Below are 72089 nucleotides of genomic sequence, written 5' to 3'. Positions count from 1 at the left end.
AATTTCTTCCCTTTATGCATTAATGCAGTCAAGGGTTTTGCTATTTTGGAGAAATCTTGGATGAATCTTCTGTAGTAACCAGCCAATCCTAAAAATTGACGTATATGCTTCGGAGTTTTTGGGGTTTCCCACTTTTCAACGGTTTTGATCTTTTCTGGGTCCACCTGGATACCTTCTTTGTTCACTATGTGACCGAGGAATTGAACTTCTTCCAACCAAAATGCACACTTTGAAAACTTAGCGTACAGTTTTTCTTTCCTCAATACTTCTAGCACTTTTCTCAAATGTTCTTCGTGCTCTTGATCATTCTGAGTAAATAAGTATGTCATCGATGAAAACAATGACAAACTTGTCAAGATATGGCCCACACACTCGGTTCATAAGGTCCATGAACACAGCTGGTGCGTTAGTCAATCCAAACGGCATAACCATAAACTCGTAATGACCATAACGCGTCCTAAAAGCAGTTTTTGGAATATCATCCTCCTTTACTCACATTTGATGATATCCAGAACGTAAATCGATCTTCGAATAAACCGACGAGCCTTGTAGTTGATCAAATAAGTCGTCAATTATCTGCAGTGGATAACGGTTTTTGATGGTAAGTTTGTTCAACTCTCTGTAGTCAATACACAACCTAAATGTACCATCCTTCTTCTTGACAAACAAAACAGGAGCTCCCCATGGTGATGTGCTTGGTCGAATGAAACCACGTTCTAATTGTTCTTGCAGTTGGCTTTGCAGTTCTTTCATCTCGCTGGGTGCGAATCTATAAGAAGCACGAGCTATTGGTGCAGCTCCTGGTACAAGATCTATTTGAAATTCAACAGATCGATGTGGAGGTAGTCCCGGTAATTCTTTCGAAAATACATCGGGAAATTCTTTTGCGACGGGAACATCATTGATGCTCTTTTCTTCAGTTTGTACTTTATCGACGTGTGCTAGAACAGCATAGAAACCTTTTCTTATTAGTTTTTGTGACTTCAAATTACTAATAAGATGTAGCTTCATGTTGCCCTTTTCTCCGTACACCATTAAGGGTTCTCCTTCTTCTCGTACAATGTGAATTGCATTTTTATAACATACGATCTCTGCTTTCACCTTCTTCAGCCAGTCCATGCCAACTATTACATCAAAACTCCCTAACTCTACTGGTATCAAATCAATCTTAAATATTTCGCTACCCAGTTTAATTTCTCGATTCCGGCATATATTATCTGCTGAAATTAATTTACCATTTGCTAATTCGAGTAAAAATTTACTATCCAACGGCGTCAATGGACAACTTAATTTAGCACAAAAATCTCTACTCATATAGCTTCTATCCGCACCCGAATTAAATAAAACGTAAGCAGATTTATTGTCAATAAGAAAGGTACCCGTAACAAGCTCCGGGTCTTCCTGTGCCTCTGCCGCATTAATATTGAAAACTCTTCCGCGGCCTTGTCCATTCGTGTTCTCCTGGTTCGGGCAATTTCTAATAATGTGGCCCAATTTTCCACATTTATAACAAACTACATTGGCATAACTTGCTCCGATACTACTTGCTCCGCCATTACTCGTTCCGACACCATTTGTTCCTTTCGTTCTGTTAACCCCTGGTCCGTAAACCTCACACTTCGCCACGCTATGACCATTTCTTTTACACTTGTTGCAAAATTTGGTGCAGAACCCCGAGTGATACTTTTCACACCTTTAGTATAGCTGCTTCTGATTGTTGTTGTTGTTGCGGTTGTTATTGTTGTTGGGATGATTGTTGTAGTTTTTGTTGTTGTTGTTGTTGTTGTTGGGCTGTTTGTTGTAGTTGCGATTGATGTTGCGATTGTTGGGATAATTGTTGCGATTATTATTGTAATTGCTGTTGTTGTTGTATTGGTGATTCTTATCACCGTTTTCCTCCCACTTTCTTTTGACTTGCTTCACATTGGACTCTTCAGCCGTCTGTTCTTTAATTCTTTCCTCAATCTGGTTCACTAGTTTGTGAGCCATTCTACATGCCTGTTGTATGGAGGCGGGCTCGTGTGAACTTAGATCTTCTTGGATTCTTTCCGGTAATCCTTTCACAAACGCGTTGATCTTCTCTCCCTCATCTTCGAACGCTCCCGGACACAATAGGCACAATTCTGTGAATCGTCTTTCGTACGTGGTAATATCAAATTATTGGGTTCGTAACCCTCTAAGTTCTGTCTTGAGCTTATTGACCTCGGTTCTGGGACGGTACTTCTCGTTCATCAAGTGCTTGAATGCTGACCACGGTAGTGCGTACGCATCATCTTGTCCCACTTGCTCTAGATAGGTATTCCACCATGTTAACGCAGAACCTGTGAAGGTATGCGTAGCGTACTTCACTTTGTCCTCTTCAGTACACTTACTTATGGCAAACACCGATTCGACCTTCTCGGTCCACCGTTTCAATCCGATCGGTCCTTCGGTTCCATCAAATTCCAAAGGTTTGCAGGCAGTGAATTCTTTGTAGGTGCATCCTACATGATTTCCTGTACTGCTAGATCCAAGGTTATTGTTGGTATGTAGCGCAACCTGTACTGCGGCTATGTTTGAAGCTAGAAAAGTACGGAATTCCTCTTCATTCATATTCACGGTGTGTCGAGTAGTCGGTGCCATTTCCTTCAAAATAGTCAAATGGAACAAGTTAATCATACAGAATATTAAGAGTAGTTAATAGTATTTCATAGCATAATATGAACTCATTTATAAAAGCTTTTTCTTCATATTAGCGTTTTATAAGTTTAAATTCGGGTAGTACCTACCCGTTAAGTTCATACTTAGTAGCTAATATACAATTCAACTACTACAATTCTATATGAAAAACTAATTATAATAATATTTCGCGTTCAAACTTTTATACAATATTTTACAAACTTACAATACCGCTTATTTTACATAAAGCATGAAATATAGCACACAATAACTTTGATACAAGATAGTTGTGAAGATAATTCTAGCTAGTACACAAGTCGTTCAGCAAAGGCAATAAAGACACGTAATTCATACGTCCAGAAACAAGTCATGCATTCTGGTTTTACTAGGACTACTTCCCATCCTTGGTCTTGTGGAACATAACCGTTATGGCCGTTGATAAGACAGCGTGTTGTAACGTCGTCAAAGGGACGAGGGTTACGTAATGTCCAACAGTCCCGTAACAATCTAAAAACCTCATTTCTTACCCCAATTACCGACTCCGTTACTTGTGGGAACGTTTTGTTTAATAGTTGTAGCCCGATGTTCTTGTTCTCACTTTGGTGAGAAGCGAACATTACTAACCCGTAAGCATAGCATGCTTCTTTATGTTGCATGTTAGCCGCTTTTTCTAAATCATGAAGTCCTATATTCGGATACATTGAGTCAAAATAATTTCTTAACCCGTTGCGTAAAATAGCATTTGGGTTCCCCGCAATATATGCGTCAAAGTAAACACATCGTAACTTATGAGTTTCCCAATGTGATATTCCCCATCTTTCAAACGAAAGTCTCTTATAAACCAAGACATTCTTGGAACGTTCTTCGAATGTCTTACAAACTGATTTCGCCTTAAATAGTTGTGCCGAGGAATTCTGACCGACTCTAGACAAGATTTCATCAATCATGTCTCCAGGTAGGTCTCTTAAAATATTGGGTTGTCTATCCATTTTGTATTTTTAAACTGTAAAATAGACAAGAGTTAGATTCATAAAAAAAATTACTTATTAATACAAGCAATTTTTACATATATCATAAAGCATAAGCACACTATATTGCATATATTACACCACACGAATACAACTATCTTATTCCGACTCGCTCGTTTCTTCTTCTTCGGTTTTGGTTCGTTTTGCCAAGTTTCTAGGGATATATGATGTTCCCGTAATACGAGCCGTCGTTTTCCACATTGGTTTAGAAAAACCTGGTGGTTTAGAGGTTCCCGGGTCATTGTTACAACTTAAGGGCTTCGGGGGTTGACGATACATATAAAGTTCATCGGGGTTGGAATTAGATTTCTCTATTTTTATGCCCTTTCCCTTATTATTTTCTTTTGCCTTTTTAAATTCAGTTGGGGTAATTTCTATAACATCATCGAAATTCTCGTCGGAATCCGATTCATCAGAGAATTGGTAATCCTCCCAATATTTTGCTTCCTTGGCGAAAACACCATTGACCATAATTAACCTTGGCTGGTTGGTTGAGGATTTTCTTTTACTTAACCGTTTTATTATTTCCCTCACCGGTTCTATTTCCTCCTCCGGTTCCTCCTCTTCCGGTTCTGATTCTTCTTCCGGTTCCGACACTTCTTTCGGTTCCTCTTTGGGAACTTGTGAATCAGTCCATGAATCATTCCAATTTACATTTGACTCTTCATTATTATTAGGTGAGTCAATGGGACTCTTCATTAATATATCACATAATATTCACATGTAAAAAATATATAGTTTCCAACAAAATTTGTTAAGCAATCATTTTTCAAGTAAACACGGTCGAAGTCCAGACTCACTAATACATCCTAACAAACTCGATAAGACACACTAATGCAAAATTTTGGTTCTCTAAGACCAACGCTCGGATACCAACTGAAATGTCCCGTTCTTATTGATTAAAAACGTTCCATATTAATTGATTTCGTTGCGAGGTTTTGACCTCTATATGAGACGTTTTTCAAAGACTGCATTCATTTTTAAAACAAACCATAACCTTTATTTCATAAATAAAGGTTTAAAAAGCTTTACGTAGATTATCAAATAATGATAATCTAAAATATCCTGTTTACACACGACCATTACATAATGGTTTACAATACAAATATGTTACATCGAAATCAGTTTCTTGAATGCAGTTTTTACACAATATCATACAAACATGGACTCCAAATCTTGTCCTGATTTTAGTATGCAACAGCGGAAGCTCTTAGTATTCACCTGAGAATAAACATGCTTTAAACGTCAACAAAAATGTTGGTGAGTTATAGGTTTAACCTATATATATCAAATCGTAACAATAGACCACAAGATTTCATATTTCAATACACATCCCATACATAGAGATACAAATCATTCATATGGTGAACACCTGGTAACCGACATTAACAAGATGCATATATATAAGAATATCCCCATCATTCCGGGACACCCTTCGGATATGATATAAATTTCGAAGTACTAAAGCATCCGGTACTTTGGATGGGGTTTGTTAGGCCCAATAGATCTATCTTTAGGATTCGCGTCAATTAGGGTGTCTGTTCCCTAATTCTTAGATTACCAGACTTAATAAAAAGGGGCATATTCGATTTCGATAATTCAACCATAGAATGTAGTTTCACGTACTTGTGTCTATTTTGTAAATCATTTATAAAACCTGCATGTATTCTCATCCCAAAAATATTAGATTTTAAAAGTGGGACTATAACTCACTTTCACAGATTTTTACTTCGTCGAGAAGTAAGACTTGGCCACTGGTTGATTCACGAACCTATAACAATATATACATATATATCAAAGTATGTTCAAAATATATTTACAACACTTTTAATATATTTTGATGTTTTAAGTTTATTAAGTCAGCTGTCCTCATTAGTAACCTACAACTAGTTGTCCACAGTTAGATGTACAGAAATAAATCGATAAATATTATCTTGAATCAATCCACGACCCAGTGTATACGTATCTCAGTATTGATTACAACTCAAACTATATATATTTTGGAATCAACCTCAACCCTGTATAGCTAACTCCAACATTCACATATAGAGTGTCTATGGTTGTTCCGAAATATATATAGATGTGTCGAAATGATAGGTCGAAATATTGTATACGTGTCTATGGTATCTCAAGATTACATAATATACAATACAAGTTGATTAAGTTATGGTTGGAATAGATTTGTTACCAATTTTCACGTAGCTAAAATGAGAAAAATTATCCAATCTTGTTTAACCCATAACTTCTTCATTTTAAATCCGTTTTGAGTGAATCAAATTGCTATGGTTTCATATTGAACTCTATTTTATGAATCTAAACAGAAAAACTATAGGTTTATAGTCGGAAAAATAAGTTACAAGTCGTTTTTTTAAAGGTAGTCATTTCAGTCGAAAGAACGACGTCTAGATGACCATTTTAGAAAACATACTTCCACTTTGAGTTTAACCATAATTTTTGGATATAGTTTCATGTTCATAATAAAAATCATTTTACCAGAATAACAACTTTTAAATCAAAGTTTATCATAGTTTTTAATTAACTAACCCAAAACAGCCCGCGGTGTTACTACGACGGCGTAAATCCGGTTTTACGGTGTTTTTCGTGTTTCCAGGTTTTAAATCATTAAGTTAGCATATCATATAGATATAGAACATGTGTTTAGTTAATTTTAAAAGTCAAGTTAGAAGAATTAACTTTTATTTGCGAACAAGTTTAGAATTAACTAAACTATGTTCTAGTGATTACAAGTTTAAACCTTCGAATAAGATAGCTTTATATGTATGAATCGAATGATGTTATGAACATCATTACTACCTAAAGTTCCTTGGATAAACCTACTGGAAATGAGAAAAATAGATCTAGCTTCAAAGGATCCTTGGATGGCTTGAAAGTTCTTGAAGCATAATCATGACACGAAAACAATTTCAAGTAAGATTTCCACTCGAAATAAGATTGTTATAGTTATAGAATTTGAATTAAAGTTTGAATATGATTATTACCTTGTATTAGAAAGATAACCTACTGTAAGTAACAAAGGTTTCTTGATCTTGGATGATTACTTGGAATGGGTTTAGAAAACTTGGAAGTAAACTTGCAATCTTGGAAGTATTCTTGATTTTATGAAACTAGAACTTTTGGAATTTATGAAGAACACTTAGAACTTTTAGAATTTATGAATAACACTTAGAACTTGAAGATAGAACTTGAGAGAGATCAATTAGATGAAAAAAATTGAAGAATGAAAGTGTTTGTGGGTGTTTTTGGTCGTTGGTGTATGGATTAGATATAAAGGATATGTAATTTTGTTTTCATGTAAATAAGTCATGAATGATTACTCATATTTTTGTAATTTTATGAGATATTTCATGCTAGTTGCCAAATGATGGTTCCCACATGTGTTAGGTGACTCACATGGGCTGCTAAGAGCTGATCATTGGAGTGTATATACCAATAGTACATACATCTAAAAGCTGTGTATTGTACGAGTACGAATACGGGTGCATACGAGTAGAATTGTTGATGAAACTGAACGAGGATGTAATTGTAAGCATTTTTGTTAAGTAGAAGTATTTTGATAAGTGTCTTGAAATCTTTCAAAAGTGTATGAATACATATTAAAACACTACATGTATATACATTTTAACTGAGTCGTTAAGTCATCGTTAGTCGTTACATGTAAATGTTGTTTTGAAACCTTTAGGTTAACGATCTTGTTGAATGTTGTTAATCCATTGTTTATTATAAAAAATGAGATGTTAAATTGTTATATTATCATGATATTATGATATATAATATATCTTAGTATGATATATATACAGTTAAATGCCGTTACAACGATAATCGTTACATATATGTCTCGTTTCGAAATCATTAAGTTAGTAATCTTATTTTTACATATGTATTTCATTGTTAATACACTTAATAATATATTTACTTATCATTTAACATAATTAACCAAGTGTATAAATATCTTAATATGATTCATATGTACCTAGTAAGACGTTGTTATAACGATAATCGTTATATATATCGTTTTCAAGTTTCTTAAATTAATAGTCTCATTTTTATGTATATAACTCATTGTTAAAATACCTAATGAGATACATAATTATAATAAAATCATGTTAACTATATATATAACCATATATATGTCATCGTATAGTTTTTACAAGTTTTAACGTTCGTGAATCACCGGTCAACTTGGGTGGTCAATTGTCTATATGAAACCTATTTCAATTAATCAAGTCTTAACAAGTTTGATTGCTTAACATGTTGGAAACACTTAATCATGTAAATAACAATTTCATTTAATATATATATAAACATGGAAAAGTTCGGGTCACTACACAAACCACCACTAATCTTTTAATCACCTACAAAACCCATTATCATCAAACACCCACATGCTAAATTATATTTCTGTTTAAACTACCTTTCTTCTTCAATGAACTAATCACCAACCTAAACATCCTTTATTACTTGCAACTCGTTATCAATTATGTCTATTGATGTTCCATCCTAAAACCACCAAAACAAACCACGGCTTCTTTTTCTTGCTTATACAACCAACGACCACCATCTTCAAGCTTAAATCACCTCCTCCGGCCGTTTCAACATCGATCCACCATCTTGTGTTCTTCTGTGATCAAACACCACCATGATAAACCGCCACTCTCATTATCCAAGAACCCAACACCCGTTTGTAGGTCCTTTATTTCCTCCAAAATTGCTCGACGGTTTCCTATCTTTCTAACACATATAACCACCACCATCGGTTTATCTCCATCACAGCCAACATCACCTTTTTATCTTCAAACACCAACAACTCTTGTACGTGTTCCTTACTTCCTGTTGTCGTGAGCAGCTACAACAAAACACCACAACCACCACCACTGTAAACAAACGTCCATCGTGACACATATTCATCGAGTATTTCTGTTCTTTCTATTCGATTCGTTTCTATCGAACATGCTGAACAAACACAGCCAGCGCTGCAGCCTTCTACTGCTACATCAGACTTCTATCTTTCTGTTTTGGTTCAGGCCACTGACCGCCACCATCATCATATATAATACCTCTTCGTTTTTGGGTACGTACTGAAAAACAAAAAGGTTAGAATATGTTAATGTTTTGACAACATAGATACAATATATTAATAAGAGCTTTATGAAACTAACTAGTGGGAATAATTTATGGCCGACATATTTACCTACTTCCAACTGGTTATGTTACGATACAAACAATAACAAATATTATATAAATCAAAGTTTGGACGTGAATTTAGTTGGGCCGGGATATAAATGAATTTATGAAGTTCTTGTTTGGGCCGAGATGTTTAATCTTGAGAATAAAGAATAGGATGTTAACGGTTGATGATAAATGATTATGATAATGGTATGATGATGTTAATGACGTATGATAATAGTTTAAGACGATAAGACGATGATATTAAAATAATGAAATGCGATGATGATTTGGTTTATGAAGAAGATAAATGGAACAGGCACGAATTATATTGAGTTAGTTAGATACGATAACAGAAAAACATAATAGCTTGAATGGTTAGGGGTGTTTGTGATTATCTAGAGGTCCTGAGTTCGAAACCAGAAGGGTGTAAATATATAGATATTTTTTTTAATAAAAGCTGTCCCAAGAGTTTGGGCCTGTCGGGCCGTGTCCTGTAGTGTATTGGGCTGAGAGGAATTAAATTCCTGTTGGGCCGTGGGGTTAAAGTTGATTGGGCCATGTTTGTTGATTGAACTGAAAATGTTGATGCGGATACATAATATACGAATATTGGTTAAAAAAAATTAAGGTGTGAATTAATACAAAAATCTCAAAGCAGTGTAATGGTTGAGGGTGTTTGTGGGGTGTTACTAGTTAAGTGAGAGGTCGTGGGTTCGAGCCTGGGCATGGACATTATTCTTTTAAAAAAAAAGCCTATTTTATGAGGTTCGTGAATCCGAGATCAACCCTACACATGTTAAATGACGTCATATGTATTTTTACTACAAAATACAGTATGGTGAGTTTCATTTGATTCCCTTTTACTCTTTACGTTTTTGGGACTGAGAATACATGCGCTGTTTTTACAACTGCTTTATTAAATGCCTTTGAAATATATTTTGAACTGCGAATACATGAAATGCTTTTATAAATGTTTGACGAGATAGACACAAGCAAAACATTCCTCGAATGAATTATTATGCAGACAGAAGTTCTGCAGATTATTGTTGAAATATGTGGACATGATAATTGCCACCGTTGAATTATGTGGATATGATAATTGCCACCATTGAATTACGTGGACATGATAATTGCCACCATTGAATTATGTAGATATGATAATTGCCACCAATTGATATGAATGTTATGTATCGAGAGAATGATTTTATACACAGGTTATGTGTATATTATTTTTGTGCACGAGGTATGTGTACGGTTACTATGATTTATGAAAAATGTATTTCGTACACGAGAAATATGTACTGTATTTAAAAGATATCACATGTACATTACAGGTGGGTATATGATTCGGGCCCATTTGTACCATGCAGCATTTAAATCTTGTGGTCTATCAAAATGATGAATTTTATTGTTTATGATAAACTTATGAACTTACCAACCTTTTGGTTGACATTTTTAAGCATGTTTATTCTCAGGTATGAAAGAAACCTTCCGCTGTGCATTTGCTCATTTATATGGAGTTGTTTATGGCATATAGAAGTCAGTTCATCGCGATGGTACCAGATGTTATTGTATTCGTTCAGGAGAATTTGGACGGGGTATGACAATTGACTCCAAATGGGTATACACGATCAAATACTAGCCTAATGGAGACATTGAGAGATATAAAGCGCATCTCGTTGCAAGAGGATTCACTCAAATGGAAGGTGTTGATTACCATGATACTTTTGCCCCGATTGCAAAGTTAGTCATAGTGCGAGTGTTATTGACCATTGCAGTAAAAAACAATTGGTGCATTCACCAATTAGACGTGAATAATGCCTTTTTGCAGGGTGACCTAGATGAAGAAATATACATGAAAATTCCTCAAGGTTTTGTCAAGGATGGAGACACGCGAGTATGTCGCTTAAAGAAATCCATCTATTATTTAAAACAAGCATCACGAAATTGGTATCACAAGTTCACTCATGCACTCGTTAATCTCGGATTCTGTCAATCTAAAGCTGACCATTCATTGTTCACATATAAAGATCGAGACATATTTGTAGCTGCTCTCATCTATGTTGATGATGTGATTCTTGTTGGTAATGACGTTCACAATATCAAACAAACTAAGGTAGACTTAGATACAAAATTTAGTATCAAAGACCTTGGAAATCTAAAGTACTTTTTTGGCATTGAAGTTGCTAGAACAGCAGAAGGTTTGGTTTTAATCCAAAGAAAATATAACTTAGACATTCTTGTTGATTGAAAGTTTAATAAGTGTCGACCTAGTGCATTCCCAATTGAACAGAATCATAAACTTGACAAATGCGAAGATGCCCCAAAAGTTGATGCTACATGCTATTGTCATTTGGTTAGACGCTTACTCTATTTACAAGCCACACGACCTGATATTACATACTCAGTCAACATTCTGTCACAATTTGTGGCTGATCCTAGGCAACCTCATATGGATGCTCTAAATCGGGTTCTTCGTTATTTGAAAACAACTGTAGGGCAAGGAGTTTTATTGCCACGTGATGGTGGTTTTGACCTCTCAGCTTATTGTGATTCTGATTGGCTTGGTTGCCCATACACCCTTAAATCTCGAACCGGGTATATACTTCTCTTAGGTGGAGCTTCGATCTCTTGGAAAACCAAGAAACAGTCTGTTGTATCACGCTTTTTTGTAGAAACAGAATATCGTTCAATGGCTTCCACAGTTAGTGAAGTTTTGTGGGTTCGATGGCTTTTAAATGACTTCAACATTCATATCATTAAACCAACTTCTCTTTTTGTGATAATCAAGCTGCACGACATATCGCAAATAATCCAGTTTTTCATGAGCGTATGAAGCACGTTGATATGGATTGCTAGTTCGTACGAGAACGAGTGATTCTAAAGAAATTCAACCTTTCCCTATCGACACGCGTATGCAAATTGCTGATCTTCTTACGAAACGATTAGGGACTAAACAGTTGAGGTTCTTGCTTAACAAGCTAGGTACTCGAAACCTTTATACTCCATCTTGAGGGGGAGTATTAGAGTTTGAATATAACTCGTTTACTTACTCTCTAAGATCAGGATGTTACTTATTCCTCAAGAATAGGAATATGACTAAATTTATTTTTTATTCCATTTCCTTATGTTACTGATTTCTATCTGTATAAATAGTCGATAGGGTTTATTAATAAAAGTATCGATTCAATTAAAATTCTATACATATATAGAAAAAAATTTCCAACAAAACTGATGACTTAGATATATAACTAGTGAAATGACACATGAAATCACGGGTTTGTTTAAACGAAATAATTTAATGACTTGTTTTAGGTATTAAGTGAATGTAAATGCTAAAGTCATTTATTTTAATGGCACGCTTGACTAAGAAACTTGTCGTTATTTTTACAAATATATAGAGACATGTATTTTCGCATACATATGTAACGTAATTAATTTCGTAAAAAGAATCCATATTTAAATATTAACAATATAATAATTATAATTATTATATTACAAGTAAATAATAATAATAAAGTTCGCTCAAAGTTGAGTATTTATATCTTTAATAATAATAATAATAATAATTATTAGTAATAATAAATGCCTTTTAATTTTTAAAAAAAATTAAAATACAATTATTATATAAAAGTTGTACAATATACTTTAAAATTTGGGTGTTCTGTAGAAGATTTTACAATTTAGGAGAAATTTGTATTTACTTTTATAAAAGATTTCGTATTATTTTTTAATCAAATTAATATAAAATTATGATATCATTATTATGAAAATTAAAGAATAATTAACTTAATGATGACCTTCAACATTTTAGAACTTTATATGAGTATATGGATTACTTTAATGGAGAAATTAAAAGAGGCTAAGACAAAGCATCGCAATCATTGCAAGTTAAGACGTACAATATTCTACTGCCATAAAAGCTTGATGCAGGCAGGCAAGCCATCAAAGAATACTTTCCAAATTTCATCGAGTTCAAATTCAAATATGAGTTCTCTTTACGAGATTAATTACGTTATATATATGCGAAATACACGTTTCAATAAAAGGTTCTATGCAGGCTTTTATGACAACAAAAATAGTAATTGTGATGAAAATTGAAAGAAGATGGTGAGAGAATATTTGTAGTTCATTTATTCCGACTAAGTTAGGTACATCAATGTGTCTGTAAAAACAACGAGAAGTTTGTTAGTCGGAATCTGTCGGGTCATTAAACTAAATGACTTTAGCGTTTAAATTCACTTAATACTTAAAATGTATCATTAAATTGTTCCGTTTAAACAAATCCGTGATTTCACAGGTCATTTCACTAGTATGTGTGTGTATATATATATATATATATATATATATATATATATAGGGAGAAGATCTAGTGAGAACTCCATTATTGTGAGAACCCTGAGAACTCCAAAATACATTGAAATTCGATCAAAAAAAGGAAATTCGAAAAAAAAAGGCGGGCGAACAAAAAAATTTTGTTCGACTCTACATTTTTTGTTCGAATTACAAAAATGTAGAACACAAAATTGTTCGAATTTCATTTTTTTTTTGTTCGAATTTCACTTATTCTACAATTTTTTGTTCGAATCTACATTTTTTTGTTCGAATTTCAAAAATGTAGAACATAAAATTGTTCGAATTTCACATTTTTGTTCTTCCGCCTTTTTTTTGTTCGAATTTCACCATTTTTGTTCGAATTTCACCATTTTTGTTCGTCCGCTTTTTTTGTTCGAATTTCAGTGTATTTTGGTGTATTTTGGAGTTCTCAGGGTCAAAAAATTCTCATTTGATCCCTTTACTCTCTCTCTCTCTATATATATATATATATATATATATATATATATATATATATATATATATATATATATATATATATATATATATATATATAAAGCTAAACCTTACTTTGATCCATGACATTGTTAAATCTTAAATGTATTATTTATGTTTGTGTTCAAAGTAACAAATGATATAAGTATTGAGAACTAGACTTCTCTTTTAACATGTGAATGAAATCCAAATCAAGAACAAAAGAACCTAACTTCGACAAAGCTAATTGTAACAACCCGACTTCATAAAATCAAAACGCGTACAAAAAAAAAAAATTCTGGGACTGACCATCTGGACGGCGTCTAGATTTTGGGACGGCGTCCAGCCCTTAAGAATGGGACGGCGTCCAAGCAATTGGGATGGCGTCCCAATGAACTGCCAGGGACTGATCACGGGTCCAACTCACGTGAGCGGAAAACCCGCTTCCCGACACTTTTACACGAAAACCTTTTCACAACATAACACAATATGATAAACTAAGAGGCTTTCATCATCAAATCAAGTTTTACAACATCGGGCCCACATCGCCCATTTTACGAGTTTCGTTCCAAAAATAAAAGTTTCGACCAAATACAAGTTTAATTCCCAAACGACCCTAGAGCATGGTGTTTGGGGTTAAACTACCCAAAGCTTGACCGAACTTCCAAAAGCTAACCCAAAAGCATCCCCTATCAAATCAAGCGGGAGAACTAATCCAACCGAATACCTTTTCCTTTGTCCGCACCCGAGCCTAAAAAGGTAGACAACGAGAGGGTAAGCTAACGCTTAGTGAATGCAATAATTATACATACATATATATAACCCATCTATTTGCAATCACAATTTCCGAATACCTCGTACGAACTTGAAACTCAAAATAGCATAACATCATACCCGAAATACTTAACAAGTCGCACATTATCACAAAACCGCATTAGCATATACTCAACACAATATATTTAAACAATATGCTAAACAATCAACAATCTCAATATGGTTAACCATAACTCTATGGTGCTACCGGCTCGTGGTTCACACCATACTCAATTGAGTCATACTCTTTTATAGTGCTACCGGCTCGTGGTTCACACTTTGTTTTATAGTGCTACCAGCTCGTGGTTCACACTCGATGCTACCGGCTCGTGGTTCACATCTTAGTTTATAGTGCTACCGGCTCATGGTTCACACTTGATCACACACATGTTATGGCACTACCGGCTCGATGGTTCATACCATAACACCTATAAATAAATACGTCATATACACATACGTATAATTACTCCACTCACCTTAATGTCTTCGTGAAAGTTAACCGAACTTGTAAACCTTCAAAGTAACGTACCTATTACATTAGGCACATAATCAATCACACAATCGAATTTGTCAACTAACTCACTCAACATACTAGAGTCGTTTGACTCAAAGTGCAATTCCAACCCAATTGCACCCTTAACCCTAATAATGGGTCAACTTTACCAAAAACCCTAACTCTAGCCATTTATGGTCTTAATATGCATTTAATCACCCAGTTATCACATTTTCCTACTAACAAGTCAAACTTAGGTCATCAAAGACCCGTTTTACCCATTCGAGGTTTCCATACCCATTCGGGTCACCTCATACCCAAATAACACCCATTTACATATCATTAAAGTGTGCTAGTAGTTAATTAACTAAATTAAGACCCAAGAGCTCAATTATCACATTCAAACCCTAGGTTAGTCATCTATGAGCCTTCATGACCCATACTCACCCAAAAACCCCAAAACACTCACAAATGGGTTTTAAAGTTCATCACTTACACAAACCCTGACTCTTAAATAATTAAAACAAGGAAATTAGATTTAGGGCTTACCACAACTATCAAAACGTAGCTAGTGAGGAGATAAACAACTTTAATACCCGAGCTCTAACCCGAAAAGAGCTTCTTCTTCCTTAAATGGAGCTTTCTCACTCTTGAAACACTCTCTCTCTCTCTCTCTAGAATTGAATGGAGGAGGTTTGGTGGTTGAAAGATGGAGTAAATGATACTCCTAAAACTGATCTTGAGCCTTTAAGTCGTCCATAAAGTGAAATTACAAAATTGCCCAACTAAATATCTAAAAAAAATGAAGTTGAGTCTGCCAGCTATTCTGGACGGCATCCAGGAAGTTGGACGGCGTCCAGTCCATTGATCTGGGACGGCGTCCCGCCCTTTGGACGGCGTCCCACCTGTCTGAGAAAACCGGATCTTACAACTCTCCCCCACTTGAACTGGATTGCGACCTCGCAATCCACGCCGCATGACAAGCAGGAAGATACACCAAAACAAACTCTTCGGGCTCCCAAGTAAACTCGGAACCTATACTTCGACGCCATTGGACTTTAAAAGTCCTCACCTCCTTATTTCTCAATTTCTTAACCTTTTCATCAAGTATAGCAACCGGCTCCTCAACATACTCCAATTTGTTATTTAGCTCAATCTCGTCTAACGACACCCACGAAGAATCATTCGCAAGACACTTACGGAGATGAGAAACATGAAATGTATTATGGATCCCCACAAGTTCTTCGGGTAATTCCAAATGATATGCAACTTTGCCAACACGAGCTAAAACTTTAAATGGCCCAATAAACCGAGGAGCTAACTTTCCCCGTTTTCGAAACCGAATAATATCCTTCCATGGCAAAACCTTAAGCATCACCATATCGCCTTCTTGAAACTCGATCGTTCATCTACGTTTATCTGCATACGACTTTTGTCTATCTTGCGCCTTTTTCAAATGTTCCCGAATCATATCAATCTTGTTATTCATCTCCAAAACCAAATCGGTACTCCCGATTTCCCTTTGACCCACTTCTCCCCAACAAATGGGAGTTCGACACCTTCGCCCATATAGAATCTCATAAGGTGGCATCCCGATACTAGTGTGGTAACTATTATTGTACGAGAATTCCACCAAAGGCAAATGCTCATCTCAACTACCACCGAAATCAATAATGCACGCCCGTAACATACCTTCCAAAGTTTGATTTGTACGTTCGGTTTGGCCGTCCGTTTGAAGATGATACGCCGTGCTCAACTTTAATTGCGTACCCATATCTTCATGAAACTTTTTCCAAAACCGAGACGTAAAACGGGTATCTCGATCCGAAATAATAGATATAGGAAACCCATGTCGCGAGACCACTTCCTTGATAAATAACTTAGCCAAGGCCTCCGACGATATTGCTTCTTTAATGGGAATAAACAAGGCACTTTTTGTCAACCTATCAACTATTACCCAAATCGAGTCAAATTGGGTTCTCGCCGTCTTAGGTAACTTTGTAATGAAATCCATGGTAATGTGCTCCCATTTCCATTTCGGAATTTCTAACGGTTGCAACTTACCATACGGCTTTTGGTGCTCAGCCTTTACTTGCAAACAAGTAACACATTGTTCAACATGTTTTACAACATCACGCTTCATGCCCGGCCACCAATAATCTTTCTTCAAGTCAAGATACATTTTCGTCGCGCCCGGGTGAATGGAATATTTTGACTTATGTGCTTCATCAAGTAGCACCCGTCGGTAATCACTCATCTTAGGCACCCACACCCTTCCTTGAAAATACAACAACCCACGCGAACCCATAGTAATAAACTCCGATTGGCCCACGATTCACTCCGTATGCTTGTTGTGAACGTACGCCTCTATTTGAATCTCACCAAGCTTCTCGAGAAAATCGTTGGTAATAATCAAACGTAACGATCCTACCTTTATCGCCGGATGTTGACTCTTTCGACTCAACGCATCCGCGACAACGTTCGCCTTACCCGGATGATAAAGTATCTCACAATCATAGTCTTTCACCACATCCATCCATCTACATTGACGATAATTCAAATCTCGTTGAGTGAAAAGATGTTTCAAGTTCTTCTGATCCGAATAAATCGTACACTTGACACCATACAAGTAATGGCGCCAAATTTTCAGCGCCTGCACAACCGCCGCCAACTCAAGATCATGAGTCGGATATCTCGTCTCGTGTTCCTTTAATTGTCGAGAGGCATAAGCGATGACTTTACCTCTTTGCATTAGAACACACCCGAGTAGATTTAACGAAGCATCACAATAAACCGTCATGTCTTCCACTCCTTCCTGTAACACTAACACCGGAGCTTGACACAACTTCTCTTTTAGCAATTGAAAGGCAATTTCTTGCTCGTCCTCCCAATTAAATCTCACGTTCTTCCTCGTCAACTTTGTCAATGAAGAAGGCATCTTAGAAAAGTCTTGGATAAACCGACGATAATAACCGGCCAATCCGAGAAAACTTCGGACCTCCGTAGGCGTAGTCGGTTGTCTCCAACTCTTCACCGTCTCTATCTTCCCCAGATCCACTTGAATACCCTCCTTGTTCACAATATGACCAAGGAATTGAACTTTCCTTAGCCAAAATTCACATTTGGAGAACTTAGCATACAATTTCTCCTTTCGTATCGTCTTCAATACTTCACGCAAATGACGTTCATGTTCGTTCATACTCTTTGAATAAACAAGTATGTCGTCAATGAACACAATTACCGACTTATCCAACATAGGTTGGCACACTCGGTTCATAAGATCCATGAATGCCGCCGGTGCATTCGTAAGACCAAAATGCATAACTACGAACTCAAAATGCCCATAACGTGTTCGAAAAGCCGTTTTCTCAATATCTTCCTCACGGACCCGCATTTGGTGATAGCCGGACCGTAGGTCGATCTTAGAGAAATACGTCGCACCTTGGAGTTGGTCAAACAAATCATCAATCCGAGACAATGGATAACGATTCTTACTCGTCACCTTATTCAACTCCCGGTAATCGATGCACATTCGCATGCTACCATCCTTCTTCTTCACAAATAAAACCGGAGCGCCCCATGGCGAAGCACTCGGTCGAATAAAACCTTTCTCGAGCAACTCTTGGGTTTGATTTAACAACTCTTGCATTTCCGTCAGTGCTAAACGATAAGGAGTTTTAGCAATGGGAGTAGCTCCCGGAACCAACTCAATGCGAAATTCAACTTGTCTTTCCACCGGAACACCCGGTAACTCATCCGGAAAAACGTCTTCAAATTCATTAACCACCAGAATTTCACGAATGGGTGGTGGCTCATTACGAGTATCAACAACATGAACAAGGAAAGCCATGCCACCACTAACAAGAAAACGACGTGCCCGTGCAAAAGAACATGTCGGCACAAGTCTTCTTCGTCTATCGCCATGAATAATCAACTCTCCCCCACTTGGGGTCTTCACACGTATAAACTTTTCATGGCATGCAATATCGGCTCTATTTCGATCGATCCAATCCATACCAACAACGATATCAAAATCGCCCAAAGTCATAGGGATGAGATCAATTTTAAAGTTTTCGGCACCAAAAACGACATCACAATTCTTACACACATCAACCACTAGCATCGTCTTGTCGTCCGCTATTTCGACTTCTACCGGACGACTTAACTTAGCTAACGATCTATCAAGTTTAGGCACAAATTTTGGAGACACAAACGACAAATTTGCACCGCTATCAAATAAAATCCTTGCCGGATTAGAGTTAACCATAAAAGTACCTGAGACAACTTCGTTGGATTGCTTAGCTTCATCATTCGTCATCAAATAGTTGCGACCCCTTGCTGTACCCGCCGCTTTCTCTATCCGCTTAACGTTATCATTATTCAAATCGGGACATTCCGGCCTCTTGTGCCCCTATTTACCACAATTAAAGCAAGTGACTTTGGTCGACGCCTTGGTGCAATCACGGGCCATGTGTCCTCTTTGATTCCAATTATAACACGTGGGCCCGAAACCCCCGAAAGCACCCTTCTTCACACTATTAACGCTTTCGGAGCCTTTCTTGTTCTTTTTATTGGAAAAGTTCGAATGACTCGAACCTTCAAACTTTCTTTTAGAAAAAGTGAAATCGCTTTTCCTTGGAACCTCCGGCTCAAAACCCCGAGCCAACTCGAATAGCTCTTCAAAGTCTTAGCCATTCCCCGACTAATCTTACCCTTGAACTCGTCGTTCAAGGTACGGTAGAAATCTTTCATTAGCTTGTGATCGTCACCAACATATTCTGGGCAAAAGCGAGTCTTTGCCAAAAAGGTAGACTTGAGAGTAACCAAGTCCATTGAACCTTGTTGCAAATGATGCAACTCGTCCCGGATTCTATCAAGGTCAGAAGAAGTTCGGTATTCTTGGAAAAATTCCTTCTTAAACTCCTCCCACGTCAAGCCCATACATTGTTCCTCACCATACAAGTTGATTTTATCATCCCACCATAACTTAGCCTCTTCTCGTAGCATGCTAGAACCATACCTCGCCTTCTTCTCGGGAGGACATTCCGAGGTACGGAAAGCTCCCTCGATATTGGAGATCCAACATGTACTTTTTAAAGGATCTCGTACCCCATTAAACATCGGGGGTTGAGCGTCCTTGAAATTCTTGTAGTGGAAGTCCCGCCTTCCATCACCTCCTTCACCACGAGGATAAATGTTTCTAGCGTCAAGTGCTTCTTCGATAGTGGCCTTCATTCGTTCATTAATTAGATGGGTTATTTGCTGATCAACCGAATCTTGGAAGACCTTTCGAACGTCCGCAAGAAAATCCGCTTTTAACTTTTTAAAGACGGCCTCAACCTTGGCCGAAAACTCGGCGTCCTCGCTCGTACTTCCTTTATCATTATCGGAACCGTTTCTCGTCTTCATTCTATAAAATGAAATAGGTTAAACCATAAAACGAAAGGACAAATTACATATGTATATACATATATGCCACACTACTCCATCTCGCTCAACAATCGTCGTACATCGCTTGTTTAACACGACTTGCGCCCGTAATAATGGTAGCTAGTCATTACTACGCGAGCACGTCGCATTAACTTGCTAGTACAACGTCTATCTCGCTTGATGCTTGCTAAACACAACACAAACAAATAGCGCATGATTAGTTCACATAATCCTATGCACCAACCAATCCCGACCCGACCCAAAGTCCTTCAAGTCCCGCATAACGCGCACACAAAAGTCTAAGTCTAGGCACCTATCTCAAGTCACCTAAATCCCTTAGACCATGCTCTGATACCACTTGTAACAACCCGACTTCATAAACTCAAAACACGTACAAAAAAAAAATCTGGGACTGACCATCTGGACGGCGTCCAGATTTTGGGACGGCGTCCAGCCCTTAAGAATGGGACGGCGTCCAAGCAATTGGGACGGCGTCCCAATGAACTGCCAGGGACTGATCACGGGTCCAACTCACGTGAGCGGAAAACCCGCTTCCCGACACTTTTACACGAAAACCTTTTCACAACATAACACAATATGATAAACTAAGAGGCTTTCATCATCAAATCAAGTTTTACAACATCGGGCCCACATCGCCCATTTTACGAGTTTCGTTCCAAAAATAAAAGTTTCGACCAAATACAAGTTTAATTCCCAAACGACCCTAGAGCATGGTGTTTGGGGTTAAACTACCCAAAGCTTGACCGAATTTCCAAAAGCTAACCCAAAAGCATCCCCTATCAAATCAAGCGGGAGAACTAATCCAACCGAATACCTTTTCCTTTGTCCGCACCAGAGCCTAAAAAGGTAGACAACGAGAGGGTAAGCTAACGCTTAGTGAATGCAATAATTATACATACATATATATAACCCATCTATTTGAAATCACAATTTCTGAATACCTCGTACGAACTTGAAACTCAAAATAGCATAACATCATACCCGAAATACTTAACAAGTCGCACATTATCACAAAACCGCATTAGCATATACTCAACACAATATATTTAAACAATATGCTAAACAATCAACAATCTCAATATGGTTAACCATAACGCTATGGTGCTACCGGCTCGTGGTTCACACCATACTCAATTGAGTCATACTCTTTTATAGTGCTACCGGCTCGTGGTTCACACTTTGTTTTATAGTGCTACCGGCTCGTGGTTCACACTCGATGTTACCGGCTCGTGGTTCACATCTTAGTTTATAGTGCTACCGGCTCATGGTTCACACTTGATCACACACATGTTATGGCACTACCGGCTCGATGGTTCATACCATAACACCCACAAATAAATACGTCATATACACATACGTATAATTACTCCACTCACCTTAATGTCTTCGTGAAAGTTAACAGAACTTGCAAACCTTCAAAGTAATGTACCTATTACATTCGGCACATAATCAATCACACAATCGAATTTGTCAACTAACTCACTCAACATACTACAGTCGTTTGACTCAAAGTGCAATTCTAACCCAATTGCACCCTTAACCCTAATAATGGGTCAACTTTACCAAAAACCCTAACTCTAGCCATTTATAGTCTTAATATGCATTTAATCACCCGGTTATCACATTTCCCTACTAACAAGTCAAACTTAGGTCATCAAAGACCCGTTTTACCCATTCGAGGTTTCCATACCCATTCGGGTCACCTCATACCCAAATAACACCCATTTACATATCATTAAAGTGTGCTAGTAGTTAATTAACTAAATTAAGACCCAAGAGCTCAATTATCACATTCAAACCCTAGGTTAGTCATCTATGAGCCTTCATGACCCATACTCACCCAAAACCCCCAAAACACTCACAAATGGGTTTTAAAGTTCATCACTTACACAAACCCTAACTCTTAAACAATTAAAACAAGGAAATTAGATTTAGGGCTTACCACAACTATCAAAACGTAGCTATTGAGGAGATGAACAACTTTAATACCCGAGCTCTAACCCGAAAAGAGCTTCTTCTTCCTTAAATGGAGCTTTCTCACTCTTGAAACACTCTCTCTCTCTAGAATTGAATGGAGGAGGTTTGGTGGTTGAAAGATGGAGTAAATGATACTCCTAAAACTGATCTTGAGCCTTTAAGTCGTCCACAAAGTGAAATTACAAAATTGCCCAACTAAATATCTAAAAAAAAATGAAGTTGAGTCTGCCAGCTATTCTGGACGGCGTCCAGAAAGTTGGACGGCGTCCAGTCCATTGATCTGGGACGGCGTCCCGCCCTTTGGATGGCGTCCCACCTGTCTGAGAAAACCGGATCTTACACTAATCAACCGAGCATCATACCTCACGCTAACAATCAACTAGATAACCTCAACAAAACAAACTACCCACCAAACAATGACACACCTAACCAGAAGAAAAACCAAAAAAATGAACTTAACCGAATTCTAACCCAAGAGAATCCTTTCCATGGAAACTAGGCACTAACTTCAAGGAAAATATTTTGCAGCAAATAAGAGGTCGAACCCCTAACTTCTCTTATGGAAAGTCAAGTTACCACCAATATACTAACATCTTGACGCCATATATATATATATATATATATATATATATATATATATATATATATATATATATATATATATATATATATATATATATATATATATATATATATATAGGGGCAGGATCAATGGGGAAGTAACCAATCGGTGGGAAGCGGGGGGAAGCAATTTTTTTTTCTTCGTTTTTTTTGAAATTTTTTTTTTCCGGAATCAAGATCACACGAAAATATGAACATTTAGAAGAGACACTTCGTGATGAATGTTATTATTTAGGCGGAAAAACGATCGACAAAAATAACATTCAAGATAATATTGTTCGTGAAGAATATGAACGTTTTTTTTTTTCATGTTTTGTGAAGTAAAATTTAGCCTGATTTAGAATAAACCCAAAACACCAAACTCTAAACCCTAAACCCTAAACCTTAAACCGTTCGTGTTAAAAACTCAATCTAAATCCTAAATCTAAACCCTAAATCTAAACTCTAAACCCTAAATTTCTAAACCCTAATATCTAAACCCTATAAACCCTAATATCTAAACCCTAATATCTAAACCCCAATAGCTAAAACCTCAAAATACGCTCGAAAAACACGATAATTGTTATATATTACTTCTTCGAGCGTTTTCCCGCCAAAATAAATACATTTATCACAAAGTGTCTCTACTAAATGTTCATATTTTCATCTCATCTATAATGTTCGTGAACAAAGTTTTTTCAAAAAACGAAAAAAAAAAGTTTTTTCTTCCCCCCGCTTCCCCCCGATTAGTTACTTCCCTCTTGATCTTACCCATATATATATATATATATATATATATATATATATATATATATATATATATATAATTAAGAGATAAACACTTTTTTGGGAAAAAAATGGGGGGAAGTAAATTTTTTTTTTTTTCAAAAAAAAAAAATTAGGCATTAAGATCACATGAAAATATAAACATTTAAAAATGACACTTTGTGATGAATGTTATTATTTTGGCGGAAAAACGCTCAAAGAAAAAAATGAAAACATGCATCATGAGTAATATTATGCTTCTGAGTTTTTTTTTAGGGTTTAAAAATTAAGGTTTAATAATTAGGGTTTAGATATTATGGTTCAAAAATTAGGGTTTGGAAATTAGGGTTTAGATTGAATTTTTAACACGAACAGTTTAGAGTTTAGGGTTTTGGGTTTTGGGTTTAGGGACTAAACCCAAAACACTAAACCCCAAACCCAAAACCTTAAACTCTAAATCGTGCTAAATTTTGGAAAAAAACTTCATATAGCGTTCCAAAAAAATTATTAGGTCTAACATTACTCATGATGAATGTTATCAATTGTTTTTTCGATCGTTTTCCCGTCTAAATAATAACTTTCATCACAAAGTGTTTTTTTTAAATGTTCATATTTTCACATAAACTTGATGTCCGATTTTTTTTTCGAAAAAACGAAACAAATTTACTCCCCTCACAAAAAAGTGCTCCCTCTTGATTATGACTACACACACACACACACACACACACACACATATATATATATATATATATATATATATATATATATATATATATATATATATATATAGTAGAGGGATCAAATGAGAACATTTTAAGAATGAGAACCGTGAGAACTAGGTATTCGAGCAAAAAAAATTACGCGGCCGAACAAAAAATTGCCATAGTCGAGCAATTTTTATTTTTAGGGTTTAGATGCATTGTTTGCTTTTATGTAGAACATGATGTAGAACAACATGTAGAACATGCTGTTCTACACTTGTTCTACATCAATTTTCATCAAATTAAGTTAGGGTTTAGATTTAGGGTTTAGATTTTAGGGTTTAGGGTTTAGATTTTAGGGTTTAGGGTTTAGATTTAGGGTTTAGAATGAGTTTTTTACACGAACGGTTTAGAGTTTAGGGTTTAGGGTTTAGGGTTTAGGGTTGAGGGTTTACAGAGTAAACTCGAAAACACCGGTTCTTTGCTACTACTTGCAATCATCAATCGTTAACGTCGCCGGTCTGACCACTTGAAGTAATTAATCAAACTCAATCACTTACATACAGAATTAAGATCTCAACAGCTTCTTTTAACCATTAAACACTTCGTACGTATATACACGAGTTTAAAAGTTAATATTATATACGATATGTCATATATGATTGAGTGTTGACAATTTGATTTGAATTGGAAGAATTTAGTATAATAATCGTAGTTTTTGCTTAAAAAGTTCAATAATGAAATCTTTTTGCTGTCCAAAAAAAATCAATAACGAAAAAAGTTTAAACTCAAACAATCAATTTAGCCCAACTAATTCCTTTCCCCTTCTTTTCCTTAGCCTAATAAACCAATAAGGCCCAACTAATTTCTTTCGCTTCTTTTCCTTAGCCCAATAGCCGATTACCTCACAAGCCATCAGTTTATAAGACCACACATTTAGAAACCGTAGTTCAGACAACGATTCCAGCCACAATCTTACACTACTATCCTCAACCTTCACTTCACCAACCCTAAATCGTTCGTTCCAGACACTTCACATATGATATTCGAGACAAGTCACAGGTATGTTCCTTCAATTCAATTCGTTCTAAACATCAAATCGATTCCACAAAGCATAAAGTTTTCTGTTTCTAAAGGAAAAGAGTTTCAGGTTCAATCTTTTCGGTCCTTGATGTACCAGAAAGATTTCTGGTTTTTTGAGTCAATTAAAATCCTCGTTAGTTTAATTTATTAACTTTGTATGAACAAATTGATTGTATCAGAAAAGAAGGAATTTGGGATGGATCAAGAATAGCAGCTATTAGGGGTGTTCATCGGTTCAGTTTTCGGTTTGTTCGGTTTATTCGGTTCGGTGTATTCGGTTTTGAATTTTTTTTGGGCAAAACCGAAAACCGAACCGAAAACCGAATTCAAAGTTAAAACCGAACCGAACCGAAAACCGAATTCAAATTCGGATTCGGTTCGGTTTTCGGTTAAAACCGAATACAATGAAAAAACTGAGAACGATGGTAGTTTAATTGTGGCGTTACTGATGTCTTAGTTATTTATATCCTAAAACAATGACGTACTATTAAATTATCAAGAATTCAATGATTTATTAATATTTACAGCTTAATTATGACGTGTATCGCTTCTGTTATTAAGAACAAGAATATAATAATTTGAGTAACATAATTATAATGTGAGTTACCAAATCGTCATATGGGTGAGAACATATTTTATTGATTGGATCCTAAATTATAATGACATTAAAACATAAATATACAAATTGAATATATAAAAATTTGGAATTCGGTTTTGAATTCGGTTTTGGGTTAAACCGAATTCAGAATTTCCAAAACCAAAAACCGAATTCAAATTCGGTTTCGGTTTGACTCGATCCGAAAACCGTTTTTAAAATTCGGTTTGATTTTTTTCCGGTTTGGTTTCGGTTTAGTTTTCGGGTTCCACGGTTTCAAACCAAATACTAACCACCCCTAGCAGCTATTGATGATCTTAGAAAAGGTTCGATGTCGTTATTATTATAATTATCATGTTGTTATCATTAAATTATTAATTAATTATTTATATAATTGTTAATTAATATATTATTATTATTATTATTATTATTATTATAATAATTATTATATATTATATTATATATTATATATTATATGTTATCATTATTTAAATTAATTTATTATTGAGTGTTGACAATTTGATTTAAATCGAAAGAAGTTAGTTTAATAAACAAAGTTTATGATTAAAAAATTAATAAAGAAAAAAGTCTAAACCCAATCAACCAATTTAACCCAACTACTTCCTTTCTTTGGCCCAATACTACAAGCCATCAATTTAAGATTACGCAACCAACGATTCCAGCCACAATTTAAGATTACCATCTTCAACCTTCACTAACCCTAAATTGTTCTTTCCAGAATTTTCGCAGATGGAATGCGAGACAACTAGACAAGTAACAGTAAAGCAAGCAAAAGTTGTTCTAAGACCAAATAGGTAATTAGGATGCTCTCGTTATGATTTCGTACATGTCACTTTGTTTTATTTTCTCATAATAATAAGTCATGAATATGATCTCAGGGTAGATATGATAGTTCTAAAGAACAAGATGTGATTAGAGATCGAGTATACTTGTAATTACCGAGCTCTTTATGAAAGACAAGCCTATCGTTTTCAAGTTTGAACATATCTAGAAATTGATTCTGGTAAAGACATTTGTGCTTTATTATTAGATAACCATGCACTTCGTTGGCTTCAATTTTTGATATTGTTGCGTTATTTACGTGTGAGGTTTTAAAAACCATCGATTCTATTTGCACTATTCACTGATTCAGGTATAAAATGATAGAACATTCATTTCTCATACATTCAAAGCCCTGCTACATGAGTCTTAAAGATTGAGGCTATTCATAAAATTTATTTAATAAGATACAAGAAAAATACGGATATTTTAGTGCTACATGCGAATCTGTCCACTCTTGAACATGATCTAATTGGAGTGAATAGGATGTCCAAGTGTGTCAATACATGTGTGAAATTTTTTTGTGTGCGCTGCGGTAGCTTGACATGGCCAGCTGAAAACAAGCTAAGCTATGTCTTGATAAATTAGCTGAACACAACATATGTTATAGTGTGGTTGAGTGATTCGAAAAGAATTGTCCTACCCTTGATGATTTAAAACACTATGTTAAGTCGTTTAATACAACCGGATTAAACTACGATAAAACGTTGTATATTGTTTATTACGTATCTATAGATGTGACGAAGATTTTTTCATGGGGAAAGAACAATATCTTACCTGTCATTCGAAAACACAAAATTAGGTGAAAAGGAACTTATGGAAAAGGTACATAAAATTACAGTTTTTGAAAACTATGTATTGATCCAATTTTTGAAAGCAAAATTACATAATTTGAAAAGCAACAAGGATGATGAATCATCAGCTCTTCCCGAGAAATTGTCACATTTTTTTCATTCGATTTTTTGACCTCAAAGATTATACTTATGACCAACTACAAGACTGACTACGATAGAAAATCGAAAAGGTTCTGAAAGACCCTATTTTATTGAGAAAGACCTTAAGTTTCCTAAGGTAGATTCAAAGTTTTTCTGGGATTTAGATGACTTTGTAAAGATATGCAACTCAAATATGTAAGTCACCTCGTCAAAGTTCATCTTAATTCAGAAAAAGTTTGAATCTTCCTTGACAAATTTAAGGCTTTCTCAGAAAAATTAGGGTCTTTCAGATCCTTTTTGACTTTCTTTCGTAGTTGGTCTCGTAGTTGATCAAAAATATGGTATTTAACGTCAAATATCGAATGGAAAATAATGGGACATTTCTTGGGGAGAGTTGCTGAATCATCAGTCTTGTTAGTTTTCAAATTCTGTTATATCTGCCTTCACAAACTGCATTAATACAAACGCGCTTTTTCCACAAGTTCCCTTTTAATCTGATTCTGTTTTTTCGAGTGACATGTAAGATATTGTTGCTTCTCATGAAGTAATTTTTGTCACATTTACGGATAAGTCATAAATTATATGCAATGCTTTATTGTAGTTTGATCTGGCTGTACTAAACGACCTAATATAGTTTTTTAAATCATCAACCAGTAGGGTAATTAATTTCTTTCAACTAAACTACAACATATGTTGTCTTTAACAAATTTATCGAGACATAACTTAGTTCGTTTCCCGCTGGTCTTTCCTAGCCACCATCGCGCACACAGAGAATTTTCACACATGTATTGACAAACTCGGACATTTGATTCATTTCAATTAGATCATGTTCAAGAGTGGACAGATTCGCATGTGACCCTAAAATATCTGTGTTTTTCTTGTATTATATTAAATAAATTTTGTGGATGATCCCAATCATTTGAGACTCGTGTAGCAGGATTTTGATTGTATAAGAATGAATGCTCTATCATATCCAAAATCCGTGAATAGTCCTAATATAATGTCGGTGGCTTTTGAAGCCTCGCACGTAAACATTGCAACAATGTCGGAAATTGAAGCCAACAAAGTGACAAGAGTCATCTAATAATAAGGCACAAATGTCTTTTTCAGGATGACTTACAAGTCCCATTTGCTGAACATGTTGGTATGAATGGTTTAGAGCATTCCAAATGGGAACAGAACCTCAGAACAACTGTAAATTCTTTCAATGTGAGTTTGACATTGCCAGTGATGAAACAATAGAAACAGACTTCGAGGTATTTGTTATTTTAACTCAAGGTGCTGAAGAAGTTCGATATTGTCGATTATGTGGTAAATTAGTTCCCCTAAGATTCTTGTAAAACAATAACATTCACAATTGTCTATCCTTAATATATTCAAAAAAATTATTAACTTTGACTAACTAGTACGCCTGCTTTCTTTTTGCAGATAAAGCTGCATTACAGAAAATTGTTGGTAGGAATTTTGGATATATGTGTTGTGCTGTCTAACAAGTTTGTTCTTGCGTGGGAAAATTAAAAGATGAGCTGCTGTTTGAGGAGATTAAAGAGGAACTGGTAAGTAAATGTATGTAGGTTGTGATCAATCATCATTTCATGAGAATTTTTTACTTGTCCTCTGGGTTGGGTTCACATACAGTCCTGGTTGGGTTCACATACAGTTGGGGGGACAGTTAATTACATTATGTAATAGTTATTATTATTATGACATTCTGTATGCTTTTTAATCATTTGGTTTCCTTTTATTTAATGAATAATGACAATATTATGTTATTTTAGATCAATGTGAAGAGCTTAGATGTTGAGACGGTGAAGAAAATTAGTTCGTTTGTGACGCTAAGAGGCCACCCTTGCGATTTACTATCAATATTGAAAAAGAAAGATAGTGATAGGCAATTATTAGCAATCGAATCCTTAAAATAGGCATTGAACAATTTGGAGAAGTTATTCCATTTGATAGACATAGTGGGATGCGACGTTAAAGTGGTTCTTGTTTTGAGTTTGGCAAGAGGCGACTATTACACCGGTGTCGATTATGAAGTTGTTTTAACTTGGGGGACCACACGGGTTGTTTTTCCAACTCTTATTAATCTTTGTCGATCTCCCATTAACTTTTGTCCATCTCATTGTAGTCTTCCTAGTTATGAATGAATTAAGTGTATAACCTTGTCACATGCAGATGCGGTGGTCGAAGGTTGATTCGATTGTTGTTGGAGAATGTTACGATAACCTTATGGCATGTTTGGTTCAGAACCTGTTGCTGCAGTTTGTATCACTTTGGAAATAGACTATCTAGTCATAATCATTGAAAAAATATTCGACAATTGGTGCAAATAAGAATCAATTGTCAAATGCTACGACTGAGAAGCAGGTTCGTGAAATGAAAGTGTTAGTGTGCATGAGAGTGAATTATGATATTATTAAAGAAAAACTGACGTCAGTGCGAATCTCAACACGCAGTACTCCTTGGTTCATGCATAAATCGATTATATGATGGTTTTCGGTTATGCTGAATATGCAAGTGATACCGTTAGATATAAAATAGAAATGAATCTGAGGTGGTTCGTTTAGACGAGTTTATTGATAAGTTCCTCAAGTTTTTTTCATATGATTTTCATGCTCATATCTTCATTGAGTTCGTTAATAGATAAAAATAGTTTATGTTAACTGCTTATCAAGTTAGTGTACTACTGTACTTCCTGCATGTATTTCTATTCATCACTATAATGTCTAATCGTATTGGCTAACTTCATTGAATTCTTCCGTACTTAACGCTTGAACTTGTTGATCTTAACTACATGTTACAATAGGTTGCAACTGATTTGAGCTGAAACTGATGTTTTGACATACGGAAACCTAGCACAATAAGTTTATTTTGAGCAGATACGGATGTTTTTACAAGACTAATTATTGAACCAGTACCCTTTTGCCATTTTAAACAATGGATTTTTGTTACTCAAGTTGCACCAATTAGACAATCAGACTATAATATGGTGTAATGGTAATTGGTAAATTTGCAACTTTACAAACACAATTCATTAGTGAAACACTCAAATTCAAGACAATGGTAAAACATTCATCTTCTTGGTAAGCTGAATGGTCTTTAACATTGCGTGTTTTGAGTCTGCATTCACAACCGTTGGATCTAGCACATCGATAATCTGACATTTCTTGATCTTTTGAAACTCCCACCCAAGCAAATTTCCACCTTCAATGTCTTTAAACTCTTGACCCGTGGGTTCTTTTCCAGTCAACAACTCAAGAAGAATCACACTAACTGACCAAAGCTATAAACATTACCCCAAGTTGTTGACCACCAGCTTTGACCATACTCAGGTGGAATGTAACCAAATGACCCAGCTAAATCTGTGCTCACGTGGGTCTCACATGCACTTATTAGCCGGGCCAACCTAAAGTCAGCAACTTTTGGTTCGAAATCTTCGTTAAGTAAGATGTTACTCGTTTTAATATCCCTATGAATAATGTGAGGAATGAACCCATGGTGAAGAAAGGTTAACTCATGGGCTGCACCCAGTGCAATTTTGACCCGTTTGGTCCAACTCAAGATTCACAACCCTGTGGGCCCAGTTTGGTTTCGTAACCAAAGATGCAAACTTTCCGTTAACCATGTACTCGTAAACGAGCAGTTTGTCATCACCAAACGAGCAGTACCCGAGTAACGAAACTAGATTCCGATGTTTGACTTTTCCAAGTGTTTCCTTTTCCACCAAAAATTATCATTGACCTTGCGTTTTTGACTTGTTCAGTTTCTTGACTGCTACGATTTTCCCATCAGGCAATCGGGCTTTATAAACAGTCCCAAATCCACCGTCACTAATGATGTTCGATTTACAAAAGTTATTGGTAGCTCCTAAAATTTCAACTAAAGTCAACTTGATCAAGTGAATTGTTCTTCAACTTGATATCATCAATTTTTTTTCAATATCCTTCATATTCTTGATCCTTTTATTCCATATTTTTGCAAATAAAAACAGCATGATGACTAATACTCCGATCAGGATAGAAATCAAAGCCCAAATCTTCAACTTTTTTCAAATCGATGAACTGGGCATTGCATACCAAGAACCCCGCGACACGAATCTTTATTCCCGGCTACCAATAGTTTCGACATGTTGCTACAAATCCCACTTCTAGGAACAGGGCCCACTAATTCATTTCCCTCCAAATTCACAAAATTTAAACTCGAAATGCTACATAACTTTTCAGGTATTCGACCCGCGAGCTTATTGTTTGAAAAATCCAAATACTCGAGCGCCGTTAAATGCCTGAGTTCTGACGGAACCTCCCCATTAAATAAATTGCCATGAATATCGAATAAAGTTGGATACTACATGTTGCCTAACCATCGAGGCAATTGACCCGAAATCTTGTTTTCATGTACGAAAAGCCCAAGTAGAATCATCATTTTCTTGAAGGTAGAAGGAAGTTCTCCATTAAGCCGATTTTTGCTTAAATTCAAATGGGTCAACCTGTTTAAGTCTCCAGATGTGGCCGGTATTAAGCCCGAAAGCTTATTCCTAGTCAAATTTAGCTCGACTTAACCGTTTAGTTGACTTAATTTGTCAGGTATGGACCCAGTTAGATTGTTATTCGCTAAATAGAGCCCTTGAAGCTTCAAGAACCACTTAATTCCACTGGGATTGTACCTGATAACCGATTCTGAGATAAATTTAACGTCGTTAAGTTCGTTAAATTAACCAAAGATTTTGGGTTTCACCATTAAGCATGTTTCCATTTAGTAAAAGTTCAACAATAACTGAACATCTAACAAGATATGTACGTTTATGGTTAATCTGGGGATGGAGAAACAAATTAATCAATGGGGCCATGGAACAAAGGAGATCAATCCTTAACGAACATATATTCATATCCTTAAGGATCCTTTCTTACCATTGGCTTTCAAAAAGAGGTTCAAAGATTTCGATGGGGATGGATGAATGGAAGCAGAATCCAGAAAATATTGGTCATAAGCTTGGTTTCAAGAAGTTTGGATTCTAGGTTGTTATGTAACATGGAGTGTGTAATCCTTTTTGGTCCTGTTTTTTCATATTTGTAAACCTCTCATTCCTTGCGTGGTTTTGGTTGTAACATCTTTAGCAAATAATTACGACTTGTCAAAAATAATGTCAAATGACAGCTAAATAAATATAAACCGAGTCCACAAATTCATAAAAAGAAGTTTTGGTGCTTGGTTTGGTTTGTTTGTTTGGTGATATTCATTTGGTGCCTTCGAGTTTAGGTTGGAGTTGTTTAGTTTGATCGGTTTTGGTTATAGTGGAGACTCGACGATAGATAGTTTTCGTTAATTTGTAGTTTTCTAGGTATGAGCCTCCAAGAGCCGTTGTTTGTATTCTTTGTTGAAGTTGTTTTCTTTTGTTTCTATATGAGGTTTTTTTTTTTTTTTTTTTTTTTTTTTTGTTTTTTTTTTTAAGTTTGGGGGTCTTATTTATGTGAATGTAACATAAGATTATATTATATGAAGGTGCTTGTCTAAACTAACAAGAAAAAGTTATCAATTCGAGTTGAATAGTTATCCGAAACCAAAACGTTTGTTATGATATACGTGCCTTATAGGCATGTTTGGTTCAAAATCTGTTGGAGGAAGTTACGATAACCTTATAGGCATGTTTGGTTCAAAATCTGTTGCTGCAATTGGTGTCTCTTCGGAATTAGGGCGTGTATTCACAATCATGGAACAAAACCAAAAAATGAGAAGCGGGTAAAATGAAAAAGACAGTCAATTGTCAATCTGCTCTTTTGTTCAAGGTTTTCATAAAACACTTGCTAAGCACTTTGACCATAGTTGATACATGTTTTGACATATGTAAGTATGTAACAAAGTAACAATGCGTCACAAACTGAAATCAGTTGATACATGTTTTGACATATGGAAACCTAGCACAAGTAGTTTATTTTGAGCGGATACTAGTTTTGTTGCCGGCTTTTACGAGACTAATTATTGAACCAGTATCCTTTTGCCACTTTAAACAATGCATTATTGTAACCTAAATTACACCAATTAAGCAATAAGTTACTCAGAGTTGACAAAACTATAATATGGTGTACTGGTTAATTCGTAAATATGCAACTTTCCAAATACAATCCATTAGTGAAACATAAGTAGTAACGAAAATCTGTTAGTGTTGGTTGAAACAATACGATAATCTGTTAGTGTTGGTTGAAAAAGATGCTGATTTAGATATGTTGAACAAAATTCATTCAACAAACATGGAATGAAAGTGAAGGTCCATTTATCTAATTGAATTTATACTCAAGTTTTCATATTGAACGTATATGGCTACTAATTTAGAGTCCCTCTATTAAAACAGAATGATTCATTCACTACTGGACGATTCAGATTCTAAATGATTTAAATGTTATGATTGTACATGCTTCTGATTACAATGGAGTACTTGTTTGATTATTCTACTAAATGACTTTATGAATGATGTAAAATTAATTATCATCAATTATTAACGTTATAAATGAATAAATAAAAGAATTTAACTATTTGATAAGTGTTATGGATATAATTTAAGGAGGATATTACATGAAATAAAGGTGCTTAATGGTTAAAGCTGTTAAGGTTGTGTTTGTTTTCTTCTAAATTGAATTGTTCAGCATTGAATACTGAATTGTTCAACATTCACTGAATTTGTTTTTTACATATGAATGTCAAAGGATGAAGAACCATTCATCAGTATGTGTTCAACCATTCAGAGTTGAATGAGAGTTAATAGGTCGTAACTGATTCAAGTCAAAACTTCACAAAAACGTGTAGACCAACGGGGAACACACTAACCCACCAATTCACCCTCGAAGGGCTGATGTCAGGCAATTACCTCAACCGATAACCCAACCATATGACAGGCTCAGGATTCGAACATGCGACCATCTTCACAAAACCTTCCACATGGCGGACCTAAAGTATTAAAGTCAAGGGTACCTAGCACTAGTTTATTTTGATGAGATACTAGTTTTGTTGCAGGCTTTTACAAAACTAATTATCGAACCAGTATCCTTTAGCCACTTTCAACAATGGATTACTGCAGCTTAATTTACACTAATTAGACAATAAGTTACTTAGAGTTGACAAAACTATAGTAATTGGTAAATAGGCAACTTTCCAAACACAATTCATTAGTGAAACATTCAAATAGTAAAACATTCATCTTCTTGGTAAGCTTTTTTAAGAAGCATACAACTTACATGCAACTATACCATCTTTATACATACTTATAAATACAAAACACATCACAAGAGATGATTTTTTAGATTTTTCAAGAACTTGAGCACATGAAGCATAGTAGGACGACTCGCTGGATTTTCTGATAGACAAATAGCAGCAATCTGAATGATCTTCAACATCGCATGTTTTGAATCTGCATTCACAACCGTTGGATCAAGCACATCAACAATATGACCTTTCTTGATCTTTTGAAACACCCACCCGACCAAATTCCCACCTTCAATGTCTTTAAACTCTTGCCCTGTCGGTTCTTTACCAGTCACTAACTCGAGAAGGATCACACCAAAGCTATAAACATCACCCCGGGTTGTTGACCGCCAGCTTTGACCATACTCAGGTGGAATGTAACCAAATGTCCCTGCTAAATCTGTGCTCACGTGGGTCTCACATGCACTTATTAACCGGGCCAGCCCAAAGTCAGCAACTTTAGGTTCAAAATCTTCGTTAAGTAAGATGTTACTCGCCTTAATATCTCTATGAATAATGTGAGGAATGAACCCATGGTGAAGAAACGCTAACCCACGGGCTGCACCCAGTGCAATTTTGACCCGTTTGGTCCAACTCAAGATTCCCAACCCTGTGGGCCCAGTTTGGTTTCTTAACCAAAGATCCAAACTTCCATTAACCATGTACTCGTAAACAAGCAGTTTGTCATCACCAAACGAACAGTACCCAAGTAACGAAACTAGATTCTGATGTTTGACTTTTCCAAGTGTTTCCATTTCCGCCAAGAACTCCCGTTGACCCTGCATTTTTGACTTGTTCAGTTTCTTGACTGCTACAATTTTCCCATCCGGTAATCGAGCTTTATATACTGTCCCGAATCCACCGTCACCAATAATGTTCGATTTACAAAAGTTGTTGGTAGCTTCTAGAATGTCAACTAAAGTCAACTTGAACAGGGGTGGTTCAAACATGGCTAAATTGATACTTAAAGGCTCTTTTGACCTGCTACTGCTACTCAATAGATGCAGATTATGATCAAGTGAATTGTCCTTTAACTTTATATCATCGTTTTCTTCAATATCTTTCATATTCGTGATCCTGTTCTTCCAAATTTTCACAACTACAAACATCATGATTACTGATACTCCGATCACCATAAAAATCAAAACCCAAATCTTCAAAAGTTTTGATCTTTTTTCAAATCGGTGAACCGGGCATTGCATACCAAGAATCCCGCCACACAAATCTTTATTCCCGGCTACTAATAATCTTGAAATGTTGCTACAAATCCCACTTTTAGGAACCGGACCTTCTAGTTCATTTCCCTCCAAATTCACAAAATTTAAACCCGAAATGCTGCATAACTTTTCGGGTATTCGACCCGAGAGCTTATTATTTGAAAAATCCAAGTACTCGAGTTCGATTAGATCCCCAAGTTCCAATGGAATCTCACCAGTAAATCGATTCCCGTGTATATCGAATACAGTCAAATAAGACATGTTGCCTAACCATCGAGGCAATTGACCCGAAATCTTGTTTTCCTGCACGAAAAGCCCGACTAGATTCACCATTTTCTTGAAGGTGGAGGGAAGTTCTCCATTAAGCTGATTATTGCTTAAATCCAAGTGGGTCAACCCGTTTAAGTCTCCAAATGTGGCGGGTATTACGCCCGAGAGCTTATTCCCAGTCAAATTTAGCTTGACTAAACCGTTTAGTTGACTTAGTTGGTCCGGTATGGACCCAGTTAAGTCGTTATACGCTAAATACAACCCTTGCAGCTTCAAAGAACCACTTAATTCAACTGGTATGTTACCTGATAACCGATTCTGAGAAAAATCTAACGTCGTTAGGTTCGTTAAATTAGCCAAAGATTTTGGGATTTCACCCGTAAACATGTTTCCATTCAGTAAAAGTTCAACTATAACCGTACAGTTACCAAGATCGTTAGGAATCGAGCCCGTTAACCGATTATTTGAAAGATCATACAGCCCATGGTGCTGAACATAACTCGAATCCGGAATGCTGACTTGACTAAAATACTTTGACTTTTTTGAAAATGGAATTGACCCTGATAGATCATTATTTGAAAGAACCAAACATTGCAACTCGGGCAAACTAGAAATTTCGTCTGGAATTGACCCGTTTAATCTGTTAAACCCAAGATCTAATGTAGTTATAGATATGCAGTTCCCAAGTTCAACAGGAATTGAACCATTAAACTGATTTGAATTCAAGTTAAGAACAGAAAGTGACATCAGCTTTCCAATCTCTTTCGGTATTGACCCGGTCAACCGATTGTTATTAAGAATTAACCTTTCTAACATAACAGAATTCCCAATTTCTGGGATTAATTCACCCTCCAACACATTATTTGCAGCAGAAAATTCCAACAGATTAACTGAATTCCATAAACTAACTGGTATTGAACCAGTTAAGTTATTGGAATCAAGATCAAGAACCATCAAAGGAAGATTTGAAATGTAACTGGGTATGGACCCGGTTATCAGGTTATCCGAAATTATCAACTGAGATAAATTACCACAGCCCGTAAAAGTATCTTGAATCGAGCACGAAAGCATGTTACTTTCAAGGTCAATCTCGGTCAACGAAACTGCATTGCATATTTCCTTAGGAATAGGACCAGTTAACAAGTTGTTACTTAAACCAACAAGAGTAAGCAATGAACAGTTACCAATCTCGGGTGGTATTCGACCCGTGAACTGATTACCAGATAGCAAAACCGAATTAACCTGATCCCATTTCCCGAACCATGATGGTAACGGGCCCGAAAGACGGTTGTTTTCAGCTGAAAACGACATCATTGGAAGGTTCGAAAGCTCTTCTGGTAATGACCCGGATAATGAATTGAATGAAAGAACCAATGTTTTAAGATTAAAACAATTTCCAATTTCACTAGGGATTGAACCATTAAGTTCAGAGTAAACAAGGTTCATAATTGTTAAATTTTGTAGCTTTCCAATAAACTTAGGGATGGAACACTTTAATGGGTTATAGGAAAGATCAAGTTTTGATAAAGCTTGAAGCTTTGACATTGTTTCTGGTAATGGGCCATTAATCAAAGAAGAAGGGGAATAGAAATTCTGTAATCTTGAAAGATTCCCAATTTCCGGTGGAAGTTCACCGGAGAAATGGTTGATTCCGATGAAAAGATCAGTAAGGTTTTCAAGATTACCAATTTCCGGTGGGATTTCACCAGACAGTGAATTATTAGCTACATCCAAAAAATTTAAACTTTTAAGATTTAGAAACAAATCCCCAGAAAGATTACCGGTAAGAAAATTATTACCAAGCCCAAGTGACCGGAGCATTACAAGATTCCCAATTTCCGGCGGAATTTTTCCGGTGAGTGAGTTTGAAGATAAATCAAGTGACTCAAGATATAACAAATTCCCAATATTTTTTGGAATTTCACCGTACAAATAATTAGGTCCCAGCTCAAGTGTCCGGAGCTCCGGTAAGTCACCTATTTCCTGAGGTATCTCACCGGAAAATTGGTTTTGTCCTAAACTGAGCAGACGTAGTCGCCGGAGATGGGAAATTTTGGGTGAAAGGTTGCCGGAAAAGTGATTAGAAGAAAGATCAAGAACAATGAGATTGGAAAGTGAGAATATTGATTCATGAAGTGTACCGGTTAGTGAGTATTGTGAGAGAATAAGTTTAAAGATTTGATTTTTATGACAAAAAACACCTTCCCATTCACAATGTGAAGTGTTGGAATTAGGGTTCCATGTGTGTAAACTGTGTGTGTTTGAGAGTGAGTTTTTGAAAGAAAGCAGGGTTTTTTCATCTGGGCTTTGTTCAAAAATTGTGGAATCAACAACAACATTGTTGTTGAAGAATAGGCTTGTTGTGAAGATTAAGATTGTGAGAAACAAGATGTTGATCACCATTTTCTTGTTTTTGTGTGAGTTTGAAGTTTGAACAAAAATTATTTTAAGGCATTCTTTTATGAATAGGTTTTGGGAACATGAAAGAGTTAAGGGAAGTACATACAGAAACAGAGATTCGAAAAGGCTTTTGGGAGTATACATATAATGTTTGTTTTATGCATTATGTTTTTGTTTGATGTATGAAGAAACGGTGTCGTTTGCTGAAGACAAGGGCCCCTACTTTTTTTCCTTCTTTTTTCTTGGTACAATTTATTCCTAAAGTTCCAAATAGTTATCTAATCTATAACCATGTCACATCTGTCAATATTATGTGATACTCGTTTCTGTATAAAATATACTCATACATTAATATTACACACAATTACACGTTTTATACTCCGTAGGTGAATGCATCATTATTAGGCCACTCCATATCGTAACTAAACTATTCATCCTTTTAACCTTCCACATCAGCGCTACATCAACACAAATATCCTATAACTAACTCATAACTAAACACTCCATATCATGGCTAAAACAATACTCCTCTTAATATACAACGTACAAGCAATAAAGCATCAAGTCCAACAATAAAAAGCACTGAGACCCGCAATTCCTATAACTCTTCCGTTAAATCTATGGTGAAAGCGGGTAACTAACGCGGGTAACTAAGTGGTGCCTATGGTTAGTTACGGGTAATGAGCGGGTAATGGGCGGGTAACTAACCATAGGGGGTGGTCTTAGTATTATATTTATACTTCATCCATCATAATTATGAAATAAGTGATTGTACTATATTGATAAATAATTGTACCATCATGGTTTATATATCAAACATTGTAGCGGATATATCATTGACGTTTATGTTAAATACGATATACGTGAACTTTTGTGAAATAACCTTTTGTTAAAAGCATTTTGTCGTGCATTCGAGTAGTAGTAAATAAAAGGATAAAACATTCTAGCGGTATTTTAAGAGTCATTCAAATAAAACGACGTGAGTTCAAGACTCGTGAGAGACATTTAATTTATATGCTACATACATATATAATTGAAAAAAGATAAAATATAGTGATAACCGATGTTTTGAGTGTTTATTTTAGTGTTCTTGAGGAACACTAAAACTAAAAATGTGAATAAATAGGATTAATGTTTCTCTCATTACCCCTGAAAAAGTCTTGTGGTCACATACATCGCACTCACCATATGCTAGGGTTCCAATAACGTCATCATGTCCTCACCTCGCCCTCAAAAACCCGCCTTCATTCTCGTGCTTTTTATGCATATCTTAGAACGAGTATGCTAGAAATTTGTCTTGTACCTTTGGTTTCCCAACATATACTTTGGTATAAGTAATTACTATAATGGGTCTGAATTCTTTGTAGAATGGATGGACAGTTTTTACGTAATCGGTCTGTTATGAGAAAAAGTGTGTGATGGAAGGTGCAGTCAAAACGTACACATACTAATTGTATTTAATGAATCACCAACTTCATCCTTAAAGTCCTCTTGATCAATCTATATTAGACAAGGTGTTACATTGATATGACGTGGAGGCAATTTGAGGGTTTTTCGAGTCGGATGATTTGTGATGTGGCAATGTCATTTTTTGAGGGGCGTCGTGGGTAATTGTTAAAAAGGATTAATCTAATTGTTGTGTAATATTTGTATTTTCATTAAGTTGGTTGATCTTTTAGGCTAGTTGACCTAGTGTGAGTTTGGAGGATATTTGCAGTAAAGCTATAAGGATTGGATTCTAGATGTTGCTGGTGAACATTGAAGGGTTAAACACAATGTGAATCGAGTGTTGGTTAACACAAATAACATACCTGGTATGGGGTTTGGTTAACCAACACAATGACGGGACACAGTTGTGATCTAATTAATATTTCAGGGTCCAAAAAAAATATTCCAGGGTCCAAATTTGAGCTTTTATTTATTTGAGGGGTCTTTATGTAAATATGTGATTAGCCGTCATATAGCATAGATAGAAATAGGGCTCGATGTTTCAGTTTTTCATTTATTCATTCAATAGTTTGTTGGTGTAATCATTCTCTCTCAATTTAATCCTCACAAAGTAGAGGAGTTTGTGATTTGTGGTAATCTTCTGGTGATTAGTTCCAATCTTGTGTTGTTTGTGTAATTTCTTCATGGTATCAGAGCGGCTCGCTCGATATTGATTCGGTTTGGTGTTAATCTGAAAAATCAAATTAGGGTTTTCAGATTACGAAGGTGTTTTGTGAAATTAAGATTTGTTTTCATCATATTTCCTCCAAAGTGAAACGATCTTGTTTCACTCATTTGATCGGGCTAGATCTGGGATTGCAATTGTGGATTTAGGGCATATTCTTGTTGAACCCTAATTTCACATTGTTCTTGGTTGGTGTTGATTTTTGGTTGTCTTCCGCTGCTATTAAAGGATTGTGGAGTACTCTGTAAGGCAATTCTTCCTACTTGTGTTGGTAGCAAGTCAATGCTCGTGGGAGTTTCTGTGCTTACATGAATCAACTGCCCCCATTTGAGTACACTTGGTCTATAGCCAAGATCTCTTCATTATTAATCTGTTTGTGTGAAATTTGTTGATATAATTGTTGTTTATTGTTTGTTTACTTGATTTAAGAACACTGCACCCAACTCTTGACCTTGATCTATAAAGATCTAAGGAAACATGATCAAGTGCAGTAAGTTCTTTAGGTTTTGTGTGGTTTGCTATCTGATTTTGTGTGTTTATCTGTTTTTTGCTTTTTGTTGTGAAAATGTCTGATGTAGAAGATGAAGTCACCATGATAAGTAAATTGGACTTTGGTGATCCACTTTACTTACATGCAAGTGATATTAGCAGTACACCTCTCATTAATTTCAAATTAAAAGGAACAGAAAACTATAAGTCTTGGTCTTGTGCAATGGAACTAGCATTGCAAACAAAAAATAAAACTGGTTTTATAAATGGGTCTTTAGAAAAATCTACAACAGATGGTGTTCTGGAAAATCAATGGGAGAGGTGTAATGCTGTGGTTCTTTCTTGGATTTTAGGTGCTATGAGTGGGGAGTTGTATTTTGGTCAAGTATATTCTAAGGTTGCTTCTATTGTTTGGAATGAACTAAAAGAGACTTATGACAAAGTAGATGGCTCATTTATGTTCAACTTATATCAGAGAATAAATTCATTAACACAAAATGGCACATCTGTCTCAGGCTATTATTGAAATGTCCCGTTCTTATTGATTAAAACGTTCCATATTAATTGATTTCGTTGCGAGGTTTTGACCTCTATATGAGACGATTTTCAAAGACTGCATTCATTTTAAAACAAACCATAACCTTTATTTCATCAATAAAGGTTTAAAAAGCTTTACGTAGATTATCAAATAATGATAATCTAAAATATCCTGTTTATACACGACCATTACATAATGGTTTACAATACAAATATGTTACAACAAAATAAGTTTCTTGAATGCAGTTTTTACACAATATCATACAAGCATGGACTCCAAATCTCGTCCTTATTTAAGTATGCGACAGCGGAAGCTCTTAATAATCACCTGAGAATAAACATGCTTAAAACGTCAACAAAAATGTTGGTGAGTTATAGGTTTAACCTATATATATCAAATCATAATAATAGACCACAAGATTTCATATTTCAATACACATCCCATACATAGAGATAAAAATCATTCATATGGTGAACACCTGGTAACCGACATTAACAAGATGCATATATAAGAATATCCCCATCATTCCGGGACACCCTTCGGATATGATATAAATTTCGAAGTACTAAAGCATCCGGTACTTTGGATGGGGTTTGTTAGGCCCAATAGATCTATCTTTAGGATTCGCGTCAATTAGGTTGTCTGTTCCCTAATTCTTAGATTACCAGACTTGATAAAAAGGGCCATATTCGATTTCGATAATTCAACATAGAATGTAGTTTCACGTACTTGTGTCTATTTTGTAAATCATTTATAAAACCTGCATGTATTCTCATCCCAAAAATATTAGATTTTAAAAGTGGGACTATAATTCACTTTCACAGATTTTTACTTCGTCGGGAAGTAAGACTTGGCCACTGGTTGATTCACGAACCTATAACAATATATACATATATATCAAAATATGTTCAAAATATATTTACAACACTTTTAATATATTTTGATGTTTTAAGTTTATTAAGTCAGCTGTCCTCGTTAGTAACCTACAACTAGTTGTCCACAGTTAGATGTACAGAAATAAATCGATAAATATTATCTTGAATCAATCCACGACCCAGTGTATACGTATCTCAGTATTGATCACAACTCAAACTATATATATTTTGGAATCAACCTCAACCCTGTATAGCTAACTCCAACATTCACATATAGAGTGTCTATGGTTGTTCCAAAATATATATAGATGTGTCGACATGATAGGTCGAAACATTGTATACGTGTCTATGGTATCTCAAGATTACATAATATACAATACAAGTTGATTAAGTTATGGTTGGAATAGATTTGTTACCAATTTTCACGTAGCTAAAATGAGAAAAATTATCCAATCTTGTTTTACCCATAACTTCTTCATTTTAAATCCGTTTTGAGTGAATCAAATTGCTATGGTTTCATATTGAAATCTATTTTATGAATCTAAACAGAAAAAGTATAGGTTTATAGTCGGAAAAATAAGTTACAAGTCGTTTTTGTAAAGGTAGTCATTTCAGTCGAAAGAACGACGTCTAGATGACCATTTTAGAAAACATACTTCCACTTTGAGTTTAACCATAATTTTTGGATATAGTTTCATGTTCATAATAAAAATAATTTTCTCAGAATAACAACTTTTAAATCAAAGTTTATCATAGTTTTTAATTAACTAACCCAAAACAGCCCGCGGTGTTACTACGACGGCGTAAATCCGGTTTTACGGTGTTTTTCGTGTTTCCAGGTTTTATATCATTAAGTTAGCATATCATATAGATAGAGAACATGTGTTTAGTTGATTTTACAAGTCAAGTTAGAAGGATTAACTTTTGTTTGCGAACAAGTTTAGAATTAACTAAACTATGTTATAGTGATTACAAGTTTAAACCTTCGAATAAGATAGCTTTATATGTATGAATCGAATGATGTTATGAACATCATTACTACCTTAAGTTCCTTGGATAAACCTACTGGAAAAGAGAAAAATGGATCTAGCTTCAACGGATCCTTGGATGGCTCGAAGTTCTTGAAGCAGAATCATGACACGAAAACAAGTTCAAGTAAGATCATCACTTGAAATAAGATTGTTATAGTTATAGAAATTGAACCAAAGTTTGAATATGATTATTACCTTGTATTAGAATGATAACCTACTGTAAGAAACAAAGATTTCTTGAGGTTGGATGATCACCTTACAAGATTGGAAGTGAGCTAGCAAACTTGAAAGTATTCTTGATTTTATGTAACTAGAACTTGTAGAATATATGAAGAACACTTAGAACTTGAAGATAGAACTTGAGAGAGATCAATTAGATGAAGAAAATTGAAGAATGAAAGTGTTTTTAGGTGTTTTTGGTCGTTGGTGTATGGATTAGATATAAAGGATATGTAATTTTGTTTTCATGTAAATAAGTCATGAATGATTACTCATATTTTTGTAATTTTATGAGATATTTCATGCTAGTTGCCAAATGATGGTTCCCACATGTGTTAGGTGACTCACATGGGCTTCTAAGAGCTGATCATTGGAGTGTATATACCAATATTACATACATCTAAAAGCTGTGTATTGTACGAGTACGAATACGGGTGCATACGAGTAGAATTGTTGATGAAACTGAAATAGGATGTAATTGTAAGCATTTTTGTTAAGTAGAAGTATTTTGATAAGTGTATTGAAGTCTTTCAAAAGTGTATAAATACATATTAAAACACTACATGTATATACATTTTAACTGAGTCGTTAAGTCATCGTTAGTCGTTACATGTAAGTGTTGTTTTGAAACCTTTAGGTTAACGATCTTGTTAAATGTTGTTAACCCAATGTTTATAATATCAAATGAGATTTTAAATTATTATATTATCATGATATTATCATGTATGAATATCTCTTAATATGATATATATACATTAAATGTCTTTACAACGATAATCGTTACATATATGTCTCGTTTAAAAATCATTAAGTTAGTAGTCTTGTTTTTACATACGTAGTTCATTGTTAATATACTTAATGATATGTTTACTTATCATAGTATCATGTTAACTATATATATATCCATATATATATGTCATCATATAGTTTTTACAAGTTTTAACGTTCGTGAATCACCGGTCAACTTGGGTGGTCAATTGTCTATATGAAACATATTTCAATTAATCAAGTCTTAACAAGTTTGATTGCTTAACATGTTGGAAACATTTAATCATGTAAATATCAATCTCAATTAATATATATAAACATGGAAAAGTTCGGGTCACTACAGTACCTACCCGTTAAATAAATTTCGTCCCGAAATTTTAAGCTGTTGAAGGTGTTGACGAATCTTCTGGAAATAGATGCGGGTATTTCTTCTTTATCTAATCTTCACGCTCCCAGGTGAACTCGGGTCCTCTACGAGCATTCCATCGAACCTTAACAATTGGTATCTTGTTTTGCTTAAGTCTTTTAACCTCACGATCCATTATTATGACGGGTTCTTCGATGAATTGAAGTTTTTCGTTGATTTGGATTTCATCTAATGGAATAGTGAGATCTTCTTTAGCAAAACATTTCTTCAAATTCGAGACGTGGAAAGTGTTATGTACAGCCGCGAGTTGTTGAGGTAACTCAAGTCGGTAAGCTACTGGTCTGACACGATCAATAATCTTGAATGGTCCAATATACCTTGGATTTAATTTCCCTCGTTTACCAAATCGAACAACGTCTTTCCAAGGTGCAACTTTAAGCATGACCATCTCTCCAATTTCAAATTCTATATCTTTTCTTTTAATGTCAGCATAGCTCTTTTGTCGACTTTGGGCGGTTTTCAACCGTTGTTGAATTTGGATGATCTTCTCGGTAGTTTCTTGTATAATCTCCGGACCCGTAATCTGTCTATCCCCCACTTCACTCCAACAAATCGGAGACCTGCACTTTCTACCATAAAGTGCTTCAAAGGACGCCATCTCAATGCTTGAATGGTAGCTGTTGTTGTAGGAAAATTCTGCTAACGGTAGATGTCGATCCCAACTGTTTCCGAAATCAATAACACATGCTCGTAGCATGTCTTCAAGCGTTTGTATCATCCTTTCGCTCTGCCCATCAGTTTGTGGATGATAGGCAGTACTCATGTCTAGACGAGTTCCTAATGCTTGCTGTAATGTCTGCCAGAATCTTGAAATAAATCTGCCATCCCTATCAGAGATAATAGAGATTGGTATTCCATGTCTGGAGACGACTTCCTTCAAATACAGTCGTGCTAACTTCTCCATCTTATCATCTTCTCTTATTGGCAGGAAGTGTGCTGATTTGGTGAGACGATAAACTATTACCCAAATAGTATCAAAACCACTTGCAGTCCTTGGCAATTTAGTGATGAAATCCATGGTAATGTTTTCCCATTTCCATTCCGGGATTTCGGGTTGTTGAAGTAGACCTGATGGTTTCTGATACTCAGCTTTGACCTTAGAACACGTCAAACATTCTCCTACGTATTTAGCAACATCGGCTTTCATACCCGGCCACCAAAAATGTTTCTTGAGATCCTTGTACATCTTCCCCGTTCCAGGATGTATTGAGTATCTGGTTTTATGAGCTTCTCTAAGTACCATTTCTCTCATATCTCCAAATTTTGGTACCCAAATCCTTTCAGCCCTATACCGGGTTCCGTCTTCCCGAATATTAAGATGCTTCTCCGATCCTTTGAGTATTTCATCCTTTAAATTTCTCTCTTTTAAAACTCCTTGTTGCGCCTCCTTTATTTGAGTAGTAAGGTTAATATGAATCATTATATTCATAGATTTTATCGAATGAGTTCTCTGTCCTTCCTGCTCAAGGCATCGGCTACCACATTTGCCTTCCCCGGGTGGTAACGAATCTCAAAGTCGTAATCATTCAATAATTCAATCCACCTACGCTGCCTCATATTCAGTTGTTTCTGATTAAATATGTGTTGAAGACTTTTGTGGTCGGTATATATAATACTTTTAACCCCATATAAGTAGTGCCTCCAAGTATTTAATGCAAAAACAACCGCGCCTAATTCCAAATCATGCGTCGTATAATTTTGTTCGTGAATCTTCAATTGTCTAGACGTATAAGCAATCACCTTCATTCGTTGCATTAATACACAACCAAGACCTTGCTTTGATGCGTCACAATAAATCACAAAATCATCATTCCCTTCAGGCAATGACAATATAGGTGCCGTAGTTAGCTTTTTCTTCAATAACTGAAACGCTTTCTCTTGTTCATCATTCCATTCAAATTTCTTCCCTTTATACGTTAATGCAGTCAAGGGTTTTGCTATTCTGGAAAAGTATTGGATGAACCTTCTGTAGTAACCAGCTAGTCCTAAAAACTGGCGTATGTGTTTTGGAGTTTTCGGGGTTTCCCACTTTTCAACAGTTTCTATCTTTGCCGGATCCACCTTAATACCTTCTTTGTTCACTATGTGACCGAGGAATTGAACTTCTTCCAACCAAAATGCACACTTTGAAAACTTAGGTTACAATTCTTCCTTCCTCAATACTTCTAACACCTTTCTCAAATGTTCACAGTGTTCTTGGTCATTCTTTGAGTAAATAAGTATGTCATCAATGAAAACAATGACAAACTTGTCAAGGTATGGTCCACACATTCGGTTCATAAGGTCCATGAACACAGCTGGTGCATTAGTTAAACCAAACGGCATGACCATAAACTCGTAATGACCGTAACGTGTTCTGAAAGCAGTCTTTGGAATATCATCTTCTTTCACCCGCATTTGATGATACCCGGAACGTAAGTCAATCTTTGAATAAACAGACGAGCCTTGTAGTTGATCAAATAAGTCGTCGATTCTCAGTAGTGGGTAGCGGTTCTTGATGGTAAGTTTGTTCAACTCTCGGTAGTCGATACACAACCTGAATGTACCATCTTTCTTCTTGACAAACAAAACAGGAGATCCCCACGGTGATGTGCTTGGTCGAATGAAACCACGCTCTAAAAGTTCTTGTAATTGGCTTTGCAGTTCTTTCATCTCGTCGGGTGCGAGTCTGTAAGGAGTACGAGCTATTGGTGCAGCTCCTGGTACAAGATCTATTTGAAATTCAACGGATCGATGTGGGGGTAATCCCGGTAATTCTTTCGGAAATACATCGAGAAATTGTTTTGCAATGGGAACATCATTGATGCTCTTTTCTTCAGTTTGTACTTTCTCGACGTGTGCTAGAACAGCATAGCAACCTTTTCTTATTAGTTTTTGTGCCTTCAAATTACTAATAAGATGTAGCTTCGTGTTGCCCTTTTCTCCGTACACCATTAAGGGTTTTCCTTTTTCTCGTATAATGCGAATTGCATTTTTGTAACAAACGATCTCTGCTTTCACTTCTTTCAACCAGTCCATGCCGATTATCACATCAAAACTCCCTAACTCTACTGGTATCAAATCAATCTTAAATGTTTCGCTAACTGATGTGTTGCGAGGTGTATACGAAATAGTTTATATTTTACTAGGAAAAACTATTAAATACGATACAATTTTACACAAGATATTTATTTATTTATAGAATGGATATACTTAAACCTTGCTACAACACTTATAGGCAGTGTACCTAATCGTACAGTAGTGTAGTTTTTAGTAAGTCCGGTTCGTTCCACAGGGAAATCTTTAAACAAAGCTTAACGCTATATTAGTTTACTTTTTATAAAAATACAAATATATATATAAGTAATATTATTATTATAAAGGGGAGTTTTTACCGTTTAATGACCGGTTTGTCGATTTTAAAACTTTAGTCGCAGTTAAAACCTAATGTAAAATATTAAATAAATAAAAGACTTAATTTAAAGCGTAAAGTAAATAACGATAATGAAATTGCGAATAATAAAAGTGCGATTAAATAAACTTGCGATAATTAAAGAGTACGATAATTAAAAGTGCGATAAAATAAAATAACAATAAAAATGCGATAATTAGAAGTGCAATTAAATATAAAATAAAAGAAATTAAATATGAAATAAAAGAATTATGCTTATTTAAACTTCCGTAATCATGATGTTTGACGTGTTGATTTTAGTTTTACGCCCATGGGTTAATTGTCCTTTGTCCTGGATTATTTAATATGTCCGTCTGGTTTTTGTCCATAACAGTCCATCAGTCATAAATATAAAGTGCGAGTGTCCTCGTCAAATTATCCTTATACCCGAAGTTAAATATTCCAACTAATTGGGGATTCGAATTGTAACAAGGTTTTAATACTTTGTTTAATGAATACACCAGGTTATCAACTGCGTGTAAACCAAGGTTTTACTACTTTGTTAGCAATTACACCAATTACCCTTGAATGTAATTTCACCCCTGTTTTAATTATTCTAGTGGCTATTAATCCATTCCCGTGTTCGGTTAAATGAACGATTATTCGTACATATAAATACCCCGCCCATCGTGTCCGATCGAGTGTATATGGTAATTTATAGGGACGCCCAATTGTAAATCTTTATATTAACATTAACAAACTATCATTTAGTTAAACAAATATAAAGCCCATTAATAGCCCATAGTCTAATTTCCACAAGTGTCGTTCTTTTGTCCAAACCCCAATTATGGTACAAAGCCCAATTACCCAATTTTAGTAATTAGCCCAACATCATGATTACTTTGTTTTAAATAAGCATAATAATAACTTAGCTACGAGACATTAATATAAAAAGGTTGAACATAACTTACAATGATTAAAAATAGCGTAGCGTTACACGGACAGAATTTCGACTTACACCCTTACAACATTCGCTAACATACCCTTATTATTAGAATTATAATTAAAATTAAAATTAAAATATAAATTATATATATATATTTTACGTATATATGAGAGAAGAGAGAAAGATGGATATGTTTTTGGTTCACCAAAGCTCGATTTTTATAGGAGGTGTGGCCTGACTTTTCATGCCATGCGATCGCATGGACTTCCTTCTTCCTGGCCATGCGATCGCATGGCCAGCTGGGAGAGCTCACATGTTGCTTGTTTCCTTGTGCCGACGTTTTATAAATAATATAATATATTAAATAATTATAAGAATTATTTAAATATTATATTATATTTATGTGCATAGTTGACTTGTAATTTTTAGTCCATTTCGTCGAGCGTTGAGAGTTGACTCCGGTCCCGGTTCCGGATTTTCGAACGTCCTTGCGTACAATTTTATATTTTGTACTTTGCGTTTTGAATCTTGTACTCTTGTAATTTCGAGACGTTTCTTATCAATAATTGGAACCTCTTTGATTGTCTTTTGTACTTTTGAGCTTTTTGGTCGTTTGCGTCTTCAATTCGTCGAATCTGTCTTTTGTCTTCACCTTTTATTATTTAAACGAATATCACTTGTAAATAGAATAATTGCAACTAAAAGCTTGTCTTTCTTAAGGAATAATGCTATGAAATATATGTTCGTTTTTAGCATTATCAAATATTCCCACACTTGAGCGTTGCTTGTCCTCAAGCAATATCGTCTTGAAATACTAGAATCACTTCTTTATTCTTCACACTTTGTACATCAGTGATTTTTATACGACGGTATAAACAATGGTAGTAACGATATGGTTAAAGGTGGGTGTGTCTTTTATAGTTGCCTCGGGTTTAGGTCAACGACACTTTCAATCAAATAGCCGATTTACTTTCGGTTTCCAAAGCAAAGTGCACATTTGAAAGGCGGTTTACAGTCCCACATGACTATAAAAATTTAGATCCTTTAGGAAATTGGATCTTTATGAAAACATTTGATCTTTTGAAAATTCAAGCTAGATTTTACCCTAGACAAGTTTTCTGATTTGATCCATCATCGGTGTTGCAAAATATATTTGTGGATCATTATTTTGGCTAAAAATTTTAGGCTCGTGTAATCCACTGCTATCCCGGTATCGGAAAGCACACATCCAGTTTACTTGTTCCGTATATTACCTTTCGGTAAACTACCGTCCGGTTGTAAAGGAAAGCGATGAACAAGAAACTGTTAAGGCAATGTCCCGTGACATGCAGATGATTATGGTCTTTTAACGTGTCGGATGCTAGAACTATCCTTGGTAGGAGCAATAGTAAAGATCATCCTATGATTTTTCGGTCTGGCACAAGGTCCTGTCTCCGACCATGCTATGCAACCACTGTTCTTACGGTTGACACCCGATTTGGTTCAGGTGACCTAATGAATTCCAGGTGAATTCCTAGGATTTTACGTTCAATGGTAATGAACGCATTGAAAATGGGTTTTCAGAAAACAAATCGGTTTATAATTTTGATCAAAATATTTTCTCGTTCAAGCTCGAGTTTAGATATCATCGAATTCCATGAGTTTAAATTCTCAATCTTTAAGGTCAATCTCAAGGATTGAGTAATATCAGGCTTAAAAGCTGATTTTTAATCTTTAAGGAGATTATCCTTTCTGGGGATCTGATTCATTAGTCTTATCCAGCTAATTTGCATGGTGCCTCCCCATTGTACGAGATAAATCCTTCTCATGGTTAGGATAAATCTGACCACTTGGCGACCCTGTTTGATGCTGAGGTCCGTGGATTTCCAGCCGATTTTAGTGATGACTTTTCTAGATTTTTCGTCAACCTACAGCTGGTCTGGACGACAACTTCATGACCTAAATCAAGAAGCGCGTTTCTTTTTCGGAAGACTTTACTTCCTTTTAATGATGGAATTGATTCATCGCGTAGATCCATCTCTTCTTTTCTTTCATTGGGTAAAACAGTTTAGTTTAGTTCAAAGCAAAAGTATTTTCAGTTATTTGTTACAGATATATGTGACATATGTTTAAAATAACTTGGTAAATTTTCCCACACTTGGCTTTTATTTTCCTTTTTATCGTCCTCTATTCCATTTTAAATGAATTTTAACATTTTAATTTGTTTCTCAATTTATGTCCTTTCCGAGGTAACAATAATTTCGGTGTTAAAACCTAGTTTTATCGTTCATAAATATGTATAAACATGATTTGAATTCATTTAATTGAAAATTTTGAAAAATTTTACTAGAATTGGGTAGTCAGTATATAAGACTAGGGCTGTTCTTTTTTATCAGAGAGCACTAGATTCTAATACAACTACTGCTTTACTAGTATTTTTAATGGTAACCAAGTGTTTAAGATAAAAATTTTAAAATCCGAAAGAATTTAACCCCTTCCCACACTTAAGATCTTGCAATGCCCTCATTTGCAAGAAATCAGTAACAATTTAAATTATTGAGGGTGATTTTTGTGAAAATGATTAAATTTTACCAAAGTTTCCAAATATATTGGCGTTTGTTTGCTGAATGATAAATGGTGCACATCATTTGTTCATTCCGTCTGTTGTGACATCACATTTATTTGTTATCTTGTCGTCAAAATTAGTAGCTTTTGCTGAACTTAATGCCAGTCTTTGAAAATGCGCTGTTTTACCCTGTTTTGAACAATCGACAATATACATACATACAAGTATAATCATGCATGGCAATTTGAAATGGGACTTAATATCCCACTTTCAAATTCTAAATATGAAATATTAGTACACAATAATAATAAAATAATAAAAATTACACAAATTTATCCAATAACATAAGTTTAAACATGAAAAAGTCAAAAGATAAAAACATAAAAATCATAAAAATAACCAATTGGAACTAAATCAGTCTGGATAGGGGTTCCAGTTCATCTCATCGGGTGGGTTCCATTGTTGGTTATAGGTGTTCTGATAGGCTTGGTTATAGTCATACCGGTTAAAGGGTGGTCGGATATCGGGGCTATGTGGCGGAAAATGAGCAGGTCGAGTAGGTACATAGTTATTTGGTACCTGATATGATAGCTGGCTCATGATTTGGTGCTGATGAACTAACCAGCTATCGTGTTGGCGTCGCCTATAATCCTCGTATACTCGCTCGGAGTTCCACTGCTCATACATACTATGTCTTGCCGCGTTCGTCATTGCTTCCTCATCTATACGAACGTGGACGTCAAGAATAGCATCTCGAAAGACATCCCTAATGTCTTCCGCCTCCTCCATTTCCTCGTCTGAGCGTCTCTCTACCTGAGGATGAGATCCCTCATAGGGTACTGCCTGGTTACGTCTACTTTTCAATACCTTAGCACCCACATAAACTTTCAATCCTAAGGGCTCAACCTGTTCTCTACAAATCTGTAATGGACCCCCTTGGTTCCTATCAACACCTAAATACTCTCCAATGAGAGTAACAAAAATACCTCCTCCTATTATACTCCCGTCCTGCATTCCCTCTACCATTTTAGATAAATAAAAAGCAACACAGTAAGGGATATTGACAAATATTTAAATAAATATTTAAATAAATATTTTTAAAATTGTAAATATTATTTTAAAAATATGGTAAAAATAAAATTAAAAATCTTTTTGTCTTTTTATCCCACTTTAATCAATCAAATATTATCAAAAATATGCGCCCCTCTTTTCGGTAAAGTAATTTCAGTTCCAAGACCTAATTTAACTCATGACGAATTTTTGAAATATTTTGGGTTGATTGATTAAAGATATTTATACCTTAAGAATAAACGTTAAATTTCGCAGTGATGTAATAAATTTTTGAATGATATCAATAATTTCGGTCGCCAAACCTAATTTTATTCAATACCAATTTAATACTTTTTAGCGAACAAATTAGCGTTTATTATCAAAAGGTTAAAAATAAAAAAAAAATAAAAATAAAAACTGTACAGACATACCTGTGAGATAGTATTCTTAGTTATATGATCTATCTCATTCATAAGATAGTCGGTTTAATTGGTTTTCCATAGCTACATAGGCGTAACCTCGAGCATTCAGTGTCTTTTCTTCTAAACATATGAACGGTCCGTCTCTACATAAAGTAACAAATTCGGTATTTGAATAGGTTTGATTATTTGAACATTTACCTCCATGTGACCATTTTCCGCATTTGTGACATCTTTCTAGGTGTCGTGCTCTTCTTTTCGCTGCGGATTTTGATTTTCCTTTACCAAATTGTAACTTATTATCTTCGCATCTGGATTCTTTTCTAACTCCGTCCATTCTTTCTCTGATTACTGATACTATTTCACTTGGTAGTATGTCATTATTTCTTTTAGTGATCAAAGCGTGTAGCATTAGACCATGGTTTAGTTCACAGGCAGTCTTCATTTTGTAAAAACCTAAAAAAAATAAAAATTCAGAATGGAGGGAGAAGACTAGTTCTTTAGGGTCTGCTAGGGAAAGACCATTCGGGTTCCATTTTCGAGAACTATATGAAAACAGACAATCTAACTCTAACAGAAATACATATTATCCTTTAAAGACTTGATTCTCCCCACACTTAGTTAGCTGTGGTGTCGAAATTGTGATTAACTTCGTTGTCGACTTCCATCGGACCATGTATGTAATGTTTAATTCTGTGACCATTAACTTTAAATTCAATCCCATTTGAATTTATCAATTCTATCGTTCCGTATGGGAAAACTCTTTTTACTATGAATGGTCCAGACCATCTTGATTTCAATTTTCCAGGAAATAGCTTGAATCGTGAATTGAAAAGAAGAACTCTGTCTCCTTCCTTAAATTCTTTTGAACTTCTGATTCTTTTATCATGCCATTTCTTCGTTCTTTCTTTATAGATTAACGAATTTTCGTATGCTTCATGTCTTAATTCTTCTAATTCGTTTAGTTGACTTAATCGTAGACGTCCAGCTTCATGTAAATCAAGATTACATGTCTTCAAAGCCCAAAATGCTTTGTGTTCAATTTCTACTGGAAGATGACATGCTTTTCCATAAACAAGTCTAAAAGGTGTGGTTCCAATTGGAGTTTTGTAGGCTGTTCTAAAAGCCCAGAGTGCATCCTCCAATTTAATGGACCATTCCTTCGGATTTGATCCTACGGTTTTCTCTAGAATACGTTTTAAAGCTCGGTTGGTATTTTCAACTTGTCCACTTGTTTGTGGAAGATATGCGGTGGAGATTTTATGAGTTACTCCATATCTTTTAAGAACTTTCTCAAGTTGATTATTACAGAAATGAGTACCCCGATCACTTATTAAAGCTTTCGGTGTTCCAAACCTTACAAAAAGACGTTTTAAAAAGTTGACTACAACTCATGCATCATTAGTTGGGAGAGCTTGTGCTTCCGCCCATTTAGATACATAATCAATGGCTACGAGTATATATAGATTATTATGAGATTTTGGAAATGGACCTATAAAGTCAATACCCCAAATGTCAAATACTTCACATACTTGGATGACATTTTATGGCATTTTATCACGTTGACTTATTTTTCCGGCCCTTTGACATGCATCACAGGATTTGCAAAGAAGGTGTGCATCTTTGAAAATTGTAGGCCAATAGAATCCAGCATCGTAGACTTTTCTTGCTGTGAGTTGAGGCCCATAATGCCCTCCTGTTGGTCCTGTGTGACAATGGTTTAAGATTTGATTGGCTTCTTCTCCGAATACGCATCGGCGTATTATTCCATCGGGACATCTTTTGAACAAATGTGGATCTTCCCAGAAATAGTGTTTTATATCACTAAAGAATTTCTTTCGTTTTTGGTACGACAACCCTTTTTCAAGGAATCCACATACTAGGTAGTTTGCAAAGTCAGCAAACCATGGAATTTCACTATAATCTATCTTCAAAAGATATTCATCGGGAAAGTTATCTTGAATAGCCGATTCATTTAGAACTTCTAAATCGGGATTTTCAAGACGAGAAAGATGATCGGCTGCGAGATTTTCTGCTCCCTTCTTGTCTCGGATTTCAATATCGAATTCTTGTAAAAGTAAGATCCAACGAATTAATCTCGGTTTGGCATCTTGTTTCGAAAATAGGTATCTAAGAGCAGAATGATCGGTATAGACTATTGTTTTAGATAGAACGAGATATGAACGAAATTTGTCGAAAGCGAAGACAATAGCAAGGAGTTCTTTTTCAGTAGTTGTGTAATTCGTTTGTGCTCCTTGTAACGTCTTATTAGCGTAATAAATAGGTTGAAATCGTTTTTCAATCCTTTGTCCTAAAACAGCTCCCATTGCAAAATCACTTGCATCGCACATGAGTTCAAATGGTAGATTCCAATTTGGCGTTATCATGATCGGTGCATTAGTGAGTTTCTCTTTAAGAATATTAAAAGATTTGATGCATTCATCCGAAAAGATGAATGGTGCATCCTTCTCTAGGAGTTTATTCAAAGGAGTGGCAATTTTAGAAAAATCTTTTATGAAACGTCGGTAAAAACCGGCATGCCCTAGAAAACTCCTAACTCCTCTAACATTGGTGGGATGTGGAAGTTTAGCAATTACATCTACTTTAGCTCTATCCACTTCAATTCCTTCTTTTGAAATTTTATGTCCAAGAACGATGCCTTCTTTAACCATGAAATGGCATTTCTCCCAATTAAGTACTAGATTTGATTGTTCGCATCTAATTAGCATTCGTTCCAGATTAACTAGACATGATTTAAATGTATCACCGAAGACTGAAAAGTCATCCATGAAAACTTCCATGCATTCTTCTATCATGTCGTGAAAAATCGCCATCATACACCTTTTAAAGGTTGCAGGGGCGTTACAAAGTCCAAATGGCATGCGTTTGTAAGCAAAAGTACCATAAGGGCACGTGAATGTGGTTTTCTCTTGGTCCTCGGGTGCTATTGGAATTTGAAAATATCCGGAAAATCCATCTAGAAAACAATAGTAACTATTTCCGGCTAATCTTTCCAACATTTGATCTATGAAAGGTAAGGGAAAGTGATCTTTTCTGGTGGCGTCATTTAATTTTCTATAATCAATACATACACGCCATCCTGTTACAGTCCTAGTAGGAATAAGCTCATTTTTCTCATTTGTAATGACAGTCATGCCACCCTTCTTAGGTACGCATTGAACTGGGCTTACCCATGGACTATCAGAGATTGGATAAATTAAACCTGCATCTAGCAGTTTAATAATCTCTTTCTTAACTACATCTTGCATATTAGGATTTAGTCTTCGTTGGCGTTGCACATACGTTTTATGACCTTCTTCCATAAGGATTTTATGTGTGCAATACGAAGGACTTATTCCTTTAATATCATGAATCTTCCATGCAATGGCTGGTTTATGAGCTTTTAACACAGAAATGAGTTGTGATTTTTCATTTTCAGTAAGAGAAGACGATATTATTACAGGTAATTCAGATTCACCATGTAAATAAGCGTATTCCAAATGGTTTGGAAGTGGCTTTAACTCTAATTTCGGAGGTTCTTCTATCGATGATTTATATCGATATCTGTCTTCTTCTTTTAGCATTTGAATTTCTTCTGTTGTTGGTTCATATCCATTAGCTATAAGTGTAGCTAACATTTCAGCTTCATCAATTGGTTCATTACCTTCTCCTAAAGAACATTCTCCTGTTCCTTGTAATTCTGGAAATTCTTCTAATAATTCTGCATGTGCATCTATAGTTTGAATATAATAACATGTATCATCTGCAGATTGTGGTTGTTGCATTGCTCTATCAACTGAAAAGGTAACACTCTCATCCTCTATACTTAGGGTCAGTTTCTTACCGAACACGTCTATCATTGCTTTAGCCGTGTTTAAGAATGGTCTTCCTAATATGAGAGGAACTTGAGAATCTTCTTCCATGTCCAAAACAACAAAATCTACTGGAAATACTAAAGTACCAACTTTAACTAGCATGTTCTCCATTATCCCTCTAGGATATTTTATTGATCTATCGGCTAGTTGTATGCTTATTCTGGTTGGTTTCAATTCTCCAAGGTCTAGTTTAGCGTATAGTGAATACGGCATTAGATTTATACTAGCACCTAAGTCTGCCAATGCTTCTATTGAACTAAGACTACCCAGAAAACATGGAATTGTGAAACTTCCTGGATCAGATAGTTTTTCTGGTATCTTATTCAACAGCACTGCTGAACAATTAGCATTCATAGTAACAGCCGAGAGTTCTTCCATTTTCTTTCTATTTGAGATTAGATCTTTCAAGAATTTAGCATATCTTGGCATTCCTGAAATCACATCAATGAAAGGAAGATTTACATTTATCTGTTTAAACATATCCAAGAATTTGGATTGCTCGGCTTCAAGTTTCTCTTTCTTCATTTTACTCGGGTAAGGAAGTGGTGGTTGGTATGGTTTAACATAAGGTTTATCCTTAACTGTGTTATTTTCATTAACCTTTTCAACTACCGGTTCTTTTTCCTTATCTTGATCAGGTTGTGGTTCTTGTGGAGTAGGAATAGTTTCATCAGAAGTTACAGGTATTTCAGGTGGTTTAAGTGTTGTACCACTTCTTGTGGTAATAGCTTTAGCTGTTTCATTCCTGGGGTTAGCATTTGTATCACTAGGTAGACTTCCCGGTTTTCTTTCACCTATTAACCTTGATAGGTTACTCACTTCTTGTTCCAGATTTTGAATAGAAGCTTGTTGATTTCTAAATGCTTGAGCATTTTGTTCATTGGTTTGTTTCTGAGATGTGAAAAACTGTGTTTGAGTTTCAACTAGCTTCGTCATCATATCTTCTAAATTCGGCTTTTTATCATCTGTTTGTTGTGGTGGTTTGTTTTGAAAATTAGGTCTTTGCTGGTTGTAAGTATTATTGGATACTTGTTGATTGCTAGGACCTTGTTGGTTGTTGTATGGAATATTTCGGTTATAATTCTGGTTTTGATTGTAAATTGGTCTTGGCGGTTGATAATTATTCTGATAATTATTTCCAGGCCTTTGGTTTATGTATGAAATATTCTCTCTTTGTTCCATTGTTAATTCAATACTGAGACAATCTTTTGTCAAATGTGGTCCTCCACACTGCTCACAACTAATTCGTATTGAGTGAATATCTTTAGTCATCTTTTCCATTCGTCTCTCCACAGCATCTATCTTTGCGGAAATGGAATCTAAGTCATGACTAGAATCGGCTCTAGCTGCTTTAGATGATCTAATGATATCTTTTTCTTGGTGCCACTCATGTGAGTGGGAAGCAGTGTTATCAATAATTTTGTAAGCATCAGTTTCGGTTTTCTTCATAATAGAACCACCAGCTGCTATATCTATGTCTTTCCTTGTAGTGATGTCGCATCCTTGGTAGAATATTTGTACTATTTGACAGGTGTCTAAACCATGTTGCGGACATCCTCTTAACAACTTTCCATATCTTGTCCACGCCTCATATAGAGTTTCATTTGGTTTCTGTGTAAACGTAACAATTTCTGCTTGAAGTCTTACGGCTTTAGATGCAGGAAAGAATTGTTTAAGAAATTTGTCAACTAAAACGTCCCATGTATCGATCGCCCCTTCAGGTAACGATTCCAACCAATCTTTGGCTTCTCCCTTTAAAGTCCAGGGAAATAACATGAGATATATCTGTTCATCCTCCACTTCTCGGATTTTAAATAGTGTGCAGATCCTATTAAAGGTACGTAGATGTTCATTTGGATCTTCCTTCGGCGCACCACTAAATTGGCATTGATTAGTCACCATGTGTAGAATTTTTCCTTTGATTTCATAATCTGGCGCATTAATGTCTGGATGAGTAATTGCGTGACCTTGGCCAGTGCGTTTAGCTCTCATTCGGTCTTCCATACTTAAAGGTTCCAGATTCTCCATAATTGAATTTGTTGAATCGGTATCACTAGATGATTCTGATTTAATGGTTCGTTCCTCAACAATCTCTGTTTGAATGATTGGTGGCTCCGGAGGAAAGTTTAATGGTTCAGGATCTACGAACCGTTCCTGAATATTCTCCGGATTCTCAATTGTGATGTTGGGTTCAAAAAATGGATTATCGGAAATTTGAACTGAAGTACTTGGTCGACTGGATGACGATTCTAAAGAAAAATCAACGGCGGTTATATTTGCTAAATGTCTTGATCTAGTTACAGGTGGTGAACGTACAAAAGGTGATGAACGTCTTGCTCGGTGCATTCACTGAATATCCTATTAGTTTTAAAAAGGAAAGAAAAATTATAATAAGTTATCCAACCAATAGACTTTTCTGATTTTGCCCACGTTTCGAATAGCCAAAAGATGCAGCAGAGGGGCAGGATTCGTTTGGTCTCAATATAATTGAGGACTGTTTGGCTCCAATAACCCGGTCCACGTACAAATCCAACTATCACTACGAACCAGAAAATTTTGATGTCTATCAATTTAACCACTCAAAATAAATTTTCGTAATTTTAAGAAATTTAGATAAGAAGTAGAATAAAAATCTATGTCCTAAAACTAGAATAGCGAGAAATAAGAAAGAAAAAGAGTTCGTCGAAAAAGGTCGAAAAAGAAAAATGGTTGAAAAATAAAAGGTGACGGAAAAATAAAAGAAACTTATAAAAACTTAAAAATACTTTACTAACCTAACCTTATTACTACAACTAACTTAAAATTATAATCGCAAATTGAGATTACTAATTGGAATGATAATTGATACATAGTAAAAGGTGTCTAAAAAATATTAAAGCTTACAGGAAAAACTAAATCCCAAATGAAAATAACTTAAAAAGAAACTAAAACTTAAAAAGGCGTCGCAAAATTCTAGAGCACCTAAATCTTAGTCTAAAGAAAAAGCACTTAAGGAATTCTACGGCAAAGCCTAAAAATCTAGAAGTAAAAATAATTATGGCAAAAACTATGAATTAAAACTAAATATGAGCTAAAAATACAAAAGTTACGCTAAAACGATTAAAAAGGGACAAAATATAAAAATATATAAAAAGTTGTAAAAAGTACAATTTTTATAAAAATATTATTTTTATATTATTTATTTTATAAAACTATTAATTTTATAATTTAATGAAACTAAAATAAAACTAAATATAACAAATTAATAATAATAAAAACTAAACTAATAAAAAAAAAAATAATACCCTAATTAGGGTTTTAATTATATAATAATAATAATAATTTCGTAATTATTGCAGCAGGAAGTCAAATCTGGCGTGTCAGATGGGCTCATGCGATCGCATGAGTCCTCAGTTGCCCAGCCATGCGATCGCATGGGCTAGGGTTTCGGGCCATAGAGTGGGCTGCTACAGTACAGGCCGAATTAAATTTTTTTTTTTTTTTTAATAAAATTATGTAATATATTTATATAAATTAAATAAAACTTATATTTTTAAAAAATAAAGATAAAGAAACTTTTATATAACTTACAAACTCTTAAAAAAATATTTATATTTTTGTTTTTATTTTTATATTTTCGAATATTTAAAACGTATTTCTACAAAACGTACTAAAAATAAAAATCTTTTTTTTTATATTAGCGTTCCGCTTCCGGCTTTTAAGAGATTTCCCCGGCAGCGGCGCCAAAAATACTTGATGTGTTGCGAGGTGTATACGAAATAGTTTATATTTTACTAGGAAAAACTATTAAATACGATACAATTTTACACAAGATATTTATTTATTTATAGAATGGATATACTTAAACCTTGCTACAACACTTATAGGCAGTGTACCTAATCGTACAGTAGTGTAGTTTTTAGTAAGTCCGGTTCGTTCCACAGGGAAATCTTTAAACAAAGCTTAACGCTATATTAGTTTACTTTTTATAAAAATACAAATATATATATAAGTAATATTATTATTATAAAGGGGGGTTTTTACCGTTTAATGACCGGTTTGTCGATTTTAAAACTTTAGTCGCAGTTAAAACCTAATGTAAAATATTAAATAAATAAAAGACTTAATTTAAAGCGTAAAGTAAATAACGATAATGAAATTGCGAATAATAAAAGTGCGATAAAATAAACTTGCGATAATTAAAGAGTACGATAATTAAAAGTGCGATAAAATAAAATAACAATAAAAATGCGATAATTAGAAGTGCAATTAAATATAAAATAAAAGAAATTAAATATGAAATAAAAGAATTATGCTTATTTAAACTTCCGTAATCATGATGTTTGACGTGTTGATTTTAGTTTTATGCCCATGGGTTAATTGTCCTTTGTCCTGGATTATTTAATATGTCCGTCTGGTTTTTGTCCATAACAGTCCATCAGTCATAAATATAAAGTGCGAGTGTCCTCGTCAAATTATCCTTATACCCGAAGTTAAATATTCCAACTAATTGGGGATTCGAATTGTAACAAGGTTTTAATACTTTGTTTAATGAATACACCAGGTTATCAACTGCGTGTAAACCAAGGTTTTACTACTTTGTTAGCAATTACACCAATTACCCTTGAATGTAATTTCACCCCTGTTTTAATTATTCTAGTGGCTATTAATCCATTCCCGTGTCCGGTTAAATGAACGATTATTCGTACATATAAATACCCCGCCCATCGTGTCCGATCGAGTGTATATGGTAATTTATAGGGACGCCCAATTGTAAATATTTATATTAACATTAACAAACTATCATTTAGTTAAACAAATATAAAGCCCATTAATAGCCCATAGTCTAATTTCCACAAGTGTCGTTCTTTTGTCCAAACCCCAATTATGGTACAAAGCCCAATTACCCAATTTTAGTAATTAGCCCAACATCATGATTACTTCGTTTTAAATAAGCATAATAATAACTTAGCTACGAGACATTAATATAAAAAGGTTGAACATAACTTACAATGATTAAAAATAGCGTAGCGTTACACGGACAGAATTTCGACTTACACCCTTACAACATTCGCTAACATACCCTTATTATTAGAATTATAATTAAAATTAAAATTAAAATATAAATTATATATATATATATATATTTTACGTATATATGAGAGAAGAGAGAAAGATGGATATGTTTTTGGTTCACCAAAGCTCGATTTTTATAGGAGGTGTGGCCTGACTTTTCATGCCATGCGATCGCATGGACTTCCTTCTTCCTGGCCATGCGATCGTATGGCCAGCTGGGAGAGCTCACATGTTGCTTGTTTCCTTGTGCCGACATTTTATAAATAATATAATATATTAAATAATTATAAGAGTTATTTAAATATTATATTATATTTATGTGCATAGTTGACTTGTAATTTTTAGTCCATTTCGTCGAGCGTTGAGAGTTGACTCCGGTCCCGGTTCCGGATTTTCGAACGTCCTTGCGTACAATTTTATATTTTGTACTTTGCGTTTTGAATCTTGTACTCTTGTAATTTCGAGACGTTTCTTATCAATAATTGGAACCTCTTTGATTGTCTTTTGTACTTTTGAGCTTTTTGGTCGTTTGCGTCTTCAATTCGTCGAATCTGTCTTTTGTCTTCACCTTTTATTATTTAAACGAATATCACTTGTAAATAGAATAATTGCAACTAAAAGCTTGTCTTTCTTAAGGAATAATGCTATGAAATATATGTTCGTTTTTAGCATTATCACTAACCAGTTTAATTTCTCGATTCCGACATATATTATCTGCTGAAATTAATTTACCATTTGCTAATTCGAGTAAAAATTTACTATCCAAAGGCGTCAATGGACAACTTAATTTAGCACAAAAATCTCTACTCATATAGCTTCTATCCGCACCCGAATCAAATAAAACGTAAGCAGATTTATTGTCAATAAGAAACGTACCCGTAACAAGCTCCGGGTCTTTCTGTGCCTCTGCCGCATTAATATTGAAAACTCTTCCGCAGCCTTGTCCATTCGTGTTCTCCTGGTTCGGGCAATTTCTAATAATGTGGCCCGGTTTTCCACATTTATAACAAACTACATTGGCATAACTTGCTCTGACACTACTTGCTCCGCCATTACTCGTTCCGACACCATTTGTTCCTTTCGTTCTATTAACCCCTGGTCCGTAGACCTCACACTTCGCCGCGCTATGACCATTTCTTTTACACTTGTTGCAAAATTTGGTGCAGAACCCCGAGTGATACTTTTCACACCTTTGGCATAGCTGCTTCTGATTGTTGTTGTTGTTGTTGCGGTTATTATTGTTGTTGGGATGATTGTTGTAGTTGCTGTTGTTGTTGTTGTTGTTATTGTTGTTGTTGTTGTTGTTGTTGTTGTTGTTGTTGTTGTTGTTGTTGTTGTTGTTGGGCCGTTTGTTGTAGTTGCGATTGATGTTGCGATTGTTGGGATAATTGTTGCGATTATTGTTGTAATTGTTGTTGTTGTTGTATTGGTGATTCTTATCACCGTTTTCCTCCCACTTTCTTTTGACTTGCTTCACATTGGCCTCTTCAGCAGTCTGTTCTTTAATTCTTTCTTCAATCTGGTTCACTAGTTTGTGAGCCATTCTACATGCCTGTTGTATGGAGGCGGGCTCGTGTGAACTTATATCTTCTTGGATTCTTTCCGGTAGTCCTTTCACAAACGCGTCGATCTTCTCTTCCTCATCTTCGAATGCTCCCGGACACAATAGGCACAATTCTGTGAATCGTCTTTCGTACGTGGTAATATCAAATCCTTGGGTTCGTAACCCTATAAGTTCTGTCTTGAGCTTATTGACCTCGGTTCTGGGACGGTACTTCTCGTTCATCAAGTGCTTGAATGCTGACCACGGTAGTGCGTACGCATCGTCTTGTCCCACTTGCTCTAGATAGGTATTCCACCATGTTAACGCAGAACCTGTGAAGGTATGCGTAGCGTACTTCACTTTGTCCTCTTCAGTACACTTACTTATGGCAAACACCGATTCGACCTTCTCGGTCCACCGTTTCAATCCGATCGGTCCTTCGGTTCCATCAAATTCCAAAGGTTTGCAGGCAGTGAATTCTTTGTAGGTGCATCCTACACGATTTCATGTACTGCTAGATCCAAGGTTATTGTTAGTATGTAGCGCAGCCTGTACTGCGGCTATGTTTGAAGCTAGAAAAGTACGGAATTCCTCTTCATTCATATTCACGGTGTGTCGAGTAGTCGGTGCCATTTCCTTCAAAATAGTCAAATGGAACAAGTTAATCATACAGAATATTAAGAGTAGTTAATAGTATTTCGTAGCATAATATGAACTCATTTATAAAAGCTTTTCTTCATATTAGCATTTTATAAGTTTAAATTCGGGTAGTACCTACCCGTTAAGTTCATACTTAGTAGCTAATATACAATTCAACTACTACAATTCTATATGAAAAACTGATTATAATAATATTTCGCGTTCAAACTTTTACACAATATTTTACAAACTTACAATACCGCTTATTTTATATATAGCATGAAATATAGCACACAATAAATTTGATACAAGATGGTTGTGAAGATAATTCTAGCTAGTACACAAGTCGTTCAGCAAAGGCAATAAAGACACGTAATTCATACGTCCAGAAACAAGTCATGCATTCTGGTTTTACTAGGATTACTTCCCATCCTTGGTCTTGTGGAACATAACCGTTATGGCCGTTGATAAGACAACGTGTTGTAACGTCGTCAAAGGGACGAGGGTTACGTAATGTCCAACAGTCCCGTAACAATCTAAAAACCTCATTTCTTACCCCAATTACCGACTCCGTCACTTGTGGGAACATTTTATTTAATAGTTGTAGCCCGATGTTCTTGTTCTCACTTTGGTGAGAAGCGAACATTACTAATCCGTAAGCATAACATGCTTCTTTATGTTGCATGTTAGCCGCTTTTTATAAATCACGAAGTCCAATATTCGGATATATTGAGTCAAAATAATTTCTTAACCCATTGCGTAAAATAGCATTTGGGTTCCCCGCAATATATGCGTCAAAGTAAACACATCGTAACTTATGGATTTACCAATGTGATATCCCCCATCTTTCGAGCGAAAGCCTTTTATAAACCAAGGCATTCTTGGAACGTTCTTCGAATGTCTTACAAACTGATCTCGCCTTAAATAGTTGTGCCGAAGAATTCTGACCGACTCTAGACAAGATTTCATCAATCATGTCTCCGGGTAGGTCTCTTAAAATATTGGGTTGTCTATCCATTTTGTGTTTTTATACTGTAAAATAGACAAGAGTTAGATTCATAAAAAAAATACTTATTAATACAAGCAATTTTTACATATATCATAAAGCATAAGCACACTATATTACATATATTACACCACACGAATACAACTATCTTATTCCGACTTGCTTATTTCTTCTTCTTCGGTTTTGGTTCGTTTTGCCAAGTTTCTAGGGATATATGATGTTCCCCTAATACGAGCCGTCGTTTTCCACATTGGTTTAGAAAAACCTGGTGGTTTAGAGGTTCCCGGGTCATTGTTACAACTTAAGGACTTCGGGGGTTGACGATACATATAAAGTTCATCGGGGTTAGAATTAGATTTCTCTATTTTTATGCCCTTTCCCTTATTATTTTCTTTTGCCTTTTTAAATTCAGTTGGGGTAATTTCTATAACATCATCGGAATTCTCGTCGGAATCCGATTCATCGGAGAATTGGTAATCCTCCCAATATTTTGCTTCCTTGGCGGAAACACCATTGACCATAATTAACCTTGGTCGGTTGGTTGAGGATTTTCTTTTACTTAACCGTTTTATTATTTCCCCCACCGGTTCTATTTCTTCATCCGGTTCCGATTCTTCTTCCGGTTCCGACTCTTCTTCCGGTTCCTCTTCGGGAACTTGTGAATCAGTCCACGAATCATTCCAATTTACATTTGACTCTTCATTATTATTAGGTGAGTCAATGTGACTTGTTCTAGAGATAGACATCTATCACATAATATCAAACGCGTTAAGAGATTAATATATCACATAATATTCACATGTTAAAAATATATAGTTTCCAACAAAATTTGTTAAGCAATCATTTTTCAAGTAAACACGGTCGAAGTCCAGACTCACTAATGCATCCTAACAAACTCGATAAGACACACTAATGCAAAATTCTGGTTCTCTAAGTCCAACGCTCGGATACCAACTGAAATGTCCCGTTCTTATTGATTAAAAACGTTCCATATTAATTGATTTCGTTGCGAGGTTTTGACCTCTTTATGAGACGTTTTTCAAAGACTGCATTCATTTTAAAACAAACCATAACCTTTATTTCATCAATAAAGGTTTAAAAAGCTTTACGTAGATTATCAAATAATGATAATCTAAAATATCCTGTTTACACACGACCATTACATAATGGTTTACAATACAAATATGTTACAACAAAATAAGTTTCTTGAATGCAGTTTTTACACAATATCATACAAGCATGGACTCAAAATCTCATCCTTATTTAAGTATGCGACAGCGGAAGCTCTTAATAATCACCTGAGAATAAACATGCTTAAAACGTCAACAAAAATGTTGGTGAGTTATAGGTTTAACCTATATATATCAAATCCTAATAATAGACCACAAGATTTTATATTTCAATACACATCCCATACATAGAGATAAAAATCATTCATATGGTGAACACCTGGTAACCGACATTAACAAGATGCATATATAAGAATATCCCCATCATTCCGGGACACCCGTCGAATATGATATAAATTTCGAAGTACTAAAGCATCCGGTACTTTGGATGGGGTTTGTTAGGCCCAATAGATCTATCTTTCGGATTCGCGTCAATTAAGGTATCTGTTCCCTAATTCTTAGATTACCAGACTTAATAAAAAGGGGCATATTCGATTTCGATAATTCAACCATAGAATGTAGTTTCACGTACTTGTGTCTATTTTGTAAATTATTTATAAAACCTGCATGTATTCTCATCCCAAAAATATTAGATTTTAAAAGTGGGACTATAACTCACTTTCACAGATTTTTACTTCGTCGGGAAGTAAGACTTTGCCACTGGTTGATTCACGAACCTATAACAATATATACATATATATCAAAGTATGTTCAAAATATATTTACAACACTTTTAATATATTTTGATGTTTTAAGTTTATTAAGTCAGCTGTCCTCGTTAGTAACCTACAACTAGTTGTCCACAGTTAGATGTACAGAAATAAATCGATAAATATTATCTTGAATCAATCCACGACCCAGTGTATACGTATCTCAGTATTGATCACAACTCAAACTATATATATTTTGGAATCAACCTCAACCCTGTATAGCTAACTCCAACATTCACATATAGAGTGTCTATGGTTGTTCCGAAATATATATAGATGTGTCGACATGATAGGTCGAAACATTGTATACGTGTCTATGGTATCTCAAGATTACATAATATACAATACAAGTTGATTAAGTTATGGTCGGAATAGATTTGTTACCAATTTTCACGTAGCTAAAATGAGAAAAATTATCAAATCTTGTTTTACCCATAACTTCTTCATTTTAAATCCGTTTTGAGTGAATCAAATTGCTATGGTTTCATATTGAACTCTATTTTATGAATCTAAACAGAAAAAGTATAGGTTTTGATAATGCTAAAAACGAACATATATTTCATAGCATTATTTCTCAAGAAAGACAAGCTTTTAGTTGCAATTGTTCTATTTACAAGTGATATTCGTTTAAATAATAAAAGGTGAAGACAAAAGATAGATTCGACGAATTGAAGACGCAAACGACCAAAAAGCTCAAAAGTACAAAATACAATCAAAGAGGTTCCAATTATTGATAAGAAACGTCTCGAAATTACAAGAGTACAAGATTCAAAACGCAAAGTACAAGATATTAAATTATACGCAAGGACGTTCGAAAATCCGGAACCGGGACCAGAGTCAACTCTCAACGCTCGACGCAACGGACTAAAAATTACAAGTCAACTATGCACATAAATATAATATAATATTTAAATAATTCTTATAATTATTTAATATATTATATTATTTATAAAACCGTCGGCAGAAGAAAACAACCAAAAAAATCCATCCATCTCTCTATCTATATCGTATATATTTATATTTATATTTTAATTTTAATTTTAATTTTAATTTTAATCCTAATAATAAGGGTATGTTAGCGAATGTTGTAAGGGTGTAAGTCGAAATTCTGTCCGTGTAACGCTACGCTATTTTTAATCATTGTAAGTTATGTTCAACCTTTTTATATTAATGTCTCGTAGCTAAGTTATTATTATGATTATTTAATCCGAAGTAATCATGATGTTAGGCTAATTACTAAAATTGGGTAATTGGGCTTTGTACAATAATTGGGGTTTGGACAAAAGAACGACACTTGTGGAAATTAGACTATGGGCTATTAATGGGTTTTATATTAACTAAACAATACCTTGTTAATTTAATATACAAACTTATAATTTGACGTATTTATATATAGCCACATACGCTTGACTGGGTACGGTGGGCGGGATATCTATAAATACCAATAATTATTCATTTTACCGGATACGGAACTGGATTAATAGTTAATAAACTTGTTGAAACAGGGGTGAATTACATTCAAGGGTAATTGGTGTAATTGTTAACAAAGTAGTAAAACCTTGGTTTACACGCAGTCGATAACCTGGTGTATTCATTAAACAAAGTATTAAAACCTTGTTACAATTCGAATCCCCAATTAGTTGGAATATTTGACTTCGGGAATAAGAATAATTTGACGAAGGCTTTCGCTCTTTATATTTATGACTGATGGACTATTATGGACAAATCCGTATGGACATATTAAATAATCCAGGACAAAGGACAATTAACCCATGGGCATAAAACTAAAATCAACACGTCAAACATCATGATTACGGAAGTTTAAATAAGCATAATTCTTTTATTTCATATTTAATTTCCTTTATTTTATATTTAATTGCACTTCTAATTATTGCATTTTTATTGTTATTTTATTTAATTGTACTTTTAATTATCGTACTTTTTAATTATCGCAAGTTTATTTTATCGCACTTTTATTATTCGCAATTTCATTATCGTTATTTACTTTACGCTTTAATTTAAGTCTTGTATTTATATTTATTATTTTACATTTGGTTTTAACTGCGACTAAAGTTTTAAAATCGACTAACCGGTCATTAAACGGTAAAAACCCCCTTTATAATAATAATATTACTTATATATATATATTTGTATTTTTATAAAAGTAAACTAATATAGCGTTAAGCTTTGTTTAAAGATTTCCCTGTGGAACGAACCGGACTTACTAAAAACTACACTACTTTACGATTAGGTACACTGCCTATAAGTGTTGTAGCAAGGTTTAAGTATATCCATTTTATAAATAAATAAATATCTTGTGTAAAATTGTATCGTATTTAATAGTATTTCCTTGTAAAATTTAATAGTATTTTATACCACTCCGCTACCACATCAAGTATTTTTGGCGCCGCTGCCGGGGAACAATCTAGCTTAAAAGCCGGAAGCGCAATGCTAATAAAAAAAAAGAATTTTTAGTTTACTTTTATTAAAATTCATTTTTATAAAAATACGTTTTAAATATTCGAAAATATAAAAAGAAAAACAAAAATATAAATATTTTTTTAGAGTTTGGTAAATATTTAAGTTTTATAAAATTTTTTTATTTCTATTTTTTAGTTTGTAAAAATATAAGTTTTATTTAATTAATAAATATATTTTATATTTTACAGCAAAAACAGAAAAAAAAAATTAATTCGGCCCGAACACTGTAGCAGCCCAGCTCTTGGCCCGAAACCCTAGCCCATGCGATCGCATGGCTGGGCAACTGAGGACTCATGCGATCGCATGAGCCCATCTGACACGCCCTACTGAACCTGCCGACAGCATTAATTACGGAATATTATTAATTATTATTAATATTAAACCCTAATTAGGTTTAGTTATTATATTAATTAATTTTAGATATTAATTAATTTGTATTTTTAGTTTAATTAGTTTATTTAAATTGTAAAATTAATAGTTTTATAAAATAAATAATATAAAAATAATATTTTTATAAAAATTGTACTTTTTACAACTTTTTATATATTTTTATATTTTTTTCATTTTTAATCGTTTTAGCGTAATATTTGTATTTTTCGCTCATATTTAGTTTTAATTCATAGTTTTTGCCATAATTATTTTTACTTCTAGATTTTTAGGCTTTGCCGTAGAATTCCTTAAGTGTTTTTTTTTTAGACTAAGATTTAAGTGCTTTAGAATTTTGCGACGCCTTTTTAAGTTTTAGTTTCTTTTTAAGTTAATTCCATTTGGGATTTAGTTTTTCCTGTAAGCTTTAATATTTTTAGACACCTTTTACTATGTATCAATTATCATTCCAATTAGTAATTTCAATTTGCGATTATAATTTTAAGTTAGTTGTAGTAATAAGGTTAGGTTAGTCAAGTATTTTTAAGTTTTATAAGTTTCTTTTATTTTTCCGTCACCTTTTATTTTTCAACCATTTTTCTTTTTCAACCTTTTTCCGACGAACTCTTTTTCTTTCTTATTTCTCGCTATTCTAGTTTTAGGACATAGATTTTTGTTCTACTTCTTATCTAAATTTCTTAAAATTACGAAAATTTATTTTGAGTGGTTAAATTGATAGACATCAAAATTTTCTGGTTCGTAGTAATAGTTGGATTTGTACGTGGACCGGGTTGTTGGAGCCAAACAGTCCTCAATTATATTGAGACCAAACGAATCCTGCCCCTCTGCTGCATCTTTTGGCTATTCGAAACGTGGGTAAAATCAGAAAAGTCTATTGATTGGATAACTTATTATAATTTTTCTTTCATTTTTAAAACTAATAGGATATTCAGTGAATGCACCGAGCAAGACGTTCACCACCTTTTGTACGTTCACCACCTGTAACTAGATCAAGACATTTAGCAAATATAACCGCCGTTGATTTTTCTTTAGAAACGTCATCCAGTCGACCAAGTACTTCAGTTCAAATTTCCAATAATCCATTTTTTGAACCCGACCTCACAATTGAGAATCCGGAGAATATTCAGGAACGGTTCGTAGATCCTGAACCACTAAACTTTCCCCCGGAACCACCAATCATTCAAACATAGATTGTTGAGGAACGAACCATTAAATCAGAATCCTCTAGTGATTCCGATTCAACAAATTCAATTATGGAGAATCTGGAACCTTTAAGTATGGAAGACCGAATGAGAGCTAAACGCACTGGCCAAGGT

General features: G+C 34.9%; 2 protein-coding genes, 1 long non-coding RNA gene and 1 pseudogene across 5 annotated transcripts; 2 read left to right on the top strand and 2 right to left on the bottom strand.

Moving 5' to 3' along the window:
* The first annotated feature begins 26464 nt into the window (after positions 1 to 26464).
* Positions 26465 to 30693, top strand: LOC139865981 (uncharacterized). Of its 3 annotated transcripts, XR_011765185.1 has the most exons (6): positions 26465 to 26486; positions 27060 to 27184; positions 29046 to 29246; positions 29364 to 29491; positions 29714 to 30001; positions 30114 to 30693. It is a non-coding gene; the product is annotated as an uncharacterized lncRNA (long non-coding RNA). The 3 variants fall into 3 exon arrangements; XR_011765183.1 differs by having other exon boundaries at positions 29046 to 29491; XR_011765184.1 differs by lacking the exon at positions 26465 to 26486 and adding an exon at positions 26929 to 26975 and having other exon boundaries at positions 29046 to 29491.
* Positions 30694 to 30990: 297 nt separating this feature from the next.
* Positions 30991 to 32784, bottom strand: LOC139869094 (probable receptor-like protein kinase At5g18500; annotated as a pseudogene).
* Positions 32785 to 35209: 2425 nt separating this feature from the next.
* LOC139869093 (uncharacterized) lies at positions 35210 to 39061 on the bottom strand. Its single transcript, XM_071857418.1, has one exon. It carries the CDS (start codon positions 39059 to 39061, stop codon positions 35210 to 35212), a length of 3852 nt encoding a protein of 1283 aa, XP_071713519.1.
* A 2735-nt stretch (positions 39062 to 41796) lies between these two features.
* LOC139869092 (uncharacterized) lies at positions 41797 to 42246 on the top strand. Its single transcript, XM_071857417.1, has one exon. It carries the CDS (start codon positions 41797 to 41799, stop codon positions 42244 to 42246), a length of 450 nt encoding a protein of 149 aa, XP_071713518.1.
* Positions 42247 to 72089: the final 29843 nt, after the last annotated feature.

Source organism: Rutidosis leptorrhynchoides, chromosome 9 (genome assembly GCF_046630445.1).
Source record: "Rutidosis leptorrhynchoides isolate AG116_Rl617_1_P2 chromosome 9, CSIRO_AGI_Rlap_v1, whole genome shotgun sequence".
Classification (NCBI taxonomy): Eukaryota; Viridiplantae; Streptophyta; class Magnoliopsida; order Asterales; family Asteraceae; genus Rutidosis; species Rutidosis leptorrhynchoides.
Note: the sequence above shows the minus strand (reverse complement) of the source record. Positions and strands in the feature narration are given on the sequence as shown.

What these genes read in the sequence shown, in the direction of transcription:
- LOC139869092 (XM_071857417.1), top strand. Translation starts at nt 41,797, where the DNA reads ATGTCTGATGTAGAAGATGAAGTCACCATGATAAGTAAATTGGACTTT.
- LOC139869093 (XM_071857418.1), bottom strand. Translation starts at nt 39,061, where the DNA reads ATGGTGATCAACATCTTGTTTCTCACAATCTTAATCTTCACAACAAGC.